We start from the raw sequence: 72,089 nt of genomic DNA, 5'->3' as shown, positions 1-72,089 counted from the left end.
TCAGCAACCTAAAGGACACTACTAACAAAGAGAAGAGGGGAAAATAAGAAATACAATAAAAACAAAAACAAAGAAAGATAGTACCAGCTGTACAGCAAAAGCTCCCCCAAACCAGCTGGAGAGTGAGGGATGTAGTGACCAGCTGTCACTACTGCGCTCCATCATCATCATCATCAAGGTTGGCTTCATCAAAGCCATCAATCTCCTCAAACATGGCCAACAACTCGGGGTCATGAACTGACCCCCACGACCTCTAGCACGGCCAGCTCGTCTACCACGGCTTCGAGCACGGCCCCCTCTAGGAATAGCTGCTGCAGGAGAAGTAGAAGCTGCAAACTGGCCAAAAGGCCCTCTCTCTGAAACAGGAACACCAACATCCTCTGGAAAAACACTGGTAGGCTGGTGAGGACGTACAGGAGTGTAAAAGGGGCGACCTAGAGCGCCATACTCCGTACTAAACTGCCCAAACTCCGCAGGGGTCACACCGTAGAGGTGGAAAACACGGCTGTCGTCACCAGGTGTGGTGTAGTAGCTCGGAGAAGTACCCATGTATTGCCCCCCCCAAAGAAGAGAATGTGACCTCCATCTGCTCCCACAAACGCCGCTCAGTCAAAGCGGTGTTAATACCCTGATGTACTCTCACCTCTCTCTCAATGACTGGGTCAAAGTGGTAACCAAAGGAGGGAAAGGATGTAGGAGTAGGAGGAGGAGGAGGAGGAGGACGGGGCTGGTAAGAACCAGGCAAGTGAGTGGCAGGCTGACGACGTCTCCGACGCCGTAGTAGCAGTAGTACTAAAACCAGGAAAAGTAACCAGAAGCTCATCTGGAATCAGATAGGTGAAAGGGGAAGGTCTCAATCTAGCCTCACTCTCCTCAAGAGGCGGAATAGCTGGCAAACGATCATTAGGCAAAAACATATAAGACTGACCACGCACTCTCTAATAGTGATCCCTCCCACCCTGAATGTCAAGGTAGGAAATGTCATAGTGTAGGTGGTCATCATCTACCAACGGCTCATGGTCATCCATCGGCTCATAGGGTTCATTCCCCTCAAAATCACACAAGACTCTAGCAATTCTAGTAATAATGGTATCGCAATGCAAATCAGAATACCGCCCAGTCATGCGGTCAAGGGCCTGGCAAACGAGTGCAGGGGAGAAAACTGAAAAGTAGCTTCCTGAAACTGGTTCAAGTAGCTAGCCAATATCAAGACCTCCAAAGAAGAGGCCTTGCTCCTATCATGTCTCCCATATAACAGATAACTCAGATACCGCAAGAAAAGCCTAAGACAAACATGCTGAATGTCGAGTAAAGACATGTTACTCACGTCTGCGTCCGCAAAACCTGTAAACAATGGAAAATATCGGACAGCAGACAACCCAACACCATTATACAAATCACCCGTGGTATACTTATCAATGCCCAATATGTCAGAAAGACGGTCAAAATTCAAGGACCGTTCCTCATTAAACAACCTAAAACGGATAAGATGATCCGCCGGGAAATAAGCATATGAACTCAAAAACTCAAGAGTCAAGGCACGATATGGTTCGTGCAAAAGAAAGAGACCCTGCAACCCAACCTCAACGAACATGCCAAGCATTATATCATCAATCTTTAAAGTTTGCAAAATTTTGCGATCAACACACCGAGTAGCATTCATAGTCTTGGACATCAATACCTCAAATTATCCCGCTGCTCTTTGTCACGAAATTCAATAAAAGGGAATTTGTCTATTGGTGATAAATCATCTTCCTCCTCGGAAGACTCTACCACCTCCAGCTGACGAACGGGAGCGCGCCTCTCCAGTGGCCTTTTATTACCTTGCCCACTAGTCGACATACCTGCAAGAAGACAAGTATACAATCACAAACCAATTTAATTGCCAAAAACAGTCCACGTTTTTGGGACTACATGTGTAGAAAATTCGATTTTGAGGCCGAAAATCACATGTAAACCATCTAAAAGGCAAGGGAATTGCAATTATATAACAATTAGTGAAGATTCCAAGCATAAGAACACAATTTCTAACCAATTTAATGCAAAAATTGAACCCGGATTTGAAGAACCCTAATTCCCAAAATTAGCAAATTAGGCATTTAATTCACAAATAAAGGGCTAATAAGCAAGTAAATAGCAATTGTATATGAGCAATGGAAGATTCAAGGCAATAAACACAATATTTAAGCATAAAAACTCAGAAATTTCGGACCAAATAATACAGAAATCGGGACTTACTAGAGCAATAATAGGCAATGAAACTCAAAAATAAGCACAAAGGATTGATGTAGATCACTAACAAGCAACTAAACACACATTTAAATGGAGATTTGATGATGAATGTGGAGTATTTGAGAGAGAAAGGTGAAGAACAATAGGAGAAAGAACAATAGATATGATGGAATGAGTATAGGATTGGAAATAATAAGAGCAAAAAGAAATGAGAATCCGCCGGTTCAAAACGCGAAACCGGGTTCACCATTGGTTCCTCGATCGAGCCTGGGTGCACTCGATCGACGCACCAAAATCTCAACAGGCCAACTTTCGACATTTGATGATTTTAATTCCTCACTTGGTGCCTCGATCGATCCCTGATGTCACTCGATCGAGCATGTTGGTTCCTCGATCGAGCCTGCCTGCACTCGATCAAGGAACTTGTTGACGGCGTCCTTTTTCGTTGGTTTAATTCCCAAGTTTAATTTCCGTCCATTCCAGCACAAAAATACTTTGAAACATATAAAGTTCCCACCCTCACATCTCTCAAAACTCAAGAAAATACATAAATTTCAATACGATAATTAAATTAAAATCCTAATTTACAAAATATTACATTACAATTTCCGAGCTACCTCTCGGTAGCGCTGGTTTAAGCGGTCCCGCACGACCGTATTACCTCATCAGTGAGAGGAATCAATGGCAAAGAGGTCAACGACCTTTATTACCCCAACATGAGCACCTTTATAGTAAATATTCAATCGGTGCCCATTCACTTTGAAAGTCTCACCTTTGTCAGTTTGCAGTGTAACTGACCCAAATTTGTTCACTTCAACAATAGTGAACGGTCCAGACCATCTACTCCTTAGCTTACCTGGGAACAAACGCAAACGAGAGTTAAATAATAATACCTTTTCACCGACATGAAATTCTCTTTGCAAAATATGCTTGTCATGACACTTCTTCGTTCGTTCTTTGTATACTTGAGCACTATCATAGGCATGCAGTCGAAACTCATCGAGCTCATTCAACTGCATCAATCTTCTTTCACCCGCCAGTGAGGGATCCATATTCAGCTCATTTATGGCTCACATAGCCTTGTACTCAAGCTCCACAGGTAAATGGCAAGATTTGCCATAGACTAGACGGTAAGGTGATGCTCCAATCGGCGTCTTGTATGAAGTACGGTAAGCCCACAAGGTATCATCAAGCTTCCGACTCCAATCTTTTCTATTCTTGCTCACTACCTTCTCCAAGATCTGTTTCAATTCTCTGTTGGAAATCTCCACTTGTCCATTGGTTTTAGGATGATAAGCCAATCCTCTACGGTGCGTAACGCCATATTTCTTCAATAAAGAATTAAGATGACGCTCATTGAAATGCTTTCCTCCATCACTAATCACCGCGCGAGGCACTCCAAACCGTGGAAAGAAAATCTTCTGAAATAACTTAACAACAGATTTAACATCACAAGTGGGGGTGGCAATTGCCTCCACCCATTTAGAAACATAATCCACAACTACTAATATATATTGATTCCGATGAGAAATAGGGAATGGCCCTTGGTAATCAATGCCCCAAACATCGAAAATCTCCACCTCTGAGATTCCAGTTGGAGGCATCTCATGCCTTTGCGAAATATTACCTGTTCTCTGACACGCATCACAAGAACGGACAAAAGTAGTAGCATCTTTCAGGATAGTAGGCCAAAAGAAACCCGATTGCATTACCTTAGCAAATGTCCTAGATAGACCATTATGACCAGCATAAGAAGAAGAGTGACAATGAGAAAGGATGGCACGTACCTCACCCTCTGGAATACATCGTCTGTAAATACCGTTTGCGCACTCCTGGAACAAATATGGATCATCCCAGAAGCCAAGGTAGGCTCGGAGTGACTGGCTAGAGTAGGCATGATGGTGATTTCGGGAATATGAACTTCAACTGGGATTTCAAGGTCGGGAATTTCGTCCTCTTCATAGGGCTGATCGGCCGAAATTGTTGAGCTCGCCGTCTCGATGTCAAGTATACTCAAGTCTTCTACTTGACCCACTTCTTTCTGAAATTTCCGTCTGTAGCGAATAGTCTTCTCTGGTTCGGGTTCAAAAGGAATAATCTCGGACCTAGTCGACCCTGGCATACACAGAACTAACAAGAAAAGTGTGAGAATGGTCTCAAGGAACTAAGTTCCCTGAGACAAAAAGACAAAATAAACAGAAACAAACTAGACAATTGTTGCCTCCCCGGCAACGGCGCCAAATTTGATATGGCTAAAGTCGTATCACCAATATCAAAATATATCTATCTCAGTACTAATAAGAATAGCTAGTGGTAAGACAGGTATCGAATCCATAGGGAGGCGGTAATAGTCAGTTTGCTAATATTTAGATCGTCTGAAGGTAACCGTTTTTTGGGGGTTTTGGTTTGTTTGTTATCTATCAACTAATAACGAGTAAATAAAAGGTTTATAACAATAATATTAAAGGTCTAGAATTTCCGATTCACTAGGTCAATTATATGGGGTCTCTTAATCAATTGCTAGGTCAATCAAGTTATCTAAGGTCACAAGATTGATTAATTCTATTTATGTCCTTTAGATCAATTCTAACATGCAATCGCTATAATTAGACATAATCTCTTTGATTATCGCAGCCTATATTAATTCTAACCATGTCGGTGAAAGTATTAGTTCGCTACACTAGTTAACAATTCAGGCCTAAATCGATTAACTAGAAGAAGAACAATAATCAAACGATAACTTATGCAATAATACTAGCAATCAATTAATATTCCCCTTTCTAATTTACCTAGATCCCCTTCATCCTAGATGAGGGATTTAGCTACTCATAACGAATCTAACAACAACAATAATATTAATTGATAACATGATTAATGATATGAAATAACAACAACTAATTAAGAGCATAAAACTAGAATGATTAATTAATGAAGAATGATTAATACCATAGCAATCAACAAGGAAAGATTAAGAGCAAAGTATCAAAGCTAAAACAAGTTTCCAGCCCTCTCAATGTGAAATAAAGCGTAACCTAATAATAATCTCCGAGTTTAGAATTTATATTGCAAAATAAGTGTTTTAGAAAAATACGGAAATTAATCCGTCAGCAAGGATCCTCGATCAAGCCTACCAGCACTCGATCGAGGACGATTACTCGATCGAGCCTTAGTGGACTCGATCGAGGAACCAGCTTCACAGGCTTGTTCTCGTCTTTCCTTTACTTCTAATCTTCAAGTCACCTCATTCCTCGTGCCATGCTTCGTGTATTCCACTATGCCATATCCGCAATGCTCCTCTTAGCTCGATTATCCTCGTAATGCGTCATTTCTGCATTAAAACATAAAATAGCGGCATTATCGACAATTCACTATAAAAGGGCATAAATGACATAAAAGCACGAAAACGGTATATAAAACGCTATGAAGGGAGTTATAAAAGTGGTACATCAGGGCACACTAACTCCTTCACACTTGGCCATAGCACAACATACACATTGTGGAATAGGATTCATATGATCAATGTTTTCCTACAAGTTCTTGGTTTTTCCATTATAATAAAGTAAAGACAAAGTATCATTGGAAAAATTATATAAGTCTTTCTTAAGTTCTTGCAATTCCAAGATATTGATTTGACCATATTGCTCGAGACTGCAAAGACTTCAAAGAAGTAACATATTGAAAATTATTACGCTATGAATGAATCATAGAATTCACGATCCATCGCATAACTAGTAAATGACACCTGATCCAAGAACTTGAACTTTTTATAAGTTTTTTGTAGGATATGGAAATTCACTAGTAATAAATCCCCAGTTTGTTATTGAATAAAAGCGCATTAATGATTTTCCTTTGCCATTGAATGAAATGAAGAGAAAAGAACTCATATGTAACGTAGGCTGATCTGTTTGTGACAGAAGGAGAGGAGTATCAAGTTGAGAATAAGGAGAATTATCACCCATGATGAATGATTGATGAAGATAGAATAAAATTGAAGAAATATAAGAAGTTTATGCGGAATCTATATGATTTAGGATCTTTTTTCCTGATTGATACAATATAAACTTTCAAGACACTATTAATAGAGTCTTTAATATATGATGAAGGTTTTGAGAGAAAGTTCAGAGAGACGAATTAGATAAAAAGAATGATTTATGTAATACGAATTGTATATTATGAAATTATAAGTATTCAATACAATAAGGACTTGTACTTATAGTCTTCATAAATCGACTTGACTGCTTAACAACTTAACTAACGTGTAACAACCTATTTAAATAACTTAAGTAATTAGGTTGCACACATATGTTCACACTTATTTTTAAAAATGAATTTTAAAACACTTATTTAACAATGTATATTTATAACTTTGTTTTTAAATAATTAAGGTGATGACTTTTAAACTAGTCAATCAATATCAATAATAATAAGGTTATGCTCTTTTATGAATATGATTTACTCAATTATGGACATAATTTCCAATTGTACCCCTCCTATTTCAACATTTCATTTTTGACAATTTTGTTCCTATTTCAATTTTCTCCCTCAACCTCTCAATCATCATCCAATCACCACCATGCACCACCTTTTCTACCGTTCCTCCTTCACGCATTCTCCGGCCAGATACACCGATAAGACACGCCTCACATGCCTTATAAAATAAATTTTAACAAATAAAAAAGCAACCACCCTCCTTTGTCCCTGCCACTATCTGCCTTCCGTACGGCGACGACCCCGGCTTGCCCTGAACTGACGACGTCCCCGACACTCAACCCCACGCCCTTTCCCTTATCCCCGACCACCCCTCAACTCCCTTCAAACATTCACTGACCTTTTTGCACGACAAACCATCCCCACTGTTTTGACCAGATTTTACACAGCCTGGAATCCGGCCAGGCATTCTAGGGTATTCCGGCCAGGGTAGATTATGGTGAGGTTAACTAGTATCATCCTATTATGATGGTATTGTGGTTGTACCTTTGCAGGGTTGATTATAAAGTAAAAAGAAATAAATTAGAAGTAAAGAATAATAAAAAGAGACATGACACAATGATTTATACGTGGAAAAACCCTTGAATGGGAAAAACCACGGGCACCAAGCCAGGAGAGGATTTCACTATGTATTTTGTGTAATATAAGAACAATGTTGTAATTGCTAAATAATTGTAGTATTTGCTTAAGGTAGAGTAGATGAGAGTGGGATAAGATGTCCCTTGAATGAGCTTCATCCCTTCTTATTTATAGTGACCGTTGGAGAGCAACAACCCCTTCCTTAAGATGTGGTGGTTGTTGCTAGTTTGTAGGTAAGACTCCTTAAATATAGTTGACTTTTCCTTATTAGTTGCTGCTAGCTTATGCTCATTCTTCTAGGGTTTTGATCTTCACCTCATGCTTATAAAGATGTGGACTTAGTCTCCCTTGATTATAGGAACTACCTTTGACTTAGTTTATTTCAACATGTGCTTAATTGCTTAGCCCCAAATATTTGTAAATATCTTCTCCATATTATATGTTGGTCGTCCACTTCATCCCTGGATACCTCTCTTGGCTTTGTATCAATGCCCTGTCAAAGCTAAACCGCTTTGTACGCAAGTCTCGATCGTGTGTCTGTTGTACCCGACAATGCCTGTTGTCTTCTGTACCACTCGACAATGCCTGCTGATGTCTTTGTTGTCTTGTCTTGACTTATAATAATGCCTCGACCGAGTTGTACCCGATCGTATTTTGAGTATGATGCCTTGTCACTTTGATATAGTCTTCTAGCCTTTGTCTCCTTGCCGGACCGCTACGTTGAACTCTTTGAACGGTAATGTTGAGGCCGAATTCTAGCCTGACGGTAGTGTAAAATATCAGGCTCAACAATTGCCCCTTATCTCCTTATTTATTTGTGGTTCAAACCAATAATGAGGAGATAACTTCATTCCAATCATAGACAAAGCTTGATCATGCAGTTTGTACATATTCCTGACTTAATGTTTCTTCACTGCGCTGGGTCAGGCCATATATGAAAAAATAACCGCTTTCTTACGTGTCTAAGGATTCTTTCTAACCTGCATACAGTTGGTAGGGCTTGTTTTTGCCCCACTTATATGATAGATAAAATTAGAGTAAAGTGCAGATCGACAATGTTAGTAACTTGATCAAGTGTATTTACCAAGTGTGTATGAATTAATATCCCTGCAATATTTTTTGTACTAGCATTTAGATAGTCGTAAACAAAATTAGATTAGTCATGCGCTCTGTGTCCTGCACGTGAATGATAGCTCCTGATAGGTGGAAAATATAAAGAAAAACAGAAGAGTGAAATATGAAATATAGGAAAGAGTAAACCTGGTGGCAATAATCAAGCAATCGCTGACATATTGTTTTTTGTAAGTGTATTGGAATCACTCATGAAGCTTTTGCCAAGTCAGGAAAGATATAGCTTTGATGATATATACCCGACTTTCATTAGAAGCCTGACGATGAAGTTGAGGTGAAGTTTCCTCCTTAAGGACATGATGATGAGTATAAGACAACCTTTGAACAATATGTTATGTAGGATGCCCCAATGCTGATGAAGATAAATAATGTTATAACTTTTCAGGACACCTTTTAAGTGAAGGCATTAGTTCTAGAACAATCCTGGGATCGTAAGCTGATGGAGGTTGATGTCCTTCATGAGAAAAGAAGAATTATGGTGCTCGGTCAGGCGAGAAACAATTTCTGACTGGTGATAGTATTTGATCCTGTTTTGTTTGTTTTTCGGTAGTTGTACTTTTGAAAGGATATTTGCCTTTCTGGAGGGCTTATGATCCTCAGCCTGACTGGAGGGCTTTGTACGAGTTGTCAGGATCTTTCACCTTCGTCCCCGTATAAAATGATTTTTGCCTGGCTGGAGGGCTTATTATCCTTAGCCGATTTGGAGGGCTTTGATTATGCCTGCCTGGAGGGCTCGTGAATATAACTTTTCGCCTGGATCGGCCATTTTGGATGTGTACTTGGATCTCGCCGATTATTCGATTTGGATCGGGCGCTTTTTTTTTTCTTGGATCTCGCGAGTTCTTTGTGTTATGGGTGGGGTTATTGCACATGCTGGGAGGGCTTATGTCCCCCGCCATGTCCGGGAGGGCTTATGACCCATCTATGTTATACAAGCCAGGAAAAGGTTTTCCAGGTTTGTATATTAAATTGAGCTCAATATTTTAAGGCTGTTTTTGCAAATCGAAAGTTGGATATCGATTGGATATCGAGTGGGGTGGCCCCCAATCTTTAAAATTTGTTTTAAGTAAAGTACAGTATGTAAAACAAATATTGAAGATTCTACTCGGTAAAGGGAAATACGAGAATATTGATAAGTACTTGGGCACATAATGGAAGAAATCATATAAGGCATTTATTCATATAATGGCAAATATCATACATTTAGTTTCATATCAGGTCAGGCAGGAAATGGTAAGATGAAGATTATACCTGGGCTAGGAGATATATTTTATATGTGAAATAGTTTTAAGTGTGCAATATTCCAAGCTCTTGGGATCATTTCGCCGTCCAGGGTTTGTAGTCTATAAGCTCCCTGGCCGACTATTGAGTCAATCGTAGTAGGGACCTTCCCAGGTTGGGGCCAATTTGCCAAAGCATTCTTCTCTTTTGTGTTTTTGAAAAACTTTTCTCGAGAACAAGGTCTCCTACCCCGAATACTCTAGCTTTGTGTCTTGTTGTAGCTTTTTGCAACTCTTTCTTTGATATCTTTGCCATTCTAATGTTGGTGCATTTCTTAGCTCTTCCGTCAAGTCCAGGTTCTCCTCCATTAGAGGTATATTGCTCGTTATTGTATTCAGGTTGCATCTGGCTGATGGAATGTCGACCTGTTTGGGATTTCGCTTCACATCCATAGACCGAGTAGTAGGGGTTTGGCCTGTGGATGTTTTAGGCGTGGTTCGGTCGACCCCAAAGGACCAAGGGAAGTTCTTGACCCATCTTCCTTTCTTTCTTTCTAGCTTCTTCTTTAGGCAACTGATTATTACTTTGTTGCTAGATTCTGCCTAGCATTTTGTTTTTGGATAGCCTGATGTCCTGCTGATAGAGAAAAAAGGAGACAAGTAATCGTGTTAGATTATTGGAGCATGTTTGTGTCAAGCTTCACATTTTGTGGTGTAGTCCAGGCAATTGGCCCTCAGTGTTAGCCAATAATAGTCAGCCCAGAGCACTTTGCTAGCCAGGCTTTTTCCTCTTTGTGGTTGACACAACATCCATCATGTCTGTCCTGGAGATCTTGGTTAGTTTTGTGTGGTTCAAGACATCTCAAGTATGGTTCAGCCCTGAGCCTTGCTATGAGAGCTTTGTATCGAGCTTCATTGTTGACAATTTTGAATAAACAGCTTACAACATGCGCTATTATGTCCCTTTGTGGCGATTTTAGTACTAAACCTAATCATGTCCCCTGCATGTTGGTTGCCCCATATGTAAACATGGTTCATCCCTGATCGGAGGTCTAGGTGTCTAATTGGTTTAAAGTTTGATTCTAGGTTAGGACTGAAATCAGCCACAAAGTTTGCTAGGGTATGGGATTTGATTATTATCATGGGTTAAAGGTGATATCATATGTGCTTAGCTGGACAGACTACTTGGTCATCTTCTTCGCCTAATGAAGGGGCTTCCTCACGACAGGTTTAATGGGGGGTTTAGTTTTGACTATAATAGGGCGACATTCATAGTAGGGACGAAGTTTAGTACATGAAATAATTATATCTAAAACATATTTGTCAAGAAAGTCATACCTCATGTCCGCATCTAGTAGACTTTTACTTACTTTGAATAGGTGGGTGTTCTTTGATCATTATCTTTCCGACCAGGACTCTATCTGGCGGTTGTTTGATCACAAGAATGTGTAAACCGATAGTGGTTGCCTTTTGCCTGGCCAGGCCCGATGTGAGAGGAGTGGAAAGATAGTTTGTAATGTCATCTCATGAACAGGAGTCCACACGAATAGTTGTGTTTTCCTTTCAGGGAGGTTATAGAAAGCTTTGTATGTTTTCGAGGGCCTCGATAAGAATTTGTCAGGGTCAGTAACTTTTCCTGCGGCGAGAGCTTTTTGATGCCCCGATCGACTTTGGTGATTGGAGCTCAGTTTGCTTTAATTTGTTCAGGACATGCTTCTATGCCTCTTTTGGTTTCCTTGTAACTTATAAACTTATCACATGGCACACAATGTTTTGTATTTGATAGAAATTATATCATATCTTCCAAAATAGTCACAAGTAGTTTCTTAATGATTCACATAAATTATTCAATTACAACTATGTTGACTAGTGGTCGGATAGATTGTGTCTTTAATTGTCCAGGCATTATCAACCATTAAAGGTAACAATTCTATTGGTTCAAAGTTTTTAGTTTTATGCTACAAAAGTTTGAAACATAATAAGGAAAAGTTAATGAGTAATAATGTGAGAATTCATTAAGGTAGTGTGATGATAGATCTAAGCATATCGGGACTGACTGGTCAGGCCAGGCCAATTTATCTTTCCAAAACAGTCAGGCCAGGCTGATTTTCTATCCAAAATCAGTCATGTCAGGCTTGACTAACACTAGTGTATCAGGATAGATTAAAAATATCATATGTAAGATGGTTATATTTTTTTTTTTTTTAAAAAAAAATATTTGATCCTTAGTTGACATATATATTTAAATGTTAAATAAAGGATAAGGACTTATCTGTGTAGAAATATTTGAACACCTATGTTGGGCCAGGATAAATTATATTCTGACCAGACTTTGTGCAGCTTGGAAACATTTGGCTGGGGCATTCTAGCCAGGCTAGCAGATGACGACCAGGCATCAGCCATGAGGGGGAATGAAGGACAGCCTATCATAGTAGCCCTGCACAATAATTCTTGGTAGAACTTTCTCCCCTGCATGAAATTTTCCTAGAACAGCCCTTATGATTTGTTCCTGGGCTACTGCGTTATATAGTGTTGGTAAGCATTCCCTGTCCTGATAAGACTGGTCTGTGCTGCACTGCTACTGTTCAGGGCTGACTTTTAAGCCTGTTTCGGTCAGGGCTAAGTTGTCCAGCCAGACTTGTATTTTGATGTTCAAGGCTTTGAATTTCCTAAGAACATAAAATTATTAGAATTAACAAAATCTAAAATTTAAATGTAGAAGTAAGATCAAAGTACCAAAATTTTAAGATATATTGTTTAGAGTTTGCGAAACTTGTATTGGATATGAGAAAGACTTATCTTTGAATTTCTTTAGAAATAAATTTTCACTTGAACTCCGCATTCTCCTAAGAATTGTTATACTTGTTGTTATTGGAAGGGCTTCTAGCTTGTCTTGACAATATTTCTCTTAGATTCAACGTTTGTAGTGTAGAGATGGAAATTTTTGTATCGATCTTTCTTAAGGCTCTCAAAACTTGTTGTGGGGAAGAAAAGATATTGCGAATAATGTATAGGAATGATAAACTAGTTGCCCCACGGTGGGTGCCAATTGTTTTGACCGGATTTTACGCAGCCTGGAATCCGGCCAGGCATTCTAGGGTATTCCGGCCAGGGTAGATTATGGTGAGGTTAACTAGTATCATCCTATTATGATGGTATTGTGGTTGTACCTTTGCAGGGTTGATTATAAAGTAAAAAGAAATAAATTAGAAGTAAAGAATAATAAAAAGAGACATGACACAATGATTTATACGTGGAAAAACCCTTGAATGGGAAAAAACCACGGGCACCAAGCCAGGAGAGGATTTCACTATGTATTTTGTGTAATATAAGAACAATGTTGTAATTGCTAAATAATTGTAGTATTTGCTTAAGGTAGAGTAGATGAGAGTGGGATAAGATGTCCCTTGAATGAGCTTCATCCCTTCTTATTTATAGTGACCGTTGGAGAGCAACAACCCCTTCCTTAAGATGTGGTGGTTGTTGCTAGTTTGTAGGTAAGACTCCTTAAATATAGTTGACTTTTCCTTATTAGTTGCTGCTAGCTTATGCTCATTCTTCTAGGGTTTTGATCTTCACCTCATGCTTATAAAGATGTGGACTTAGTCTCCCTTGATTATAGGAACTACCTTTGACTTAGTTTATTTCAACATGTGCTTAATTGCTTAGCCCCAAATATTTGTAAATATCTTCTCCATATTATATGTTGGTCGTCCACTTCATCCCTGGATACCTCTCCGGCTCGTATCAATGCCTGTCAGCTAAATCGCTTTGTACGCAAGCCGACGTGTATCTGTTGTACCGACAATGCTTGTTGTACTATCGTACCACGACAATACTGTTGTCTTTGTTGTCTTTGTCTTTGACTTATAATAATGCCCGACCCGAGTTGTACCCCGATCGTATTTTCGATGTATGATGCCTTGTCCACTTTGATATAGTCTTCTAGCCTGTCTCCTTGCCTGGACCGCTACGTTGAACTCGCCTGAACGGTAATGCTGAGGCCGAATTCTAGCCTGACGGTAGTGTAAAATATCAGGCTCAACACCCACCACTGCCGATGTCAAACCTCCGCCCTTTCCTCCCTCTCCAGTCACCAAAAACTCTAATTATTTCTTTAACCCTTGCTCAATTTACACCTTCCTAATTGAATAATAAATTTGATGTTTAATTAGTAAAGTTTGAAGTATTACTTGACTAATATGAGAATTAAAAATTTAATCGAATAATCTTGTGAAAATTTGGCTAATTTTGATAGAAAGAGAAGGAGAGTTATTTTTTTTGGGTTTTTAGTAGAAGGGCAATAAATGGAAAAATTATGTCAAAATTTACATGAAAAAGCAATGTATTTGAAGTTCCTAAATTACTTTTTACCATCACTCTACTTAAATTCCAAAAAGTTAATCACTTTATTAAGTTAATCACTTTATTTGGGTGATATTGAAATCCCCTATTTACTAAATTAATAGAGAAAACTCTAATTTTTCCCGCCTAAAACATATTTTCTAGAATAATGCTTGGTATTTTTAGCATATACTATAAGTGATATTGAAATCCTCTATTTACTAAATGATATAATATTTGTATTTAAATATTTATAACATTTAATATTTCACATTCTACATAATTTTATCTCCGATCTTTTTAAGATAAGGAAATTATTTTTTTAAAGAACTTATTGATAAAAATTTATTGACTTTTTATGATAAGAAGTTGCGGCTAAAAAATATGGTATTAGTAAATATTTGTTAAAATTCGTTGACTTTTTATGATAAAATTTGCAGCTAAAAAATATATTATTAGTAAATATTTTTTAAAATTCATTGACTTTTTTATGATAAAAGTTGCAGCTAAAAAATATGTTACTAGTAAATATTTGTAAATTAACGTCATTAAGTTCTCGATAAAAAAAAAATTCAAAAAAAATACTCATTTTATTACTACTTAAGATTTAAATTTTTATTTATTTTTCTAATCAAAATACATTAAGGAGAAACATGAAAAATAAGTTAATTGTCAATTTAAATTCTATAAATAATAAACTAAAGGGTTTTTTTATCAGAAACTACCTTTTATTTAGGGTCATTTGTGAACAACTACCTTTCATTTTATTTTTGACTTTCAACTACCTTTCATTTCTTCTTTTTGCAAAAGACTACCAGAATTCCACTTCCGACGAAAAAAGTCAACTTTCCGGTGTTGACTTGCTCTTTTCTCCCCTTTTCACACATATAACCTAGATTTCTCCATTGATTCACCCTACAAAATGTGAAAAAGCTCCTCTCCATGCCCAATACCTTATCAAAAGTCTCTTCCATCTCAATTTCCCTCTCCATCTCCGTCGTAAAATCACCTTTACTGCCACCTTCAACTACATCTTTACATTTCAACAACCTTAGCTTATAGACTACTCACGATTCATCAACCTAATGTCCATGAGTCCATCTCAGACATATTAAAGTACCCTCTTTTTCTCTTCATGGCGAAGATGGTAGGTATAAGAAAACTAATGAGATAGTAGACATGTAATCCTAAGAGTGAATCCATGATTATTTTCGAATAGTTAACACTAGGCTGCTGTGTTTGCCCATAATAGATCATTATTGTTGAAGAAGTATTTACCATGTTCTGATAAATTTCCAAGGTGGTTTGTTTGATGAATTAGGATTTTGATTCGGGTAAGAGATGGACAAATTGAGGCGATTAATGTTGGGTTTAATTAATATTTATCGTCAATTATTAGGTTTAAGAAGTAAAAAATTAAATTTAACATGAAAATGACGACTCAATGTTGGAGAGTTGACTTTTTTTAGTCGGAAGTGGAATTCTGGTAGTCTTTTGCAAAAAGAAGAAATGAAAGGTAGTGGAAAGCCAAAAATAAAATGAAAGGTAGTTGTTCACAAATGAACCTAAATAAAAGGTACTTTTTGACAAAAAACCCTAAACTAAAAAGTAAAACTTTATAAATAACGTGCATATATTACACGGGTCGTTCTATATTAGTAGCTCTATAAATACCGCGCATTCATTGCGCGGGATCTAAACTAGTTAACTTTAATTAAGTATCATCCGGTAGTGTTATGATGAGAGTATTTAGGGAAGTAGTACTCCTTCCATTCAACTCCACTTTGCAACTTTGATTTTTACACGGATATTAAGGAGCGGATTAAAAAAAGTATTAAAAGTACATGGGGAAAGAGAAAGAAGAGGTTAAAAATATTAAAGGGAAATTCCCACCTGTACCCCTCTGGTATGGGCTAATTCCACTTGTACCCCTTCTTTTCAAGAAAGCCTACTTGTACCCTCCAACTTCCTATTTATTCTCACTTATACCCCTTAAATATAATAAATGATGAATGTTGAATATGAAATGGGGAAAAGGGTAAAAGATGAATGTTGAAGATGAAGTGGGGTCATAAAAAATGAATTTGGAGAGAGAAACGATATTTGTTGGCGAGAAAACAAATATTTCAATTAGGGTACTCATCTTCATATTGTTTACGTAGCCCTTAACATTTTACTTGACGGTATTAACACTTCTTCCCTACTTCATAATGATAAGCGAAATTCACTTACCGTCTTAATTGTTGGTGCTTAGTATTATGGTCACACTCTTATGTAACTAGGATGTTGGAGTGTGAGGTTATTGTTGGTGCTTAGTATTATGGTCAAACTCCTATGTAACTAGGATGTTGGAGTGTGAGGTTTCTTTAAAAGTACGGGTAGAAGTGAGATTAGCTTATACTTGAGGGGTATAAGTAAGAATAACTAGTAAATTGGAGGGTACAAGTGAGATTTCCTGAAAAATAAGGGTACAAGTGGGATTAACCCATACCAGAGGGGTACAAGTGAGAATTTCCCAATATTAAAAAAACATAAATGTGAGGTTTTATGGTGGGTTAGTGTGGGGTTTGAGTGACATTTTTTGTAAATAAAAATTTGGGATATTCTACGGTGTACCCTCGAGTTTTTTGATTTTCTATGGTATACCCCTACAGTTTTGAAATTCTATGGTGTACCCCTGAACTCTATACATTAGTCTATACCATGACCTTATTTACTGTCTTGGATATGTTATTTTCTTAATTTATCTATTAAATCATTTATTTACCATTTCAATTACTCCATGACCTGCTCATATACTTATTAACTAGCCAAATTACCCATTAACCCATCAAATAATATACGAATCTAACTAAAAATTTATAAAATCTCCATTATCATTTTATGAATCATAACTAAGGTTTTTAATAATAATTTATGCTTATGAAAAGTGATTTGTGATCCTTTTCACTTATGATGGTGTTAGAACACTAATGAGTCAGAATAAAGGTCAAAAAACGGTTGTTTGATAGTGATAAAGTTAATGGGGAGTTAAATGAGGTCATGATATAGAAATAAGTAAGAAGTTTAGGGGTATGATGTAGAATATAAAAATTGTAAGGGTATAACATAGAAAATCGAAAAACTCAAGGGTACACCGTAGAATATTCAATAAGGATAGAATTATCATTTTTTTAGCCAAATAAGGAAACCTGTAAAGAGGAGTTGAATGGACGGAAATGGAATATATGTAAAGTGGAGTGGAATGGAGGGAGTAATATAGAGTGTTTTTTTTTTTTTTCTTTTTTTGGGGAGAGTAGTAATATAGAGTTGGTGAGTAATGATTCCATGGATGAAGCCTGAAGGTCAAGTGTTCAACTAAAGCGGGCAGCTTGATACAAATCATATCTGGCGGCTTGGTTAATTGAATAGACGAGACTGACATTTTTAGTCATAGATCTTCCATTCTTAATTAGGAATATAATCACCATTTTCGACTACTTAACATACATAACACTGCAAAGTGCAAACTCAAATTCATCATTCTTCATATATCAATTTCCCAATTCTTAATCTAATCAATCAATTCAATACTAATCTTCTCAAATTACTGCACTTCACAACCTTAGTTTAATCTAATTTAACTAGTTTAATGGAACGAGTACTATCACTCGCACAACCACCTTCCATTTCTAGGGTTTCCTCCCAATCCTTCGATTTTAGGCCTCAATTTGGTACTACCACATTATTCTATCCTCCTATCTCCATGAATGATCGCAAACTTAATTCATCCCTCCGTCTTCAACCTCATCAGGTATTATTTTTTCTAACGTTGTATACTTTTTTTTTGTTTATTTCATTTCTTGTAAAATTCTGTATACTACGCTTGTGTGTTGATTTCATAGTTTCTCTCGAGTCCCACACAATCGTCAACTCATTCCGTATGTATTTCGTATCTTTAGTAGGCCGTATTAGGGTTTTTGGTTCCAAATATCGGTATTACACTGTCAATACTGCTTATCGTCTATGCGTAACATGCTTTCGATTACTTGAAATTCAACCAACTGAATGTAGGTAGATTGATTTGGTTGACTGTTTTTTTTTTGGAAAAAATGGACATATTTTATGATTAAATATACGGAATAGTGCTCGTTAGAGTAATTTCTTATGGTGTGCTGATATTGGTGAGAATGTGAGTTATGGTTGATTGCCGGAATTTGTGCTCATGCCCGATTAAGGTTTTACATAACAAGTCAAATTTGGAATTTGCTAGGATTTTTGACTCTTGTTTGGCAAGAATTACGAGTTGGACGATATGTCAATATGTGATGAAAGTGGATTGCTGGAATTTGTGCTCATGCCCGATTAAGGTTTTACGTAACAAGTCAAATTTGGAATTTGCTAGGATTTACTAGGATTTTTTACTCTTGTTTGTCAAGAATTACGAGTAGGACAATATGTCAATATGTGATGAAAGTGGAACACATCTGCTTCGATTTTTTTTTTCTTTTTTTTTTTTGTAATTCAATGGCTAGACTATTTTTTTAAGGTAGAGGGTTTTTTTTATCCATTTGGTGAAAGATGGGTGGTTGAGACTTAAAAAGTTTGTTTTGTCTGTGCTGTATTATCAGTCAAACTCTCTACATGCGGCTGCCATTCCGGTGACTGCTGAGTCAGTAGAGCATACGCTGAAGATCAAAGAGTGGGAGGCCGGGATGCTGCAAGAGGAAATTGCCGCGAGCCAGGGCATAACAATTAGAAGACGGGCACCAACTGAACCTCCTTCAAATTATGAGGGGCCTTTTGAGATTCAGATTCAAAATGGTCCCGCTGCTCCACGTAACGTTTTGGAGGAGATTATATGGTTCAAGGACGTTGAAGTATCACAGGTAGTTTAGTCCTCTAAGCTCTAGTTTATATACTCTGCATAATGGCTATTGAGTTGCTCACTTAGTTACTAACTCTTCTCTTGCTAGTTTAAAGAGAAAGTGTCTCTTGACACATTGAAACAAGCTGTTGATAATGCTCCTCCGACTAGGGACTTTCCGGGAGCATTAAGGGCTGCTTACCAACGAACAGGATTCCCTGGCTTAATTGCAGAAGTAAAGAAGGCTTCACCAAGTAGAGGCATTTTAAGAAAGGACTTCAATCCGGTATGAATATCTCTTTCCACTGTCATTTCTTCAATGAATTTACTTTCAAACGTTGCAAGTATTTAGATAAAAACAAATGCATCTTGCTTTATGGGAAAGGTTCTGCTTTATAAGGTTTGATATTCATTGCCGACATGTGCACATCTAAATGATACTGAAATTGTTTGGGTTTAGTCTCGCTGATTATTTTCTTGCATGGCTTGTTGTCAACCCTTTATTATAGGTTGTCGGTTTAGTATCCTCTTTTGTTCTTATTGGTGCTGAGTAGTTTTTACTCTAATGGCAGGTCGAAATTGCAAAAGCATATGAGAGTGGTGGAGCGGCATGTCTTAGTGTTTTGACTGATGAGAAATTTTTTCAGGTAATTACTTAGTATGTAATATTTTTCTTATTGTCCGTCTCTTTATTGCTGTCTGTGAAAATAAATGCTGCTGCATCACTGAGTAACTTCTATTTTACGGAACAGGGAAGTTTTGAGAATTTGGAGGCAATACGCAATGCTGGTGTACAGGTCAGTATAATAAAACACACGTTTATCCAAACTTTGGAGGCGTTTATTAAATGACCTGAGGACTTATACATTTGTTGCACAATTTGGTATTTTGGTTGTACAGTGTCCTCTACTATGTAAAGAATTTGTAGTAGATGCATGGCAAATATACTATGCTCGTCTTAAAGGGGCAGATGCTGTTTTATTGATTGCTGGGGTTTTGACTGATCAAGACATTAAATACATGTTGAAGATCTGCAAGTCATTGGGGCTGGCTGCATTAGTTGAGGTTTGTTTGCACAAGTCTACTTTTAGTTTTCACCAAATCTGTTTAGTTTTTGATACGGAAAGACAGTCACTATTCATTAACTCACAAGTTATATTATGTTCATAGATACTAACTCTAGCTTAATATGAGTGATAATTGGTTGGTTATCAAACTACATCATGGTGCTCAAATACCAGAGTGATACCACATTTAGAGTCTGGACTACTGGAATTTTCAATTAAGACCAGATATAGCTGAGTTTGAGCCTTGGTATCATATTCTAAAACCCGATATGACATCATGATAATTAGACCAAGCATATCTTGGTTTCGCTTTTCATAACGTGTGTTTGTTGCTCAAGGCCTCAAGTTCAAAACTTATTATTTCTCACTTCTGCTTTTCTTAAGGTGCATGATGAACGGGAAATGGATCGTATGCTTGAAATTGAAGGCATTGAACTTATAGGAATCAATAATCGTGATCTTGGTATGACTGTCACATTAATCTAAGTTGCTTATTCGGTTCATTATAGGAATCAATAATCGTGATCTTGGTATGACTGTCACATTAATCTAAGTTGCTTATTCGGTTCATTGCTTACCTTTTGATGAGGTGTGTAAAATTTGCTAGATCAAGGTCTTTTATTATTTAAATAAATGATCTATATATATGCTTGACCGACAGGGACATTTAAGGTTGATATAAGCAACACAAGGAAACTTCTTAATGAAAGGCGTCTAGAGTTGCTCAATAACAAAGATATTATCGTAAGTTCTCTTTCGTATCAAGTGTTAATGTGTTATGTTGGCTTTCTTGTTGAAGCATATGCCTCGTCTCTTCCCTTCAATAGTTCCACTTCACTCCTGGAGTTTGTTAAGTCCATTGATTTACTAAACGTGCTACATATATTCTTGATTCCAGGTTGTTGGTGAATCTGGCTTGTTTACTCCTACGGATATCAATTTTGTTCAAGAAGCTGGCGTGAAGGCGGTAAGTTTGATTACTATTTTGAATAAAGAAAATATTGTTTCTCCAAATTGTAGAACTAGTACCGAGTTATGGGTTATCCGCATGGACCGGAAAACAGTTTCTCTCAATTTTTAACATATGGTTAAGGTTGCATACATACGACCTCACTTTCCTCCCCATAGGTTTTTGGGGCACTGGGTAAGTTATGGGATAGCGGTGATGTGAGTAAAATTACTACCTTATGATAAGAAGCCAAGTCTTAGTTTTATTCCTCGGGTCTCTTAATAAGTTGGCTCATAGGCTTGCTAAAGCAACATTGATAATGTGGTAGGAATAGTTTTTACAGCTGCCAAAAAAAAAGAAAAATTCTAATCTACTTCGACACTTCGTTGTAATTATATGGAGGCTCTTACCGGTGAACATTTTGATTCCGTCGAACGCCCTGTGTATAGCACATTTTATTTTGGTAGAAACAAATTCCGATTAGAGTTGGGTCATATGTGAATATTTGAACCTGAAATCTCAGTCCCGGTATTGAATCTGAAATTTCGTGAACTACAAGCTTGATTTCAGATGACTCAGACTCAGTTGTGACTAGAATTAACTCTGAATTTCAGACTTGTGGATCAATGTTGAAATGGTTAAAGCAACTATCATTGACATAATCTGAATTTCAGACTTGTGGATCAATGTTGAAATGGTTTTTGAATCTGAGGAGTAAATGATGTTTGCAGGTTTTGGTTGGGGAGTCCCTTGTTAAACAAACCGATCCGGCAGAAGGAATAGCGAATCTTTTTGGTAAAGATATATCAATATCAGCCTAATGCGCCTCGATTTGTTTACGATATACATGTAAGTGTTGATGTATGTCTTGGACCTTTGGTATCAACAACTGTTATGTTTGTTGGAGTGTTGTATCAAATCATGTTGTATCGAATCGTGTTGGATGAAGTCCACAACTGTAATAAAAGAAACGATAATGAGGAACGTTATCAATAATGGATTTATTACCAGAATTTCAACGACCTTTGTTATTTTCTTGACCTTTTTATGTTCATCTGAAAACAACTTTTATATTTTCTTATTACAAAGAGTAAGGTATTGATGTGCACTTATTATCAGTATATTCGACGACATCTAATGTCGAGGACTGATGACCGGTTGTCATCGGGTGCCCTGGACTAGTACAAATATGATACGTGCATCATTCTCCAATGTCACACAACGCTTTTATATGTTGTGTACTCTCAACAATCAACTTTAGATAGGTGAAATTCGTTGGTATGATCATAATTTAACACAGAAAAAGCAGTTGATATCTATTATTTTAGTACTACGTAGAAGAGGAAAGCTAAAGGCAGGCGAAGTGATTATTTTTGGTGACCATAATAACAAAGGTTTTCTGGTACGCCTATCTTAAACGGTAGTCATAATTTTCATAAGCACGATATTTAATGAGTGAACGACTTTTCTAACGGTGAATCTAGACAACATTACCACACTTTCCATTGCTTCCAACATTGATCTAGTGAATCTCTATTAACTAATGATCTTATATTATTGTTCCGGGTGTAATTCCAGAGCAAGTATTGTTACCACCCGTGGCTTGTAGAATAATGTCTTGAGTTGAACCCTTCGTCTTTATCGTTCCTCTCGGCCTCTCCTGCAACAATGAACGAACTGAGGGCTTGGCTTTGTGCCAAGCGTACTCACTCCGACGCTCAAGTCAGTAAACTTATGAGATAAGTTGTTACTAGGCTGAATGTATATTGTAGAGAGATAAGGAAGATAATACCAGATGAATAGTGTTTCTTAGGTTAAGTTGTGGATTAATTCCCTCCTTTCCTCAATGAGAGTTGAGGAGTATTTATAGACTTTCACCTTTTGTCACGTAGTGGCCAAGTGGCTAGCAGGTGGAAAGATCGATCTACCCCTCGCCGAGGGACCTGGCGGCCGGCGGGCCTGTTGACTCACCGAGGGGTCTTGGATATGAGTTCGCGGATGTGTGCCCGGTGGTGTTGGTTGCTCGGTCGGGACCCATCCGACAGCCGACAGGCCTCGTCGGATTAAGGCCCCTAAGCCGTTGACTTCTTGTGGATATCTTTGACCTTGCTCAATATGTTGGAGTCGTCACGGGTGCGAGAATATGCCCCATCAATTTGCCCCAGCGTAGTCTATGCCGTGGTATGGGCTCCGATGTATGTTGAGCGTATATTCTGCGCAAGACAAAATCTCGCCCTTAGAAGCTATGCTTCAGCCGGCGTGGCCTCGCTTAGGCCGTACCATATCCCCCTCCACATGGTTGTGTAATGGACATCCGATGTGGAAAAGAGAGAGACGTTGGCGAGACCGGGGTTGAGAGTGGACCGTTTGGCAAGTAGATACCAAGGAGCGTGTTGAAGAAGATACGTCGATTGGCATTATGTCAAGGAGCGTGTCCCAACCGCCGCCGTAAACATGTTAGCGTATCGGTCGTTGTGGCCCCGCTTCCGGCCTTGGCCGAGGGAATCGGGGTTCTGCGCGTGCGACTTTCGTATCTATAGACCATTATTAATTGCGTCCTCGTTCACGCTCGGTCTTAATTCGCCGAGGTGTCGATTTTGCGTCTCAACGGTACTTATACATTCTTAAGCTCGGTCTTAATTAGCCGAGGGCAAGTCGTGGTTCCCTCGTCACTCTCGGTCTTAGTTAGCCGAGGTGATCGAGTTTACGTTCGATTGCCGTTGTAAATATCTAGGCATATCGGCTCGTTCCCCGTCGCCCTCGGTTTTAATTAGCCGAGGTGATCGAGGTTTTGGCTCGATTGCATTTTTCGGCTCGTTCCCCGTCACTCCGGCTTTGGCCGAGGTGATCGAGGTTTTGGCTCGATTGCATCTTTCGGCTCGTTCCCCCGTCACTCCAGGCTTTAGCCGAGGTGATCGAGGTTTTGGCTCGATTGCATTTACCGGCTCGTTCCTCCGTCACTCCCGGCTTTGGCCGAGGTGATCGAGGTTTTGGCTCGATTGCATCTTTCGGCTCGTTCCCCGTCACTCCGGCTTTAGCCGAGGTGATCGAGGTTTTGGCTCGATTGCATTTACCGGCTCGTTCCCCGTCACTCCGGCTTTGGCGAAGTGATCGAGGTTTTGGCTCGATTGCATCTTTCGGCTCGTTCCCCGTCACTCCGGCTTTAGCCGAGGTGATCGAGGTTTTGGCTCGATTGCATTTACCGGCTCGTTCCCGTCACTCCGGCTTTGGCGAAGTGATCGAGGTTTTAGCTCGATTGCATCTATCGGCTCGTTCCCCGTCACTCCCGACTTTAGCCGAGGTGATCGAGGTTTTGGCTCGATTGCATCTTTCGGCTCGTTCCCCGTCACTCCGGCTTTAGCCGAGGTGATCGAGGTTTTGGCTCGATTGCATCTTTCGGCTCGTTCCCCGTCACTCCGGCTTTAGCCGAGGTGATCGAGGTTTTGGCTCGATTGCATTTACCGGCTCGTTCCCCGTCACTCCTGGCTTTAGCCGAGGTGATCGAGGTTTTGGCTCGATTGCATTTACTGGCTCGTTCCCCGTCACTCCGGCTTTGGCGAAGTGATCGAGGTTTTGGCTCGATTGCATCTTTCGGCTCGTTCCCCGTCACTCCGGCTTTAGCCGAGGTGATCGAGGTTTTGGCTCGATTGCATTTAACGGCTCGTTCCCCGTCACTCCGGCTTTGGCGAAGTGATCGAGGTTTTGGCTCGATTGCATCTTTCGGCTCGTTCCCCGTCACTCCGGCTTTAGCCGAGGTGATCGAGGTTTTGGCTCGATTGCATTTACCGGCTCGTTCCCCCGTCACTCCCGGCTTTGGCCGAAGTGATCGAGGTTTTGGCTCGATTGCATCTTTCGGCTCGTTCCCCCGTCACTCCCGGCTTTAGCCGAGGTGATCGAGGTTTTGGCTCGATTGCATCTTTCGGCTCGTTCCTCCGTCACTCCCGGCTTTAGCCGAGGTGATCGAGGTTTTGGCTCGATTGCATCTTTCGGCTCGTTCCCCGTCACTCCGGCTTTAGCCGAGGTGATCGAGGTTTTGGCTCGATTGCATTTACCGGCTCGTTCCCCGTCACTCCCGGCTTTAGCCGAGGTGATCGAGGTTTTGGCTTGATTGCATTTACCGGCTCGTTCCCCGTCACTCCGGCTTTGGCGAAGTAATCGAGGTTTTGGCTCGATTGCATCTTTCGGCTCGTTCCCCGTCACTCCGGCTTTAGCCGAGGTGATCGAGGTTTTGGCTCGATTGCATTTACCGACTCGTTCCCCCGTCACTCCCGGCTTTGGCCGAGGTGATCGAGGTTTTGGCTCGATTGCATTTACTTTGTTCCTGGGCCTCCAGCTACATACTCGCTGAGGCTCCCCTTCCGGATCAGTTCTTCAATGGCATTCTTCAGATGCCGGCAGTTATCAGTTAAGTGACCGGTGTGGCCGTGGTACCCGCAGTACTGGCTCGTGTCACCGTCACTCCTCGGCCTGGGAGGTCTTTCCCACTTCTGGCCCTCGTTTTTGCTCAGGGCGAAGACCTCGGCGGCTGATACGACGAGAGGGGTTTTATCATTATACCGCCTCTGTTGGTACGTTCCTGAACTCCACCCGGCGCCCGTCGAGTCTTGTTTCCTGGCAGATTTGTCCGACCGTGACCTATTATTCTCACGGCGTCTTTCATCGGACCGTGACCCGTTGTTGTCACGGCGTCTTTCATCCGGGTTGTCCTCCCGGCGGCTCTTCTTTTCTGAGTGCTCGGCCTCGCTAGGGCCTACCCAAGTCTTGTGATAGTCCTCTACCTTGATGGCCTGGTCGGCCATCTTCCTGGCGGCATCCAAGCTCAGGCCTCCGCACTTGATGAGCTCATTTTTTAAGTCTCCCCTTGGGAGGCCCTTCATCAGCGCGAAGGCCGCCAGTTCGGGATTAATCTCTCGAATCTGCTGGACCTTTCCATCGAACCTCTTCACATAGCTTCGTAGAGACTCACCCCCTCCTGTTTGATAGTTAGGAGGTCCGATGTCTCCACGGCCCTTCTCTTGTTGCAAGAGTACTGGGCTAGAAAGGCGTCCCTTAGGTCGGCGTAATAGTATACCGAGCCGTCGGGAAGCCCCTTGTACCAACTTTGAGCCATCCCATGCAAAGTTGTTGGGAAAACTCGGCACCAGACCTCATCGGGCTGCTCCCATACCGACATGTAAGACTCGAAAGCCTCAGCGTGGTCGGCTGGATCACTATCTTCTTTGTATGATAGAGGTGGTAACTTGAGCTTGGTTGGCACCTGGACTTCTAGGACGTAGGCGCTGAGGGGCTGTCTGACCACGTGTCGAACGATACGCGGCGATCGGCTCCTCGCATTCCTAATCCGGCTCCTCCCCTCGTAGCGGGAAGGACTCCTTCTTCGACTCGGACTTCTCCTCCAACTCTGCTGAGTCGGACTCCTCTGGCTCCTTTGGGGTAAGCCTCGTTCGTGCTGCGGGGACGCTGTCCTCCCATGAGTGCGGGAAGGACTTAGGTCTACCACGCCCACTTTGGGCTCCCCCGGCGACTTGACTGGGTCAGCTTCTCTTAATGCTCCGTTCAAATTTCTCGGAGTCACGTTTTGGGCCCTGGTCTCCTGGACGGTTTCCGCCGCTCTTGTCGGCGTGACAGTGTGAGCAGGCGTATTACTAATTAGGTCCAGGAGCATTTTCAGTTTTGCTACGTCAACCACACGTCCCATGATGGTGACCTGGTTGGCTGGCAGCGGCGTGTCGGGTATTGTTGGCATCCCGAACTCCGGTTGGATTACTCCGTCGGTGGAGGGCTGCACGACTCCAGAATTGTTGAAGGTATCATCTTGGTAGAATGCGGTTTCGTCGGTTACGACTGCGTCTTGTTGTTTCGACATCTTCTTAGCTTTTTGGGTGGGTTTTTGTTGTTTTTTTTTTTTTTGGGAATGAATGTGGCTAGCTTCTAGTAGCGATTCCCCACAGACGGCGCCAATTGTTCCGGGTGTAATTCCAGAGCAAGTATTGTTACCACCCGTGGCTTGTAGAATAATGTCTTGAGTTGAACCCTTCGTCTTTATCGTTCCTCTCGGCCTTTCCTGCAACAATGAACGAACTGAGGGCTTGGCTTTGTGCCAAGCGTACTCACTCCGACGCTCAAGTCAGTAAACTTATGAGATAAGTTGTTACTAGGCTGAATGTATATTGTAGAGAGATAAGGAAGATAATACCAGATGAATAGTGTTTCTTAGGTTAAGTTGTGGATTAATTCCCTCCTTTCCTCAATGAGAGTTGAGGAGTATTTATAGACTTTCACCTTTTGTCACGTAGTGGCCAAGTGGCTAGCAGGTGGAAAGACTGATCTACCCCTCGGCCGAGGGACCTATGGCAGGCCGGCGGGCCCTGTTGACTCACCGCCGAGGGGTCTTGGATATGAGTTCGCGGATGTGTGCCCCGGCTGGCTGGTTGCTCCGGTCGGGACCCATCTGACAGGCCGACAGGCCTCGTCGGTTAGGCTGCCTAAGCCGTTGACTTGCTGTGGATATCTTTGACCTTGCTCAATATGTTGACTGGTCAGCGGGTGCAGAATATGCCCCATCAATTATAAATAAAATATGTGATTTTGAAAATGTTGTTACTCTATATTATTATTTTCTTTTTTATTTCCTTTTGAAAATAAACGGGATTAGCACAACTTTCTTTATTCAAAGCGTCTTATTTGTGACGGGCTAATCCCCTCACAAGCTGAAGACCTCTCACAAAAAGGGAGAGTGGACAAGGTGGTGCACCCCCCATGTGCTTCCCACTCACCTCTAAATGGGTATTTTGTGAGAGAAAACGGTATCCGTCACAAGCTTGCGACGGATATCGCCCGTCTTCAATGAGATTTTGTGTTCTTTATTAGCTAGGTAGCACGGACACTCCTCTTAATCGGCGTTCCCGTGTCGGACACGACACTCGTCGGACACACGTCAAAACGTGTCGGACACTTGTAAAGCCGTGTCTAACTTTCATCTTTTATTTGGGCACGTGTCCGACACGTGTCCATGGTATTTTAAGCCGTGTCCATGGTATTTGGACACACCTTCAAACGGAATCAAGTTGAGTTTAAGGTAAATGGCGTGAATTGTTATATGGTTGAATTTGGTGGGGAAATAAGTTGAATTGGGGGTAAATGATGTTCTTTAGACTAGTAATGAGATGTCGAAATAGATTGATTATAAGTTGGTTTTTGGTTTTGGAAATGAGAATGAGTTATAAGTAACGTCAAGTTTTACCTTCACTTATTTAAATTTAATATTCAATACTTTTTCAAAAATAAAATCGCACATAAATAACTATAAAATATATATATTATTAAATTTAAATGATGTGTCCCGTGTCCTAAATTTTATGGGATGCCGTGTCGCGTGTCCGTTTTGTTGCTAAACCGCTTACCTCTTTAAAGAGCACCCGCTACAAAGCGATTAATCAAATATTATGGACAATGAACAATCCCTTAGACCATCCCCAAGCAAAGGTCGCGCTAACTAGGTCGCGACCAGATTTTACTATTAATCACACCTTATTAACCTTAACTCATTTTCACCCTCCCAAGCAGAAGGTCGCGACCTAGGTCATCAACCCAATCATTATCCACTTTACAACATTCTCAATCATTTTTTTTTAATTGTTCCACCAATCAAATTTGACATAGGAGTCAAAAGTGGTCAATTTGTTCAAGTATGGTCACAAATTGACCTTTGGTCACAAATTAACAACTTTGGTCACCAATTAAGATTTAATTAACTCATTAACACTTGTGGCCAAAGAAATCATAATGCAAAGCGATTGGCCTTTTAACAGGGATGGTCTTAAGTTAATGTTGGCCGGTGTAGGAACGTAGGATGACACGTACAAAACAATACTCCCGACTTAAAATTGTTGGAAATTGACACATGTTTTTGTGGTGCACGCCATTTTCCATTAAATATACACTTTTATGTACGTAAGAGTTATGAGTAGTTTGACCACAGTCCATATTCCACTTTCCTAATCTCTTCATTTTTCACAATCCTCTTTTTTTATTTGATTCCTATGTTTCTATTCAATTCGTTATTCATTCACACATCTTTTCATATTCACATTCAATTATCAATCTTCTCACTATATAAATCCCATCATTTCCTCTTCTTTCTTCATCACTTGACCATTTCTCTTCATAATTTCTTCATCAAAGTTGATAACCCACATCAAAAAAATGGCTTGTTCATCAACTTTAATCTCTAAAACCAATATTTCTTCTTCTCTAATTTCATCACCTACTCCTAAATCTCTTGCATTATCTTCAACTACTACTTTTGCCAAACTTGCTTTTACAACTTCCGGTAATTCATTTACTAATAAGAAACTCAAACTCAACTCTCAAAACAAGGTTGCTATCAGATCATTTACTTGCAAAAATCAGGCCAATTCTTCTCAACCTTTACCAAGTAATCATTTCGTTTATTACGCTTTGATTTTATTTTTTAGTATAGTCAGTGAGGGAGCAAGGGGCAAATTTTTGTCGAAATATTGCCTGTCGCCCTAGCTAGATTTTTGAATTATCTTTTCTAACTCAGCTATTTGGACCAAAGTAGTATATATATTACATAGTCTGTATGAGGTGATGATGTTATAAATTGTTGGATAATTTGCAGCTGAAAAGGTTCAAGAATTCAGTGTGTATGAGATTAACGAGCGTGATCGCGAGAGCCCTGCAATACTTAAATTGAGCAAGAAGCCTGTTTTTGCACTTGGTGACTTGATTCCTTTCACTAACAAGGTACGGACTACAGAGTATCGTATTAATCGACTGTAATATTGTAACGGACCTTATACTACAGACTACAGTAGAAATAATATATCACACATAACTGTCAAACTGAGAAGAGTATTTTCTAACTATTTTTGAAACCGTCTTTTCTTAACTTTTATAGTATATATACTCAGTATCATAATTAAACGTAAATAAATGTTTAATTGACAATGGTTACATTTTAATAAACAGGTATACTCAGGGGACCTGCAAAAGAGGCTAGGAATAACAGCAGGATTATGCACATTAATCCAAAACAAGCCAGAAAAGAATGGAGACCGATACGAAGCAGCCTACAGTTTTTACTTTGGTGACTATGGTCACCTTTCAATCCAAGGTCCGTACTTAACCTATGAGGACTCATACTTAGCCGTGACGGGCGGTTCTGGGATCTTTGAAGGTGCTTATGGACAAGTCAAGTTACATCAAATTGTGTACCCATTCAAGATATTCTATACATTTTACTTGAAGGGTCTTAAGGGTGATTTGCCTCAACTGCTTCTAGGAAAGCCTGTTGAGCCTAAGCCTGATATTGAGCCTTCTCCTGCTGCTAAGGCTACTCTTCCTCAGGGTGTTATTCCTAATTTTACTGATTAGGGTAATTAATTAATCTCTATGGTTTAATTAGTTTTTAATAATGATGGATGATGAGGAAACAGTGTAGTTTTGTTGTGGTGATTGTTGTTGCATGCCTTGTTGGGATTTTGTCATTGGATGGAAATAATGGTGTGTCCATCAACAACTTTTGTTAAGGATTATTAATCCATTTTTCTTTATGTTTTTGTTATATCTAATTCCAAACAATCTCTTGATATCTCAATGAGCAATCCTAATCCTAACTTCTTTGAACATAGGAAGGATTTTAGGTTACAACTCCAAAAATTTAACCCTAAAATTTTAGGTTATCGTTTTTATCATATGTTGCATGATGTATATCGTATTTATCAATCGCTATAATATCAATTATTTCTTTCGTAATACAAATTTTACCCATTTCAGTACATTTTCTCCAAAAGCTTCCATGAATTTTCGTAGTAAATTTTACCCATACCTAGAAAAAACCCAAAAATTATTTCCTCTCAAATTATCATCGCTACACCTTTCAAATTGATCTTAGTTTTTCAATTATCAGTACATACTTGGCCCGTTGGCCGGAAACCACCTATTACGAATGTTTATTGGGGAGGGATGTGATACTTGTACAAATTCCCTTAATAGCAAAGTATAATCGCACCATGGATTGTCGTGGTCGTATTACACATCAAATTTGAACTGAGATTTGTAACAATTGTATAGTAGTTGCAGCACGTTGTTATAATAAGGCACCTTATAATAATTTTCACCATATAGCAACAAAATAATGTAACTATGATTGTTGCAGTACATGATGGAATCATTATGAGCTTGTCATGGTTAAAAGTTGAGACTCTTGGGAGAGAATTTTAGGAGACGAGAGAAAAAAGGGAAAATGATCGGGGAAATAAAAGGGGTAAAATTGTCAACTGCATACTACCATGAGTAAAATATGTACTGCGAAAATCAATACTTTTTTTTTGGTACATACTATAATATCAATCATAAACAACCTAAAAAATGCACTAATGGATAGTGGTTTTAAAATTTCTAAAGCAGATGATTACTCTTCCGTTGAATCTAAAACAAGAGCTTCAAATTCAGCGAAGGATTTCAACTCTGGGATAATGGTTTTAAAATTTCTAAAGCAATTTGATATTACAAAATCACTATAAGGCCCTGTTTTTTCCGCTTTTTAGAAATTTGAATGAAATCAATGAATCGAATCGAATGGAGTGAATCGAATCAATCGAATGAATCGAATCAATGGAGTGAATCAATCAATCGAATCGAATGGAGTGAATGATGAATCGAATCAATAGCCGTGAAATGAATCGAATCGAATGAATAAAGCTGAATTGAGCTGAACTAAACTGAAATAATCATATTAATATTATTAATAATAATAATATTTAATATTATTGTTATTGTTATTATCAACTATAATAATAATAATATTCATAGTATAATACTATTTATACTAAAATTAATATTTTTAAGAAAAAAATTATAATATTATACTCCCTCTGTCCGGTAATTTTTGTCTATTCCATTTTGGGGTGTCTCATTCAATTATTGTCCTTTCTATTTTAAGAATGAACTTGATGAACAATTTGATCATTCACACTCAATTTGGTCCGCTTGTCATTTTATAATTGGCCCCTCCTCTTTCCCTAGTTTTCGTGCCAAAACCAAAGGACAACAATTGACCGAGATAGAGGGAGGAGTATATGAATAATCATAAATTATAATAATGAAAAAATAGTAATTTTTTATTACAATTTTTTACTAATAATATTCTTAATAACAATAATAAATAATAATGTCAATATTAATAATGATATTAGTAAAAATAATTGTTTCGAATAAAAACACTCAAGTAAGCGTTGCTCGAATCCGGGTCGGGTCAACGCGCTCCTCTCAGACGATGACACCTCGAACCTATGCTTGCTCTCTCCGGATAGATCTTTCACGCGTAACAAATAAGGCCTCAGAGGGTTCGCAATAGGTCCTTCTCTGATGCCTTACGGTACTGGTGGATAGTTGGGACCTTGCTTGAAGCTAAGGTTTCCGTGCCATCTCATAGTAGCTCGAGTAGTCTTACTTCTAGAGAGAGGAAGTTGTTGGTGAGAAGTATTTTACCATTGATGGGTGAATAATGAGGTATTTATAGATTTCTATGTGTACCTCAAATGATGGCTGGCAAGCATAGTTACCATATTCGCTATGAATACGCCTTATCGATTCGCGATTCGCTTATAGAAAATGTGTTATATGTATTTTCAGTAATCAGTTGATAGAATTCGCTTTTAACAATTCGTGATTCGTAGAGTATCAAGCGAATCCGTAACCATGTTGGTAAGCGTGTTGACTTGTATGACCCCGTATTGGCTACTAGGTCAAGTCGGTTGGGCATGCCCCATCAAAAATATTAATAATAAATGTTATTAATTTTAATAATAATAATACCAATAATTATAACAACAACAGCAACAACAACAACAATACTAATAATACTAATAATAATAATAATAATAATAATAATAATAATAATAATAATAATAATAATAACAATAATAATAATTAATAATAAATAATATTATTATTAACATTAATAACATTATTATTCATTTTAACAACAACAACAATATTATTCATTTTAATAATAATATTCATAATAATAATAATAATAAATAAATTATTAATAACATTATTATTAACACTATTATTAAATATAATAATAATAATAATAATAATAATAATAAAGAATAATATTAAAAAAATAGTATTATTGATAACAAAATTAATAATAACTATTAAATTTAAGATGAGTAATTTGAAATGAAAGTGAACTTAATGGAGTGAATCAATCAATCGAATCGAATCAATCAATCAATGGAGTGAATGAAAGCCAAATCGAATCGAATGGAGTGAATCGAATCGAATCGAATCAATGGAGTCAATCAATCGAATCGAAATAATCAATCAATCGAAATAATCGAATCAAGTAGGTGAAAATAAGCCAGAAAGAACAGGGCCTAAATAGCAATACAAAACAACCTAAAATATGCACATTAGGCCAGTAAGTGGATTATACATCTGATGTACTACCTCCAATTCTATAGTTTTTGAGCATTATAATAAAAATTTTGAGTTTTGTTTTAAAATTTCTGAGTTTCACTATAAAGTTTTTGAGTTTATTCACTTAAACATTAAGCTCTAAAAAATTACAATAAAACTCAAAAACCTTGCATATAAGTTTAGTTAAATTTGAGTTTTGACGGAAAAAAATTAAAATCTAACTTATAACTTTAATATGCTAAAAAAAAATGCACATGCTCAAAAACAAATAAAGTTTAAGGTAATAAGCTCAAAAAAAATACATATATGCTCAAAAACAAAAAAGTTGGAGGTAGTACATCCGATAGTATGTTCCTTTTTCTCACATTAGGCTAATGTTTTTCAAAATTTCTAAAGCAACTTGATATTGCCTGAACGGTGCAATCATAATGTATTTTTTTTTTCTATTTCTAACCATATGATGACAAGAACGAGTGTCATCCAACAAAAAAAATCCAAAAAATTACTTTTTTGGCCAACGTGTACAATAGTATAAAATCCTAATCTCAATTTAATGGAATAAAACCAACTTAATTAGCAACTAAATTCAAACAAAATAAACCAAAATTGACATCAAAACTAGCATTTAATTAAACACATAACATAGAACGATACAAACAAAAATCTAATAAGACTTCTCTCTAAAAAAAAAAAAAAAACTCCCGCTTCTCGGTAAAAAAAAAAAACAGACTACACCTAGTCGGTCGCCGAAGATTGTGCCGTCATGTGTGGCCTATCGCCGGTGACCACTCTCTCAAATCCCTTTCCAACCAATTGTACGTAGTTTTGGGTATTTTAATTGCTCTAAATCTAGGAATTTCCAACAAACAGCTTGATCCCAGTGATCGATTCTTTTGTTTTAAGGTTTGTTCATGGTGTGAGTTACCTTCTTATCACTCCCTTTATCCCCGTCTTCCGGGAGCACCATTCTCCGTGCATGCAACTTGGGAGGGGAATCGTCTTACTGGATCTCTTTTTTCCATGCATGCAACTAGGGAGGTGTTTTCCTCACCCCTCACCCCTCGCCCCTTCCTCCACCCCTTAGGCTTCGCAGTCAGACCTTGATGAAGTCTGTTGTTGCGTGTTTATGATTAAGGGTCAGATCGTCCGATACAACGTTCCCCTCTCCCTCGCCCTTTTCCTCGCCTATTGTTGTCTCTTTTCTGTGTGGGTCCGTCTCCCGTTTTGGTGCATGCATGTGTGATCCGGGTGGTTTTTGGTCTGTCGCGGACCGTCTAGAAGTGTCCTAATGGCGGCTCTTGTAAGTGTCTTTGATGTTGTCTGGTCTTCTGTTAGATCAAGGGGTTTTGGTCGGATTTTCTGTGTTCGGTCTTTTGTTATCGTTTTACTGGGTATATTGTGTTTTTAGGATCTGGGAGTTTATGAGCAGTTGATGATGGTTTTTTTGTTGTTGTGGATGGTTGGATTTGAGGTGGTGGTCGTTTTTCTTAACATTATGTCGTCTCATTTTCTTTTAATATCGTTCTACGTGGTATAGAGCCATCTCCAACGGATGTAAGCCTTCGTGGCTTACTTTCCCATTAAAATTCTACACTCGTGTGGCATAAGGGCACCTCGTTCTTACCTCACGACATCTTAATTGATCCAGTCTCATGAGTGAAATGTTAGTTGGGTTGATGATTTGGGTGAAGATGCTCATGACCAGGCCATTGTTCTCTATCATCAAGTTGCGGATAGCAATGGAAATCGCTCCCTATTAGTTGTTCTTTATTAGGAAACTATTACTCTATTATTTCTTATTCGGTTTTACATTGTAGTACTTGAGTATGACTTTGAGAGCCATATTACTGAAATATAAGACCATTTCGCACGGTAAAAAAAGAATACCGTTTTAAAGGTCGCGACTCACGACCCGTAACCGAAACGATGCAAGCCCAAATAGCGCGTGAAGGAGGAAAACTTGTTGCATGGTATCAACTCAAATGCGATTAATTAGCCAAAATTGTGATATACGGAGTAGTAAAAACACTCTTGAATTCAATCAATATTCAACCAAGACTCAATTATGACTTTCCTTCCTCTATCTCTCTCTCTTTGTTAGATCTTTCTCTTTCTTCCTAATTTTCAATGTCTATCATTCCTTGAACAAACAATTTTAATGGCGAAAAGGGTTTGATAGATCAACAAAAATTGCAATCGATGGTGTGTACAGTTGAAGCTAGAAAGCTCAATCTTTCTATTTCTTCTTCTTCTTTTCCAAAGGTCATTACTTCTCTTCTCTATGAACCCACTTCTTTATCTTTAGCTTTAATTCATTCTGATTCTTCTTTTTCTTTGATTTCCCCCTTTTCTCCCTTTTCAATTAACTCTATTTCTCCACAAACCCTAATTTCCCCACCTATTTCCTCTGCTTGTTTTGTGCCCCTTTCCCCTAACCCTAAATTTCAAGGCTGCCCAGATGATAAAGATGTTGTATTTGTCACTGCTGGGTCCCACAATGGTGGTACCAAGGTTTTGTTGAGATTTTATGTCATGGGTAAAGGTAAAGTTACTGGCGGCAAATTTGGGATTGTTCAGGTGGGTTGTAGTCAGAATGGGGTTTCTTTTGATAGGAAATTGGGTGGTGTTATTGTCGATGTTACTCATGGTATAAAGGTTATGCTATGTGGCTCTGTTAATTACTTTGCTGTTTATTCCGCTTCTGTGGCGAAATTGATGGTTTTTGGGGTAAGGTTGGCTGGGGATGGTAGGAGGGAGTTGAGGTTGGTTAAGTGTGCTGTGATTGAATGCCAGTTTCCTGTGATGTCGGTTTCTGTTTCGTTTGGGTGTTTGATCATGGGGGAGATGAAAGGTGTTAGGGTTTTTCCCTTGAGGGCATTGGTGAAAGCGAAGGTTGGTAGTAGGAGGAGTTCGCGTTTGGTGAAAGGAAGAGTTTTAAACTCAAATGAGGAGAAGCATGAGGAAATCAATGTTAAGTTGGACGGACGAAAACTCAAGGTGCCTAATGGGGTAATAAAGCCTCTTTATGAAAATCACGAGTTTGGTAAGAAAATTAAGAATGGGGCAAAAGTGGACTCTTCCAGGTTCTTGGCTAATGGTGATGTTCATAATGTTATTGGAGTTAAGTCAAATGCAAATGCTGATGACAGTCATCACGTCACCGGTGAGTACATATGACAATGCACCATTTATTGTTCAGTTCTTCTATGTTTGTGTGATGTGCTTGAACTGTTATTCAGTTGTCTCTTTCTTTCTGAGATCATAATCCTTGGCTTATTGTCTTGATACTGTGATTCTTCTCTAGTACTACATAATGCTATTTTGGGTTCTTCTTGGTTATGATTTTCTGATGAGAGTGTTATTATAGAAATTTCGGGATGTGTTATGGGATTTGTATTGCTTTATGCTGTCTAGATGAGCGGAATATGTACTTCCTGAGACTATTTGGTTTTAGCTTGTATAACAAAGATTGCTATTTTGTTTCTGCCTTTTTGATATTTGATCTTAAATTTTGGATGATCCTTGTTATCTAGATTATGTACGATATTTATTCTCTCCGTAGTAACTTCTGAAAGTTTTGCTTAAACATCTTCGGTTCTTCCTTGCCTTTAATCTGCTGATAAATTCCACTTTTGATGTTCACTTTCATTTATTTCCCTACAAAGTTTTCTCATGTGGCAACAAAGTTACTCTTTTGCTCCCTTAATGCACGCTTGTTGTCATTTAGCTGTTCAGTGATAACTAACTTTTTTAGACCTTTGATGGTAAGAATAAAGCGTTGAAATTCTTAATTGTGCCATTGGCTACAGCAGCTGATCTTCTTATGTGACTCCAGTGAAGCCGAGGTCTGTAAAACTACGACAAGACTCTGGTGAATGGGGTATTCAGTTTGTTTCTTTCAACAATACCATTGATGAAGGGGTGAAATCCAGAGAGCCCCAATATGCAAAAACAAAGGCAATCTCCATACAAGCTGTATCACCACAGAGGTTTCTTGTTCTGGATTCAGATGGAGATTTGCACGTTCTTCATTTGTCAAAGTCCGGGATTGCTCAAATGAGGCGTGTACCTGCCACAATCAAAGTACAGCAATTGGCTGCTTTTCCTGATTCGTCTGCCAGTATGTTGTCCTAATTTATACTCCCTCCTATTCTGCCTATTGTTCCCTCTTTCCTTTTTCATGCTAGTTGAGTTTTGTTCTCTTTTTCCTTATTTGGAAACCTTTGTGTGGACCAAATTCAATTCCATGTGGGTAGGGTGTTTTGTGTGGTCCAAATTCATTTCCTTAATTTTGTGCAAAAAGAAAGGGGAACAATAGGCAGAATAGGAGGGAGTAGTAGTTTTTGAGAGGAAATGCTCGTAATAACTTGTTTGATAACCGCTTTACATTACCTTTCTTTCTATCATTCATATCGGTTTCTGTGCAAAATAAAGGTTTGATGATCATAGTGGAACATAGGAATTAGTAACTCTGTTATTCTAGATCAATCTTGCGACATTCTGTTATCTACAGTTAATGTTTTTTCTACTCAAATATAGGAATACTGGAAGATATTTTAAGATAATGTTTTAATGTTTCTTGACAAAGTGGATAAATAGCATAACATCTCAGTGCACAGTGATACAAGTTTCACTCAATTTCAGATGATTTCTTGTCTCTAGCCTAAACTGATAGCTGGATTTTGTTTCATGCCTTACAGATTCTCGTGTTTGGATGTCTGACGGACTAAATTCAGCCCACATTTTGACAATGCCATGTCCAGATACCCCCGATAACGAAGACAGTTGCAACAACGAAGAAAAGATCTCCCACTATTCAGGTTTGTACTAATATCAAGTTTCAAAGATGGTGCGTTAGGTAGGAAAATAGGTTGTTACTGATGACGATGATTTACCTAGTTGAACTTTATTGAGTTCTATAGTTGAGTGTTAAGACTTTTTATATTAAAAGTAGCGGAATCCCCCTGTTCACCAGAAGCCAAAGAAAGTAATTGATGGACTGGGAACAATTATCTGGTCTCTTAGGTTCAGTTTTTGACTGCTTTCTTTCCATTGCTAGTTACTGAAGTAATATTTACGAGCGAGAACATTCAAGCTATGATTGCAGTGGCTGCAAATGCTGTCTTGCTTCTGGGGCAAGGTAAGTATAGTTCATTACTCAGTTTCATTTGGCCTGCGCAAAAGGAATTAATCATAGTTTGAGCCTATGCTACTCTTGTACGGTTATACAAGTGCCAAACTCGGCTAGTTTATGAGAAGCACTCGTGTTTTTGGCAAACGTGAAAAGTTTCATATCCATTTGCGAGTGCCGTGTGTTTGACACAGGCACGCAAGGTAATATGAAACGGTGGAGTAACATATGTTTGAGCAATAAGGAAAGATATACTATTTCTTGCTTATAATTGTAGATCTGGGTCATATTGTTGATAATGTAATGCTTCACTGTTATCATGTTTGTCTGGCCATACATGTATTAGAGACTGATTTTTCCTTTTCAGATAGCTTATACGCCTATGCAATTTCATGAAGTTGCTTGAGGTCTTATACTGGTAAGTCAACTGTCTCCAAGCTTCAGCTCCTATAACTCTAGCCCGAAATTCTGGGTTAGTTTGAAATTAACTTTATTCCTTTGAAATTCAGTCTGTTAGATTCTTTATTTTATTTTCTTCTATTTTTCGCATTCAGTCTCTCATCAGTCTGGAAATGCATAAAAGCAGCTACATCAGTGAATTATGACTTGATTACATGGATTCAAACTTCTCGTGTTTTTGATCATCATCAAGTATTTTGAGTAATTGGGCTCCATGATCGCTTTCTGTTTATAATGTAAGTTGTTAATTCATCCCATTTCTATTGTTCTCATTTAATTTTGGTGGTTATCTGGTTTTTAACTTAAACCATTAGTTTCTCCATATATGCATATATATAATGTAAAATTATCCACGTTTGCTTTATCAAAATTACTATTTTCATATTATATTGTAAAATGTTGTAGCTATTATATATTGTGATAAAATGTCGGTCACAGCCAACATTTCTTAATCCCCAAGGTCAAAAGGGGGACAATGTAAATTGAATTGAAGGAGTACATGCTCGCCCTGTATCTCTGTTGTGTTTGCATCAAACCCCTCTCTTTATTTTTATTTAGTTATTCATCTTGACTTTTATTCTGGTGCATCAGGAATCTATCCGTAGCGTTCATTCACGTGTCTATCACAATCCATTGATCTTATCCCTGTCAGAGTTACCGAAGTCGTGAAATACAGTTCATATGTTTCTACTAATGGGCCTTTTGGAAGGGAGCTCTTTCAGGTGTCTACATATCTCTTTATGTGTTTGCTTTCTTTGTAATACATGATTTATGTTCTTAGTTTGGGGTACAAGCCAATTGACTGGGCAGGTTGTTGCCGCGAGCTAAGAAATGGGTCCTAGGTGTCAACTCTCCTTCTCTGTAGAACATAGCTTTGAGAACATGGGATTTTAATTTATAAATTCATGGGTTAGAAAAATATGGTAGTAGACTAACCGATCAGACACGTTCGACACTCAAACATGACACGATCTAAACTCTTCATTTGAAGCGAAAAACTTGAATTATGAAAAGCCGGACTCAAATCTTATACTTAGAACACAACCTAATCCGATACTGACACCGAGTCTAGGAACTTAGTTTAGAAGATTGAACTGCAGGTAATGTTACATGAGATGCATCAAAGGTAGGGATTAGAGGCTTAGACACTCATAGTTCATAAATGTAATGTTGATGAGCAACGTGGAAGAGTATTTGGTGAACGCTAGTTGATATTTTGGTTGCATGCTGGATTTCTATATATTTTTGGTAATTTTTTCTACCTATGATTGGTTTCATGGGTCGTTTTGTGTTAAAAATAAGTATGACCATTATATATTTTTACTATAAATATGTGATAGTCTTATATTTTTGAGCCCGCTAGAGTTTTGAGCCTAGCTCCGTCCCTGCTTAAATCTACTTGTTGTGATTAAACAATTTTATGTCTCCCTCCTTCCCCTCTAAACTCAAATTTTCTAAGTTTCTAACCAAACCAAGGAATTGAGTCCGAGTCCTCTCCAGTTCCCACCCCTTTCTTTCCCAGGGCTCTCTTACTCGCCAAATCATTCCATAGCTCCATCCAAAAAAAGGTTAAGAGTTATAAGGAGAAAAAAACACTATATCATCTCGTGAGGTCAAGTTTGTGTAGATTATAGGTAAAATTCGAAGATATCTCTTTTTGTTGTTGATGCCAAATCTTTGTGGGGGGGATCCTTAACAGGGAAATATTGTGATGATATGTGGAATGCCTGGAAATGGTGCTCATTTGAAATCTTACGGCTGACTGACCTATTCCGGTGACTCAAGCAAGCTCCGTCATTGAGCGTTTTGTTGCTGGTGCTCGGACGATCTCTGTGGAACCTGTGGCTGGTCAAAGGTCTTAGAAGTCAGGCAGGCAGGTTGGTATCTTGTAACTTGCAGCATTATTTCAAGATAGGCTCTGTTTGATTTGAATGAGACTCCAGTTTATAGTGCAAAACCCTTAGTTTAATGGGGAGGAGTTATAGAATATGAAAAGCACAATGTTTGTGGATTTTTGTTTCTGTTGGTTCTGCTGCAAATCATGCAAACATTAATTCTCATTTCATATGTTAATGGATATCGAGTCTCTTTTCCATGTCATGATTGTTTGTGTCATGTGCTCTCGCTACATGGACAAACGGTAATGTTGGGGCATCCTATCGGAAGTTTTGGTTGGTTGGATGCCTTTTTATTTGATCAGTAGTTTATTATAGCGCCAAGAATGAAGTGGATTTCCATCAATTGCAAAACCCTGGCTGTGGAATTGTTGACATTTTATAACGAGATTTGTCGAGAACTTAGGGCAGCAAGTATGAAATTTTCCAAGATAAAAAGGCAAAGCAAAGTCGAAACAATTCAAGATGCCATTGTGAAGGCGTCAGTTATTTTTTCCTTTTGAAGGTCAAAAGCTGCTAACATGAACAATACCTATGGGCTATGGTGCTACGACTGTGTTGCAATGGATTAGCGTGAGCTAATTCGTAAGCGTCTTTGTTAATCCTTGTGTGAACAATTCGTATTCAACAAACCAAATTCATGAGTGAAGGCGTGTCAGTTCTTGTCTCACGAATTGTGGCTTGGTCCTCTCCTCTTGTTGGGAATTTATCTTTCAATTCTTGGACTATTAGAAATGAATATCCTAGTTAGTACTCAGTAGTTTGTTTAGATAACAGTCGGGTCCCATTGCACTTTGTATAAAATGTTACTATTCCCTAGTCTAAATGTCTCCATCCATATTCCAAGGCGTCATTGTTTTATCTATAGCCTTCTACAAATGACGCGATGCTTTATGTAAAGCTAAAGAGAAATAAAGAAGCTACCAAAGTTTTCAATTCCAAGGAACCGCAAAAGAAACGGGATGGCGGGTCCCAATGACATATATGTAACCCTCACACGCTACATATTTAGTGAGTACTCATCAAGTACAACTGTAGAAGTAATAAACGAGACTAGATCCACCGTTACTTGTCTTTGTTTTTTTCAATCTTCCAAAATGACCCGAGGAAGGCTGGGGAAAGGGTTTATGGGCCCGTTGTTGGTGGCAGACATGGTGGTTTACCTTATTATTCTAGCCCTTGCTTCTTGGTCTCTTAACAACTATATTGATGGCCAACAATCTCACCCTCGTAAGTTCTCTTTTTTCATACTATCTTTGCCTCTTCCCTTTTGGTAACTAACTAACTTCTCGTATACTTGTATTTTATATGGCGCTTCATCTTAACTCATCAAACACTTGTTTAAAAGTCTTATTATTCGTAGTGTAACGTTAACCCTTGTATAGTTGTATATATGAATGTTCGAGGATTCCTTGCTGTGTTGTCAATTCCGTGTCGTGCTGGGTCGTGCCTACTACATGCATCCATTTCTAATAGTGAATTAGTGACCTGAAAATTTTCACGTTCACATCTTTAGGCATTTTGTGTGATGCACATACATAGTTATTGCTACGTTATTGCTTGCAGCTTTTACTTTGTGTATATAAATGGGTAACTGGTTTCCTTATTTTTCTTTCAAACGTTCACAGATAATCATTTCAACTGCACCATATAATTCACTAGCTAGTTACTGTAATTAGTAAGTCACCACTATCTACAAGACTACACTTTTGGATTCCACTATTCCATCTTTTTTTTTTACGTGATTTCTAAGTTATGCATTTTTTTGCATAAAACAAAAATGATGTGCTTCACAATGACTCAATGCCCTACCATGCTCTCTATATCACGATGGGTAAATCTAATAAAGTCAAATCTACGCACCCAACTGTTTATGAATTATGAACTAGGCACGATATATTTTTCACAAAAATTCATTGGTGAATTTTTCTAATATTCTAATATTTCTATTTTTCATTTTGGATTAGTCGAAAACAATCTATAACGAATAAAATTATATATCGACATTGGTGGATTCATGACATTAATTAACATTCCCCTTGTATTTTGCGATGTATGTGATCACAGATTTAGGGGGTAATTCAGCAACAAACTACATGTTATTGATGGCCCTCTTAGCCGGGACCACCGGGGCTGTCTCTATCATAGTCGGGCTCGCACACTTCCTATCTTGGTCGGTCTCCAGCATGGCGGCCGCAATATCGACAGCTGCAATAGCGCGGGCCTTCACGGGTCTGGCATTTGGGCTGGCCTGGAAGGAAATCAAGTTAGGAGGTCGTAGAGGGAAACGTTTACAAACTTTAGAAGTTTTAATCATTGTATCAACATTGATCCATTTGTTGTACATACTACTACTTCATGCTGGACACTTCAATCAAAAGTACGGGCCATACTATGGTGAACGTCGGCCTCAAGATATTGGGGAAGGCCCAAGTCATGAGGCCCGGAAGAGTACCGGTAATGAGCCAAATCAGCCTGATGCTTGATTGTATTTTGTGTGACTTGGTTTCTTTTGTGATGCAAGGTAAAATGTACCTTCGCCTTTGGGGTTTCTACAATTAGGGTATGTATGTACAAACTTGAATTATGGATTAAATGTATTAGATTTTAAAGATTTTTATTAGTTGCCCGGTGATGGAATTCTTTTACTTGTTTTAGTTGATGCGACCATAATACATAATTTTTTTTATCAGGAAACAAGTGTAAGAAGCCAACGTACAACTCTTGTTTTATTCAACAAAGCGATTATTTATATCTTGAACAAAGAAGCATAATCTGTCGAGAAAACGTATATGAATATGAAGTACAAGAGGAAAAATATGATGGTTTCCTTGGCTATAATAGAGAAGTTACATACAAATCCACAAGAGAAAGATTGACATTTTTTTTTGGTGGAACTGTAAGTAATATTAAGCACTTCCCAAAGAGAAAAAAACACCAATTACAACCTAACAATTCATCAAACTTCCCACATACAGGATCATCTGAACTAGACTAAGGACATTACATTAATCCTCTCATTCTACACCAATCTCTATCATGCTGTGACATTTGACTATAATGATATTTGAGAATAGTCATCCTACCATCTTCTACAACTGCTTGCATAATAACCTTAGGATGTAACACACGCTGCTCCACACGACAAATATTGCGAGCATGCCAAATATGATACTGTGTTGCTACCACCAGTGAGCACAACAGCTTCCTCATAAATCAAGAATATTTCCTTAGCTTCAGCATCTTCTCAGCAGATCCATCTCCACTACCTTATATGCCAAGCCAGTTATGAATTCTAGCATAGCACAGACAGGCATAATTGCATCTCCTGAACAGATGGTCATGATCCTCGTCCCGAATCCCACACAAATAGCAAGTACTTTGTACAGTAATCCCCATTTTGCCCATCCTATCCAAAGTAAGTAACCGTCCATGTCTGATGAGCCAAGCATTAAAAACATGTTTAGGTGTATTAAGTCTGCTCCAAACAATATTATACCAGGCTACTTTAGGATCATTACCCTGCCTGAGCCACTCATAACCATCCTCAATAGTATAGTACTCATCCTTACCCTTCCACTGGCCATTACTGTAACCTCCTGCAAGCTTCTTCTTAACCATACAGACCTGTCTCCAAGCCCAAGAGCTGTTAGGACTAGGTTGGTAATCAAACCAGTCTCTACCCTTCAAATAAACTTTGTCAATCCACTTGATCCAAAGGACGTCCTTCTTAGAAGCCAAATCAGCCTGATGCTTGATTGTATTTTGTGTGACTTTGTTTCTTTTGTGATGCAAGGTAAAATGTACCTTCGCCTTTGGGGTTTTTACAATTAGGGTATGTACAAACTTGGATTATGGATTAAATGTATTAGATTTTAAAGATTTTTATTAGTTGCCCGGTGATGGAATTCTTTTACTTGTTTTAGTTGATGCTGTAAGGAAGATAATTGAATATGTGAAAGCTTGATTTCATTAGGATGAATAATACAACGTATATATAGTACAATGCTAAACTAGGTTAAGGACAATAAGGAAACTAAAGATATGAAAATAACAGGAAGATTACAAGCTTGGCATACAAGGCAATACGAGATATTTACGAGACAAAAATATCTAATTACTAGTTTCCTTAATACGCCCCCGCAAGATGGACGATCCGGAGGAGAGACCAATCTTGGATAACAGTGAGACAAACCGGGGCCTTGGCAGAGGTTTCGTTAAGGCATCTGCTAGGTGGTCATTTATATGAACATGTTGAACCCGAAGAGCCTTATTGCGAACCTGTTCCCGAACAAAATGAAAAGATAATGCGACATGCTTCATTCGGGAGTGAAAAACAGGATTCTCCGAGTAATGAGTGGCACTAAGATTATCACAATAAATCACAGGTGTAGAAGGACAAGCGACACTCAATTCAGCAAGTAAGGAACGAACCCATAACAATTCAGCAGTAACATCAGCTATTGCACGAAATTCAGCTTCGGTAGTCGACCGGGCAATAGTCCGTTGTTTACGAGACACCCAAGCAATAGGATTACGACCAAGATAAAAAATTTAACCAGTTGTCGAAATATAATTATCTATATCACGCCCCCAATCGGCATCACAAAAGGCGTGAAGTACAGTGGGTGTGTTCGAATGTAACTGGAGACCAAGAGTATAAGTACCTTTAAGGTAACGCAATAGACGCTTAAGTGCGGACCAGTGACATTCTTTAGGATCATGTAGAAACTGAGCAAGTTTGTTAACAGCGAAGGCAATGTCAGGACGGGTTAAAGAAAGGTACTGCAGCGAGCCAAGTATAGCTCGATATTCAGAATGATTGGTAATGGTTGGGCCATCTGATTTCGTGAGTGGTGGGTAAGAGGGAAGGGGTGTAGGGGTAGGTTTGCAGTCGAGGAGGTTATACCGGGTAAGGATATCGGTTATATATTTGGTTTGGGTAAGGAGAAGGCCGTGGGTATTGGGAGTGACCTCAACACCAAGGAAATATGACGGAGGACCGAGATCCTTTAACGAGAAACGGGAATGTATACTAGCAAGGAAATGAGCGAGATGGGCAGATGAGGAACCTGTGACGATAATGTCATCTACATAGACAAGAAGATAGAGGGAGTGAGTTGGACGGGTAAGATAGAAAAGAGAGGGATCTGAGATGGAATTAGTAAAGCCAAAGGAGAGAAGGTAAGACCATAATTCATTAAACCAAGCACGGGGAGCTTGTTTAAGGCCGTAAATAGCTTTTTATAATTTACAAACGTGATTTGGAAGGGAAGTGTTTTGGAATCCAGGTGGTTGAGACATGTATACCGTATCGGTTAGAGAACCTTGAAGGAATGCATTATTGACATCAAGATGTCGAAGAGGCCAGCGATGACCAAGAGCGAGAGATAGAATTAGACGAATAGTCGCAGGCTTAACAACAGGACTGTAAGTTTCGGTAAAATCAAGACCGGGACGTTGATGGAAACCTTTAGCAACAAGGCGAGCTTTAAATTTATCAATGGAATTATCCGAGTTATACTTGACTCGAAAAACCCATTTGCAACCAACAGTGTTATAGTGAGGCTGTGACGGCACAAGAGTCCATGTGTTATTATTTTCGAGAGCTTGGAATTCAGCTTCCATAGCCGCACGCCATCTAGGATCAAGAAGAGCTTGTTTAACGGTTGTTGGAAGAAGGGTAGAAGAAGAGGTGAGGGAAGCAGTTTTTGCATACTTTGGATTTGGTTTGACAATATTATTTGTGAGACGAGTAACAACATGTCGAGTAGGTACATTAGATGTAGGAGGGGCGGTTGCTGTAGTTACTGTTTCAGCAGTAACGGCTGGTGAGGCAGGGAACGAAGACGGGGGGTTGGAGGGAGGATTAGAGACAGAAGGATTAATGGCAGTGGCAGGCGTGTTAGGAGTGTCCGGTGTGTCTGGTGGGTTTTCGGTATTTCCAGAATTAGCAGTAGAGGTAGAGGATGTAGGTGAGGTGGGGGAATCAGCGGGTTGAAGAATGGGAACAGAGAAGGTGCACCACGATGAGGGTGTTGGTAAGGTAGTGGCAGGGTTTGAGGTAAGAGCAGAGTAAGGGAAGGATGTTTCCACGAATTTTACGTGACGGGAAGTATAAAGTCGGTTTGTGACAGGGTCAAGACAGTGATAGGCGCTTTGAGATGAAGAGTAGCCCACAAATATCCAAGGAACAGATCTTGGGGCGAGTTTGTGAGGAGTGTAAGGTCAAAGCCATGGGTAGCATAAACACCCAAAGCTTCGAAGTTTGGAATAATTTGGTTGTTGTTTGAACAGTTTGAAGTTAGGTGAGACGTTGGATAGAGTTGGAGTAGGCATTCGATTAATAATATACACAGCGGTTGTAAAGGCCTGTGGCCAAAACAGAGTTGGAAGGTGACCATTAGTTAAAAGAGCAAGACCGGTTTCTACAATGTGACGATGCCGTCGCTCAGCGTAGCCGTTATGCTCAGGTGTGTGAGGTGGTGATGTGAGATGAGAAATACCATCAGAAGCAAGGGTAGGAGTGAGTTTGAGGTATTCCCCTCCATTGTCGGAAAAGATTTGAAGAATAGGTCTGTTAAAGTATTTTTCAACTAAAGCTCGAAAACGAATGAATGTAGCGTGAGTATCCGACTTATTTTTCAGAGGATACAGCCAAACATACTTGGTGAAATGATCCACAAAGATAACATAATATTTAAACTTGTCATATGATAATACGGGAGAGGTCCAAACATCGGAAAAAATTAATTGTAAAGGTGCATTTGATGTAAAAGAGGAAACAGAGAACGGGAGCTTATGGCTCTTATTGATGTCACATGCTCGACAATCCGAGTGAATGGACGACTTAAAAGAAAAACTAGCAATATTACTAATAAGACTAAGAATCTTGGATGAAGGGTGGCCTAGTCGATGGTGCCAAACGGAGGTAGGAAGGACGTGACTGGGGCAGGCTTGAGGAGGAGGATTGGGGCACCATTCGAACAGACCGTCCCGCTTAGTGCCGTGGAGGAGGATGGTTCCCGTCTTGAGATCCTTTATATAACAGGAAGAGGGTAAGAAAATGGCAGCAACATTATTATCTTGACAAAGTTTTGGAATTGAAATTATATTCCGTGAAATATGAGGAACATGAAGAACATCATTGAAATGTAAAGTAATATTAGAGTGAGAGTAAGAGAAAGCACCAGTATTTTGGATTGAAAGGGAGGAGCCATCTCCAATTATCAGATCATCGACACCGTCATATGGACTGTGGAGAGCAAGGTTGTCGAGGTCACTCGTAATGTGGTGCGTAGCACCACTGTCAAGGAGGTATGAGCGAGGGTCGGAAGGGGTATTGGCGGTGACAGTATTGGCTTGAGGTTGAGTAGAGGCGCGGCGAGGGAAGGCAGGAAATTGGGCATTGGGAAAGAGTCGTTTGAAGTCCCTACACATTTCAACATAGTGGCCAACGTGTTTGCACCATTGACACCTACCTTTGAAAGGTGTAGATGGGGTATGTTCACCTGGGTTGGCAGTTGAGTGTGCAGCAGGGGTATAGGTAGGGGTATTTGGACGGGGTAGAATGCCAGGGCCGGGGGAGGGGTTCGGTTTGTTGTACTTTTGAGGGTAAGACGATTGAGCATAGTGAACTGAAGTGGGCAAATTTGGTGTAGGAGGGCTGGGTTTTTAAGTTAAATCATGATTAAGCAGTTTCTCATGAAAGGCGTCAAAGGAAATAAGAGTGTCACGAGCACGTACCGCGTCAATTACTGGCTTATAGGACTCATAGTGAAGGCCTTCAATTACCTGGGCTATTATATCCTCGGCATCCATAGGTTTGCCCAAGTGAGCAAGTTCATCAGTACATGTCTTTATAGCCTGCATATAATCAGTGACAGACTTATCGCCTTTTGAGATAGAGCAGAGACGATCCTTTACCTGAAGAATATGACCACGCGACGGATTGCCATAAGTGCTATAGAGCGTTGTCCATACTTCATTAGACGTCTTGGCTTGAAGCAAAAGAGGAGTGATGGAGGGATCAATGGTGCCAAGTAGAGCACCCTTGATAAGACGATCTTGTCGGACCCAAGTGTGATAGGCTGGGTTCGACACTTCTTTCTTCTCAGCGTTGGTGGAAGTGGCGGCTGGACAGGGATGCGTGCCATTGACATATCGTAAGAGATCAAAGCCAATGAGCATGTCTTCTATTTGAGTAGACCACGAGCGGTAGGTGGTGGGAGTTAGTTTGATGCATTGAGAGAAGTTCAGAACAAGGAAAAGAATTAATGGTTCATGTGAATTTGGGATGGTGGAGCTTTGTCCTGCCATGGAAAAAAAATTAAGCGAGATTGATAGATCTGTGGCTCGATACCATGTAAGGAAGATAATTGAATATGTGAAAGCTTGATTTCATTAGGATGAATAATACAACGTATATATAGTACAATGCTAAACTAGGTTAAGGACAATAAGGAAACTAAAGATATGAAAATAACAGGAAGATTACAAGTTTGGCATACAAGGCAATACGAGATATTTACGAGACAAAAATATCTAATTACTAGTTTCCTTAATAGATGCGACCATAATACATAATTTTTTTTTATCAGGAAACAAGTGTAAGAAGCCAACGTACAACTCTTGTTTTATTCAACAAAGCGATTATTAATATCTTGAAAAAAGAAGCATAATCTGTCGAGAAAACGTATATGAATATGAAGTACAAGAGGAAAAGTATGATGGTTTCCTTGGCTATAATAGAGAAGTTACATACAAATCCACAAGAGAAAGATTGACATTACATGTCTGTCAATACGAGTTTTAATTTTTAGCCTTGCAAAATGGTAGCCTTTGTGTATCTAAGGGAGAACTCCTCTGCTGATGTTGAAACAAATGCAGCTCAATCAGCTTCGCTCAATATTGGATTGATTAGAGGGTTTAGTTGTCCCAGATATACAATGGCCCACCTTGTGTTACCAACACAAAAACACTGTTTCCAAATGACCCAAGATGAAATTGCGTTGAGAACTACATCGGAGGACCGCTACCTCACAAGAAAAAGAAACGCATGCACTTTAATGAACCATTTTGATTTACTCCATCATAATCCGGAACCAAAGAGTAATGAGTCTTTGGCTCCATTGGAAAAAAGGAAAAACGTCACTATCATTCAATCTATGGGTTAAATCTCAAAGGGCGCAGGCGCTGGGAAAAGATGGGGATCAAACAATAAACTTGACCTTAGGTATAACCGACATACCATCTTAAGAACCGACTTTCAGTAAAACTAAGACTGAACAACACTGATTAATGTATAGCAAACGCAAAACACTGGAACTCTTAACTATGGTAGTATGGCACTACATAAGTAAATATAGCAATCTAAAGGTGCATTCACGAGTCAGGATGATTTTGCAGATCCTGATCAACAGCTACACAAGAAGTCAAGAACAATGATCAGATTATCCAAGCATTAAATATTTATCAATGCGCAGTTCTGCGAGGTAGTACAGAACACTTGCACTCTCATCTGCGTTTGTTTCCTTTCGTAACAAATTGATAGCAGTGGTTTGTGTCGGTCTAAGAGGGTGATTTTATCACCCTCATGTCTTTTAATATGGGTCTTTAGGTATGTTTACCCTAATAATTGATAATTGGTTATGATTTGGTAACTTGTACATTTTACCTCGGTTTTATACTTGAGTTTGATGCACGGAACCCGAGGGTCGAGGAGAACTTTTCCACGGTCAAGACATGGCGCAAGCACCTCACATATGGCCAAATATCTAGCTAGGAGAAGTAAAGAGTGAAGATGAGAAGAATTGAGATCAATTGAAGAGGTCAAGAAACAAAGAAATTAAGAATTCCAAATGCGAGCTTAAGCGTAGCCTGCGCAAATGAAAGAGCGCATGCTGCGCCCGTCTTGTGAGCAAGAGCAACTTTTAGCGCACTGCGCAGCTCTGTTTTACGGGCTCTCTAATTCGCATTTGGGCTTCTGAAGTGAGGATATTTTTAGGTTTCCGTGAAGCCATATATATACCCAAGATTTGAAGACCTCATGGATAACATACAATCTCATATAATCTTATTCACTCTAATAATTAGGCTTTTGAATCTTGTAACATTTTAGAAGACTTTTCTACAAACGTTCTAATCTTTCTTTGTTATTTGGGTTTTATGAAGACTATGGAAGACTAATCTTCCACTACTTGGTGTAATCCATTTCAAGCTTTCATCTTTATCATTGTATTGACTCTCTAATCTCTACTCTTTCATTTATTTCAATTTCTATGTTTGAATGTCATGATGAATGTTTTGTTGTGAGAAGTAATTACCCTTGCCTCTATAACACTCATCTATTGCTTGAATGTTGCAAAGTTTCTTACTTTTGTGATGTCTTGTTGAAGCAACTCATATTGTTGTTACCTTGGTTTAAAGTATCAACCTTTGTGAGTCGAAATTGAATATGTCATTGGGTTTCTTGGCTTAGACATACTCTTGTGATATTCCATTTGCTTTCCTCTTGGTTTTACTCTTCATGCTCTTGGCTACAATTCATACATGGTTTAATGTTAGAATTTGTAGTTTAAGTAGGATTATCATTATTGGCTTAGATAGTGGTAATCATTTGCTTGAGGTTTGTTGTTGGGTAAATGAATTTAGAGAGAAAAGAGTCATACTTTGAGAAAAGGTGGAACTTGTAGGATTATACCAAGTTTCCTCTCATATTATTGTTGTTTGCATACCAAGTGTTTGTTACTTTGTTTCATAAGCAAGATCATATCTTTTTCATCTTGTTACTTGTTTCCTCCATGCCAATTCTCCTCTTATGTGTTTTCAATTGTTGTCCATTGTTAATATTCATAGTTTGTGCCTAGTCTTGTGTTTTGTTCATTGTCATTAGTTTAATTCAAGCTTTAGTCTTAATCTCTTCTCTTGGGTTCGACCCTTACTTCCCTTTACTACTATTTTTAATTTCATAGGGTAGAGTCAAGTTTGGTTTATAAATATTTAATTTGGTAGAATAATTAGTTAATACGACACCTAGTTATCGCTTTACCAAAATTTGGCGCCGTTGCCGGGGAAGGGCAACATAGCTAAAAGCTTGAGTTGTGAAATACATGTTTAGTTGTTTTTATATCCACCTTGTTGTTAGAAGTAAGTGGTAGTTCTAATCCATTTTGTTTAGTGTAAAGGTTTATGCCTAGTTCCCAACAAGGTGGTGAGTTCACTTCAATTGAAGAAGACGCATTTGGAGCATATTCTTGGTTATTCACCAACCCTTGGTATCAACGACCTCCAAGGGGAGGACAAGTTGAAGAGGAAGACTTCGAACCCCTCTCGGTTGATCCAATAGAAGTAGAATATCCACAAATGGCTAATGATACAAGGACTATTAGGGAGCTCCGGGCAAGGAATTATGACACTCAACCTCTATGCATACTGCATAGCCTACCCACCCATGGGGGCTAATGCCAATTTTGAATTAAAAGGCTACTTCATCCACAACCTTCCAAAGTTCCATGGACATGCGGGAGATGACCCGAATCGCCATCTTTCCGAATTTCATATGATGTGTGAAGGTACCATCCCCAATGGTGTCACGGAGGATCAATTTAAGTTGAGAGCCTTCCCATTTTCACTACAATATCCGGCAAAAGATTGGTTGTTTTACCTTAAACCGGGTACAATCCGTACTTGGAAGGACATGAAAGCGGCTTTTCTTGAGAAATACTACCCCGACTCAAGACATAACCATGCAAAGAAAGCCATCACTTCTCCGGAACAAAATGGAAGTGAGAGCTTATATGAATATTGGGAGAGATTCAAGAAATTGGTTGCTCAATGTCCCTACCATGGTCTTAGTGGTGATGACCTTTTGGTCAACTTTTGTGATGGTCTTATCCAACAATATCAAATCATGGTGTATGCCGCTACGGGTGGTGGGGTTGACAACTATTCCATGGCGGAGGCAAATGAGATCATAGAAAGGTTGGCCGCTAGCACAAGGAACTATGGAAGAAGCCGGGGGTCAAAGACTCTTAACTCCATTGAGACACCTTCTTCTTCCAAAAAAAAAGCTTGAGAAAACCGTGGATGAACTTACAAAAATGGTAGCTCAACTAGTGGGAAACAATCAAGGAGGAGCACAAGGGTCTAATTTGGTGTGCAATTTTTGTCAAGGCCCACACCCGATGGAGACTTGCCCCATCATGGAAGAACAAGGGATAAGCAAGGAGAATGTGAGTGCCATGATGCATGGTCAATATAACTCTAGGAACCCCAACGGGGGAGGGTATTACGAGTATGATCCGAGCGGCAACACTTAAATTACAACATTGGGTCAAGGGACAACCCCAACCTTTCTTGGGGAGGGGATACATCAAGAAGCTTTCAAAATGGCCAATTCAATCACTTGAGGAACTCCAACTCACAAGGTCAAAGCACAAATTATCAAAGAAACAACAATCTTCATTAAGCAAAAGGAGGATCCTTCCAATTTGGTAACCAAGGTCACCAAGGCAACCACAAAAATTTTCAAGGGGGGGCTCCTCTTCTCAAGGAGATGAAGATTTATCCACCAAGGAGATGTTCAAGATGCTTATGAAAGGGCAAACCGAGACAACCAAGAGTTTTGATAAGATGGATGCGGATAAAATCTCAAGTGATGCAAGGGTGAAGAATCTTGAGATCCAACTTGGCCAACTTGCAAAAGAAATGGCCAAGAACAATCAAAAGAACTCCAACTCAATTCCATCTACAACATTCCCTCCAAAGGAAAATGCTAGTGCAATGACATTGAGAAAGGGGAGAACTCTAGAATCTCCTCCAAAGAATAAGAGAAAGGCAAAGTCACATGAGAGGGTCATTGACATTGAAGAGCAAATTGAAGAAGAGCTTGTGATTTAAAAAGAGAAAGGGACACCATCAAAGGCTAATGGGGAAGAAGAGAAGAATCCTTTGAGCAAGGACAAAAGGAAAGAAAGAAAGCACCAACACCCCACCAACAAAGAAGGTGGATGAGGAGCTCGGAAGGACGGCAAATAATGCTTTGGAGGACTTCTTGAAGGATGTTGAACCGGAGGTACCATTTCCTAATGCCCTCACAAATCCCAAGAAGTTTGATAAAGACTTCGATCTTTATGAAACTTTTAGGAAATGTGAGGTCAACATCCCTCTTTTTACTATCATTAAATCCGTCCCTAGGTAAGAAAGTTTCTCAAAGAACTTTGCACCCCTAAACGGAAGCCAAGGAAAGGAATTAAAAGAGTCGCGGTTAGTAGGCATGTCTCGGCAATTTTCAAACGAAATCTTCCCAAAAAGTGTGATGATTCGGGCATGCTAACTATACTGTGCTCAATTGGAGGCAAAGCTTTTTCTAGAGCTATGCTAAACTCGGGGTCTTCTATCAATGTTATGCCTTACTCCCTTTATGAGACCTTAGAATTGCCTCCCTTGTCTAAGACCAATGTTGTGATCCAATTAGCGGACCGTTCTATGATTCACCCCAAAGGCCTTGTAGAAGATGTGCTAGTAGAGGTTGACAAGTTCATGTTTCCGGCCGACTTTTATATTTTAGACATGGAACCGGACTCCAAGGCTACACCCCCTTTTGCTAGGGAAACCTTTCATGAGAACCTCTAAAACAAAGCTTGACATGTATGATGGAAATTTAACCATGGAATTTGAAGGAAAAATCTTGAGGTACAATGTGTATGAGACAATGAAAAAGACCGATGATTTGAGCTTTTGTTACTTTCTTGATGTAATTGAACCATTGGCAAAGCGAGTTTACCAATTGTGTCATAGGGACCCACTTGAAGTGGCCCTTACTAACAATGTCGAGATGGAAGGTTTGCGGTTTTTGTTGTCTCGTGATGTGCAGGAAAGTATAGAAGCATTGGAGGAAGAAGAACCATTAGAGGAAGCTAAGGAGAAAGAAGAAATAAAAGAAATTGAGGAGCAAATGCCGAGCAAGTGCGCAGCCTGCGTAACCACAGAGCGCAGCTTGCGCAGCTTCCAGCTCCGTAGAGGCTTGTTTTTCTTCTTCTCCTCATGCCTACCAAGCCAAATTCCTTCCCCTAGAGGCTTCCCTTGAAAGGACACTCCCCTCCATTATAAAACCACCCACACCCAATCTAAAACCACTTCCCGACCACTTGAAGTATATTTTTCTTGGTAAAAACAACACCCTACCCCTCATAATCTCAAACCAACTTGAGGGTGACCAAGAGAAGAGATTAGTGGATGTATTGCAAAAATACAAGGGAGCTTTTGGGTGGAGCATTGCGGATCTTAAGGGGATAAGCCCAAGTGTATGCATGCACAAGATCCGGTTGGAGGGAGAAGCAAAATCGGTTAGGCAACCCCAAAGGAGATTGAACCCGCCAATGATGGAAGTAGTGAAAGAAGAGATAATCAAACTACTCCAAATGGGAATCATCTATCCCATTAGCGATTCTCAATGGGTAAGCCCTACTCAATGTGTACCAAAAAAGGGTGGGGTGACGGTAATCGAAGGCAAAGAGGGAGCTTTAATTCCCACTCGGATTCAAACCGGGTGGAGAGTTTGCATCGATTATTGCCGCCTCAATGTCGTGACATTTAAAGATCACTTCCCCTTACCCTTTCTAGATCAAATGCTAGAGAGGTTAGGGGGAAAATAATTCTATTGTTTTTTGGATGGTTACTCCGGGTATTTTCAAATCCCCATACACCTGAAGGATCAATCCAAAACAACATTTACTTGCCCATTTGGTACTTATGCTTACCGCTGCATGCCCTTTGGATTGTGCAATGCCCCCGGCACATTCCAACGGCATGATGAGCATCTTTTCGGACTATGTGGAGTGTATTTTGGAAGTCTTCATGGATGACTTCACCATCCATGGGGACTCATTTGACTCGTGTCTAGACCACCTCGCTATGGTCCTATCACGGTGCATAGACTCTCACCTCATTTTAAATTCTGAAAAGTGTCACTTAATGGTGAGTAGCGGGATCGTGTTAGGACATATAGTGTCGGAAGAGGGATTGAGGTGGATACGGCTAAGGTGGATGTGATTAAAACCTTGCCGTATCCATCTAATACTCGAGACGTGAGGTCGTTCTTGGGACACGCGGGTTTTTACCGAAGATTTACTAAAGACTTTTCCAAGATTGCTTACCCCTTGTGCAAGCTCTTGCACAATGATGTGGAGTTTGTTTTTGATGATGCTTGTAGTGTGGCATTTGATTCTTTGAAAGAAAGGCTTGTGACGGCCCCAATAATTCAAGCTCCAAAATGGGACCTTCCCTTTGAAATCATGACGGATGCTAGTGATTATGCCCTTGGCGCGGTTTTAGGCCAAACGGAGGGGAAGGTAGCTCATGTGATTCAATATGCCTCTTCGCTATTAAATGATGCTCAACGAAACTACACCACCACGGAGAAGGAATTCTTGGCGATGGTGTATGCCATTGAAAAATTTTAGGCTTATCTTTTAGGTGCTAAAGTCATTATTTATACCGATCACAAATCCATAAGGTACCTCGTGGACAAAAAGGACACCAAGGCAAGGTTAATGAGGTGGGTTCTCTTGTTGAGCGAGTTTGACATCGAAATCAAAGATAAGCAAGGAAGTGCCAATGTGGTAGCCGACCATTTGAGTAGGCTTCACATTAATGATGATCTAGTGAATACCATGGGAGTAGTGGATGGTAGCCTACCACATGAATCTTTATATGCTATGAAAGTCGTTGAGCCGTGGTATGCTAACCTTGTCAACTACATGGTGACTAGGAAGTTTACCACATCCTTATGTTCTAGCCAACGCCACAAGTTGAGGAGTATTTCCCGCTACTTCATATGGGATGACCCCTACTTGTGGAAAATGTGCCAAGACAATATTATCCGCCGTTGCATTCCGGATGTGAAAATTCCCTCAATCCTCCAACATTGCCATGAGTACGCTTATGGGGGGCACTTTGGTCCTCAAAGGACCGCCCAGAAGATCTTGGAATGTAGTTTCTATTGGCCTAGTATTTTCCGGGATGCCCAAGCTTATGTGAAGACTTGTGATCGGTGTCAAAGATGTGGAAACATTTCTCGACGGCACGAGATGCCCCAACAACCAATGCTTTTTTATGAAGTATTTGATGTTTAGGGGATAGACTTTATGGGTCCATTCCCGAATTCAAGCGGATTCCTTTACATCTTGCTTGCCGTTGACTATGTTTCAAAGTGGGTGGAGGCGATCCCCACAAGCGTTGATGATGCCAATACCGTGTCTAGCTTCATTCAAAGCTATATATTCTCAAGATTTGGTTACCCTAAGGCTATAACAAGTGATCGGGGCACGCATTTTTGTAACCGGATTATTCAAGGATTATTGAAGAAATATGGAGTCCTCCACAAGGTCTCCACCGCTTACCACCCTCAAACCAATGGGCAAGCGGAAGTATCTAATCGTGAAATCAAAGGAATCCTTGAGAAGACGGTGAACCCGGACCGGAAGGAATGGAGCAAACGGTTGGACGATGCATTATGGGCGTACCGCACGGCCTATAAAACTCCTATTGGCATGTCACCATATCGTCTCATATATGGGAAAACATGCCACCTACCGGTGGAAGTTGAACATAAAGCTTATTGGGCCATCAAATCTTTTAATCAAAATGTAGATGAAGCGGGGTTGCATCGAAAGTTGCAAATTCAAGAGATGGAGGAACTCTGGTTGGATTCCTATGACAACGCCGCAATCTACAAGGAAAAAAGCTAGAGTGTGGCATGACAAGATGATAGCTCGGAGGAGTTTCAAGGAAGGAGACAAGGTTCTTGTATTTCAAAATAGGTTTAAGCTTTTTCCGGGAAAGTTGAGGTCCCGGTGGTTTGGCCCCTATATTGTGAAGAAAGTGCATCCACATGGAGCGGTGGATGTGGAGAATCCCAAATCGGGAAAGTTAATCAAGGTGAATGGGCAACGAATCAAAGTTTATCATGAAGGGATGCAAGACCTAGGGGGAGAAGAAATTCAATTGGAGTACCCCGTCTATGAAGATTAACCTTCAAGAAGCATCATGTCGAGCCATCGACATTAAACAACGGCAAAATTTGTAAATATTCTATCCCAATTTAATTGTTTTCTTAGTGTAGTTCATTTCGGTATTTTATTTCATTGCATGTTAATTTCGTTTTCAATAACTTAATTTGCATTGAAATTCAAGAGGCACTTGAGGTTTGTTAATGGTGTAGTGAATTGCACAACCCTCTTGGAAGGCGTGCCCAAGAGGAGACGAGAGTCGAGTTTAACTTACAAAATCATATGAAGAAGGCAAGGAAGGGGAACAAAGCAAAAAGAGCAAAAAATTGGCTAAGTATTGAAATTAGGAATTAAAGGAATTAAGGAGGGAAATTGCGAGACTGAGCGCAGCCTGCGCAAATGAGCAGCGCAATTGCGCCCGATTGCGCAGGCAAGAACAAAAATTGCGCAGCCTGCACAGGTCTGCTATTTCGTCTCCTTATTCCTAAATTACCCGATATTCCTCCTCTTTCAATAATCCCTCTTTAAGTCGACAAAACATTAAAACTCCTCTCAATCTCTCAAAACCTCACCAAATCACTACTTTCCATCACCAAACTTCGAATCCTTCACCCAAATCCTTCACACAACTCAATTTTTCCATCAAAAACACCATTACAACACCAAATTTTTGAAAAATCCCCCAAATTTCCCAAGAACCCTAACTTTTTTCGGGTGAAATTGAAGCTTCTACAAGAGGATTTGAGGGTCAAGAAGGGGTTTTTACGCCTCATCTACACTTAATCAAGCAAGTTAGGAATTTCGGGGAGGTATAACAACTTTCCTTGACTTTCTTCGTTTCAAACTAGTATAATCCGAATTACACTATTTAGTTAGATTAATTTGGGTTAAATTCTTGCTATTATTCATTGTTGAGGATTGTTGGTAAAAGTTTTCTGTTAGGCAAGGAACAAATCAACAAACACACCTTAAACACTTGAGTTCTAGCTAGAGCATATAAGGTGTTTGTTGAATTGCCCCTTAGAAAAAAAATTCAGTTTTTGGTTGTTTCAGTGTATTTTTGAACTTAAATTTGTTGAGAAAGCAAGATGGTGTTCGGACTTGGAAAGGGAAAATCGAAAAAGAGAGGAGAATCCTCTAATGCACCACCACCCCCACCCAAAGCCTTTAACGTAGATGAGGGTTTGGCCGCACCTTACAAGATTTATTTCAAAGCCCTTGAGAGTAAACCCCTTCACATATCCAAATTCCTCCATCCCGGGACCTTGAGAGACATGGGCATTTATGATCAAACACTTACATTTTTAATCAAGGTGGGGCTTGAACAATACATCAACCTCCAATTAAACACATATCCCGCCTACGCCTTGGAATTCCTTGCCACTCTACATATCACGGGAGAAGGGGAGAGTGAAAGGGTGAACTTCCGGTTGCACAAAGTGTGGCATTCTCTCACTTTTGAAAGGGTGAGGGAAATTTTGAGAGTCTCTAGACCCCCTTCCTCTGTCAACCCACAAGGAACCACTTTGAATGATGTGTGGTGCGGCATTTCGGGGAAACCTCGTCAAACAAACAATGATAAAAGCTCCGCCATTACAAACCCCCCCATCCGAATCATTGCCCGGATGATTTCTTGTTTCTTCTTTTCAATGGGGAAACCAATAAAAATAAATGATAGTGTGCGAGAGTGTATTTGGACGATGCTACCCGAGGGGGAGGGAGTGCCGGATTGGGCTAGGCTTTTTGTAGTGAATGGGACCAAGCATAAGGAGAAGAAGGGAAGCATTAATTGTGGGGGACTAATCACCCTTTTTGTGGCCAATTTAGTTGGTCAAATTCCCGACAAACAACCTCAATTGCGGGGTAACAATTTCTACAATGTCGCGGGGTTGGTTGAAACCCACATGATCCAAGTTTTGGATGAGGTCCCATGGAGTTGTTATTGGTTGGGAGGAGCCGTGCAACACATGCGACTACAAAGAGTAAGGAAGAGAAGAGTCGTGGAGCCATCCCAAAGTGCCCAACAAGTGGAGGAACAGGAGGTTGAGTTCATTGAGGGAGGATTCCATGCTACCCACCACATTCCTTCACCCCACCAACAACCTCAAGCCACCCCCATGTATGAAGCGGGGGAAGGGGGGGGGGGGGGGTTCTAATGACCCGGTTGCTCCTTGGAAACAAAGTATGTTCGATTACTTCAAGGAGACAAGGAAAGTTTTTACTACCATTAGTGGGCGTGTGAAGAATATCCATTCTTGGCAACAACAACAAGCGCCAAGGTTGGAAAATTTGGATCATTGGAGGAGAGTTGTAGATGATCGGGGGAAGTTGATTGCTGAGGCCGCAACGGCCCAAACGGAGATGATGAAGAACATTCTTGCCAATCAAGAGGCCGACCGTCTTTGGCAACAACAACAAGACCAAAGAATGGCGGCCAATGCGGCCTTGTGGGACGCACAAAACAAGTGGAGAAGCCAAGTGGACCACCAATTTGGGGTCCAAAATGAAAGGCATCAAGAATATGTCCAAGATTCGTACAATAATGCAAGGACCCAAGAGGATACACTTGGGATAGTTAATGGACTATTTGGCATGTCTCTCAATCCGGGTAACCCCCCCTTCATCACCCAAGAAGAAGTGCAACAAAGCTATGACCGGGCAAAGAGAGAACGAGAGAGAAGAGAAACAAGATGGGAGAACCAAGGCACCTATGATCAAGGGGGTGCCTCGGGTTCTCATGATTGACGAAAAAGTTGTGACCTCCTCCGCATTGAGGACAATGTGTGATTTAAGTGTGGGGGAGTGAGTTGATTGTAAATGGTGTACAAGTGTTTCTTTTCAATGCAAGTTTTCAAAAAAAAAAAAAAAAAAAGTTGAAAATTCCGGCTAGGTGAAAACCCACAAGGGTGGGCACCTAGGAAAGATTGGAAAAGATGGCCGAGGACGGAATGAAAACCCGAAAGGGCATTCCGGGCAAAATGAAGAATCGAGTTGCGAGCCACCAATGAGAGGAAAGGAAAAGCTAACGTGAAAACCCGAAAGGGCACCTTAGACAAAATGAGGGATTTTCAACAAAAAATTGAAAAATTGAAAAATGCAACACCAAAAAGATGGGGGGATAAGAAGGGAGCAATAAGGAGGATTTAGGAAGGAGGCTAGATTTAGGATTTAATTTCTTTTTGAGTCAAAGAAAATTGCTTCAAATTGGTGGTTTTTCATATTGGCTACTAGGTTGTTGATCTTTATTGGTGTTTGGCCAACTTAGTAGCATAACTTGCATTGCTTGGAGTGATAAGGGGGTGATATAAGGGGAGTATGAATGATTTGGAGGATTGTGTAGGTCACTTTGCTATTGCCTTGGGATAAGGCAAGAGTGACCATTTTTGCTATGGAGTGATAAGTAGGGTGGTTGTGAAGTTGATGAGTTGGAGTTGTAGGTGTGTTGTGTCTTGTTTAGAGGGATGATATAAGGAGGGCGAGTGAGAGAAGAGTGTGTGTCAACTTTTGAATCTCGATTTTCTTTTTGTAATCGGTGGATTTGTGAGAGGGAGATATAAGAAGGTTGTAGTGAGGGAAGAGAGATCAATACTCCTACACTCACTTGTAGACTTAAACAATTGCTTATTTCGGGTTTTGCTCGGGACTAGCAAAAGTCTAAGTGTGGGGGTGTTTGATAGTAGTGGTTTGTGTCGGTCTACCCTCATGTCTTTTAATATGGGTCTTTAGGTATGTTCATCCTAATAATTGATAATTGGTTATGATTTGGTAACTTGTACATTTTACCTCGGTTTAATACTTGAGTTTGATGCACGGAACCCGAGGGTCGAGGAGAACTTTTCCACGGTCAATACATGGCGCAAGCACCTCACATATGGCCAAATATCTAGCTAGGAGAAGTAAAGAGTGAAGATGAGAAGAATTGAGATCAATTGAAGAGGTCAAGAATCAAAGGAATTAAGAATTCCAAATGCGAGCTTAAGCGTAGCCTGCGCAAAATGCAAGCAGTGCGCCCGATTCTTGTGAGCAAGAGCAACTTTAGCGCGACTGCTGTGACTCTGTTTTACGGGGCTCTCTAATTCGCATTTGGGCTTCTTAAGTGAGGATATTTTTAGGTTTCCGTGAAGCCATATATATACCCAAGATTTGAAGACCTCATGGATAGCATACAATCTCATATAATCTTATTCACTCTAATAATTAGGCTTTTGAATCTTGTAACATTTTAGAAGACTTTTCTACAAAAGTTGTAATCTTTCTTTGTTATTTGGGTTTTATGAAGACTATGGAAGGCTAATCTTCCACTACTTGGTGTAATCCATTTCAAGCTTTCATCTTTATCATTGTATTGACTCTCTAATCTCTACTCTTTCATTTATTTCAATTTCTACGTTTGAATGTCATGATGAATGTTTTGTTGTGAGAAGTAATTACCCTTGCCTCTATAACACTCATATATTGCTTGAATGTTGCAAAGTTTCTTACTTTTGTGATGTCTTGTTGAAGCAACTCATATTGTTGTTATCTTGGTTTAAAGTATCAACCTTTTTGAGTAGAAATTGAATATGTCATTGGGTTTGTTGGCTTAGACATACTCTTGTGATATTCCATTTGCTTTCCTCTTGGTTTTACTCTTCATGCTCTTAGCTACAATTCATACATGGTTTAATGTTAGAATTTGTAGTTTAAGTAGGATTATCATTGTTGGCTTAGATAGTGGTAATCATTTGCTTGAGGTTTGTTGTTGGGTAAATGAATTTAGAGAGAAAAGAGTCATACTTTGAGAAAAGGTGGAACTTGTAGGATTATACCAAGTTTCCTCTCATATTATTGTTGTTTGCATACCAAGTGTTTGTTACTTTGTTTCATAAGCAAGATCATATCTTTTTCATCTTGTTACTTGTTTCCTCCATGCCAATTCTCCTCTTATGTGTTTTCAATTGTTGTCCATTGTTTATATTCATAGTTTGTGCCTAGTCTTGTGTTTTGTTCATTGTCATTAGTTTAATTCAAGCTTTAGTCTTAATCCTTTCTCTTGGGTTCGACCTTTACTTCCCTTTACTACTATTCTTAATTGCATAGTGTAGAGTCAATTTTGGTTTATAAATATTTAATTTGGTAGAATAATTAGTTAATACGACACCTAGTTATCGCTTTACCACAAAGCATAGGAGTAAAAGGGGCGCCTGATGGCTTCTTAGATGAGAGAATCTTACACATCTTAGGACGACCAGAAAAAAATGAAAGGCAGAGAGGCAGGAACGCTTGGATCATTAATACCACCCCTAGTCTTATTTTGGGGGATATGAGTACTAGGAGAAGAAAAATTGTCACAGATTGAAGACGCACTTGAAGTCACGGCCTCAGTAGATGACGCGCTCAAGCTTGCGCTATGAATATCAAGTTTCACGTTGATAACCTCAGAAGAAGTCATGTCTTCGTTCATAGCCCCCATCATCTTAGATTTCCACTTTTTAGGACATCTCCTCCTCTTCTTCTTTTTACATCGTTCTCTTATACTGTCTCGTTCCTTAGTAGTCTCACCATTAAGAATACGAATTGTTAAAGTTGACAAATCACGTTTACGGTAAAAGCTCACCGTTTTACCATCCATCAACTTTTTATAAGATTCCGCGGGAATCCTTAGACGGGAATTACCCCTTCCCTTTTTGGAGAACTCCAGAACTGACTTATTGGCACAAAAATTTTGACCCTCCGCACTTCCATATTCACACTCTCATTATCCTTTATACTCACATCCTTTGGATCATCCATCACCTCTGTGACCACACTTTCACTATCTTTTTGTTGGGGCTGGTGTCCTCTACAAGTAGTGCAATAACATTTAAATCTATAAAAGGATCAAAGGGTATACTTTTGTATTATTATCAGTTGGTCCACGTTTATCAATAACGGTTGGCTTGCTAGATAAGTTTGACGTTATTGTCATACAGATGGCGGTGATCAACTGGTCCCTAAAAGTCACACCTATAGGATACGTTTGAGAGATGTGACGGTATGAAAATACAGTCATGTTGATGCCAAAGTTGACTAAGCAGTTAGTCGGAGTCATTGACTAATAATTAGTCAAACGCGATGTTGAGATGATTATTTGATACGGATTAAATAATAATGGCTAAGACGAATTAAGCGGTTAATTCGTATATTAAATATTAACGATTATATTTAATTGATGTATATTGAATTAATTATACAATATTGTCTTTGTCGGACATGTATTAATATTTCAACTAATCCGTGTTATTAGTTGATGTTTTAATAACCGATAACCGATGACGATTTATAATAAAAACGTGTCATATACATTTAGCATTTTACGAACCGGACCACGAGGTAAAATTAAGAGGAAGTGGAAGCCCACTTCCCCATGTAGGCTCACGGCCGGCCAAGCAAGAGGAAACAAAAGAGAGGCTCTCTCTCTTTTGTAACCTAATTATTTTCATTTGCAAAATTATTAGGGTTTTGAGAACATTTTTCTCTCAAAACCTAGATCTCACATCTAAAGAAACTCACAACAAATTCTCTCAATATTGCAAGGCAATTAGAGAATACATTCTAGCACAAGGGCATAATCTCAGACGGTCTTGGGTGCAACAATTAGGAGGAGATCTACGTTGATTTCTATTCATTTTGCCGAATTGCACTCGGACCCGAGGTTGATTCTTTTACCTTTATCGTTTCTATTGTATTTTCGTTTTATGACAATATCACATATAAAATTTGCGTTATAGTCCTATATTTTAAGGGTATTATACGGATATTACCCCACAAGTGGTATCAGAGCGAGCTCACGTAAATTTTTCTTTGTGATTTTCATCAAACAAATTTGATTCGATGAGTTTTGCATAAAAATTGTCACGGCTGGATTTTTTTTTTCGGCTGTTTTTTTTTTTTGGGAACCGTGCCTTGTTTACACGGTTTTTGCTAGATCAGACGATATTTTGTTTTCGTTTTGTTCTTTGCGTATTGTTATTTTAAACGATAATTATAACAATATGTTAAGATCATGTCAATTGTAGTTTTGTTTTCATACGAATTATGTTCAAATTGCAATTGAATTTTAACAAATCGTTTTTGTTTGGAACTGTTGTGGCTCACAGTTTAGCTACTGTTTTTCCCCCTTTTGGTCTCGGCATTTCTGCTGAGATTTTAAAAAAAAAAAAAAAATTTTTTTGGGCTGTTTTGTCACGGTTTAACCGTGAAAAAAAAAGAAAAAAAAATTTCATGCTTCAATTTTTTTTTTTGGCCATGTTTTATGCATAATACGGATTTTATGCATTCGCTTGATAGTGAAACGGTTCACTCACGTACCATTTAGTTATTTTAAAGCGATTTAAAGTAACGGATTATCACGGATTAAAATTAAATTGATTAAAGCGGTTTTGTCGCATAATTTTAATCATTAAAGGTGGTTTGGATAAATTTTACATAATTACGGAATTATGTCTCGAATAAATTTGTTTTAGTTGATGCATTTTATTTATCGTTATTTTGAATGTTTTGAATGCTTTTATTACGTATTTATTTATTTTTGCAAACGGTTGTAACTTAGTGTGGCCTTAGTAGAACGTGTTACCGTAATGATGGAACACGGTCTTGGTTGTATTTTGAGATCTCGTATCTCCATTTTATTTTTTTTCTTGTAATTACAGTTTTTATTTAGAATGTAAATAGGTTTATATTTTGTAAATTTTAATTGTAATTTTGAGAAGACCAAAGATGGAGATCGGATGCTCACTCCCGCTGCATGGACAAAGATGGAACATCAAGACAAGCTTCTCGGGTCCAACGGTGGATTCCAAAGTTGTATTATGTTCTTTTTACTAGGATAGGCCACACTAGGAATTTTTATTTACGTATTGCATTCTTTTATTTATTTTATCGTAACGATAGATTGCATCATTTTCCGCCTAAAACCAAACCACCTAATAATTGCATGAAAACTAACTCATATAGAGGTCACGCGTTAGTTTTCTTTGATATACAGATATCACACGATTTTATTTAAGCCATCACCTAAATTAATTCATTCACGTAATGCTAGTTCTTCGTTCACTTAAAATGAATTAAAACTAAGTTGATGGGATCTTCCTCGGATAAACAAAAATTGAGAACAGTCTTTATAGGTCAAACTCAAATGAATCCCTTCTTCGTCGGTAGGCATAATATGACCCCTTCTACGTTGGGTAAGTTGGAACCGATTGACCTATTTTATCTCAACACTATGGTCACTCGTACGATCCTGTGATTATGGTGGACTTTAGATAGGATTTACGGAAATCTATCGACCAAGAGTTCTAACGATAGAACTAGCTAAACAGTTGGCTTATCAATTTACGGAAATTGAGTCTTGGGATCACTTGTATTATTCTTGAGGGAGATCAATTATACAAGTGCAATGAGTCTACACGATTAAAATAATTTTTAATAGACTTAAATCACCTCGATGAGTTGCTTATTTCGTTTTGTTTTTCCTATTTTTCAGTGTAGATCACGATCACTTAAACTGCTAATAACAAAATGGCTGGCCGTGCTGACGACCCAATGCCAAGTGCCACGTTGGACCGTGAGTCCTGGCTTCGGATCTTCATGAATCAGATGAATCAGTCTACTCGACTGAAGAATGATGGATCAAACTTCGCGGACTGGGAGGCGGCATTACGGAATGCTGCCGCTGCTGACGGGAAGCTCAATTTTCTGACAGAGCCCATCCTGGCAAACCCAGGCCCCACGGCTGGAGCTAACGAGATCGCCAAGTATAACGATTTCGTCATGGAAGCGGGTGCGATTAAAAACGTACTCATTTTTACAATGGAATCCAATTTGCAGAAACGCTTCATAGCCCAAGGTGCAAACAAGATTTTCACCACGCTCACTAAGGAATTCTCGAAAGCACCGAGAATCGTGACCTATGAGCATACCACTCGCTTCTTTGATGCGAGACTCCAGAAGGGCTAACCGGTTAGCCCACACATTCTCAGCATGATTGAGAATGTCGAGAGACTAGAGGCGCTTGATTGTAAAATCAGCGAGAACATCGTGATTGACCGCATGCTTCATTCACTCCACGATGGTTTTGCGCTCTTTAGAGCGAATTACTATATGAATGATTTGAAGAAAAGTCCTCATGAACTTCACTCACTAGTTGTACAGACCGAGAAGGACATGAAGTTCAGTGGGAGCTTGAAACAGGATGTTCTCGTTGTGTCAAACAAGGGCAAGGGTAAGGGCAAAGCTCCAGCAGACCTAGCGGTAGGTAAACCGAAGTTCAAGAAGTCGGGCTCAGGTAAGAGTGGGCCTGGTGAGGCAAGTAACTCATCAGGCGCGACAAAGAGCAAGACCAAAAACATGGAATGCCATCATTGCCACAAGACTGGGTATTGGAGGCGTACATGTCCTGTTTACCATGAGGACATAAAAGCAGGTCGTGTTAAACCTGTTGGTATGTTTTCTTCCTCTTCTACTTTTATTCATATGATTGAGATTAACCACGCAAGTTACGGAACTTGGGTACTAGATACTGGTTGTGGTTCTCATCTGTGTAATCATGTGCAGGGGCTCCGAAACATCGAACCCCTCGTAAAGGGTGAGGTGGACCTGCGTGTCGGGAATGGAGCACGAGTGGCTGCCGTCTCGAGGGGAACATACGTGATCCAGCTTCCTAGCGGATTTGAGTTATTTTTATATAACTGCTATTATGTACCCAGTCTTTCCAAAAACATTATTTCAGTTTCTGCACTTGACAAACTTGGTTTTTCATTTGTAATAGAGAATAATACTTGCATTTTCTCATTACACGATATGATTTATGGCAAGGCAGTCTCCATGAACGGAATTTATGTTTTAGATCGGACCACCGAAATATTACACGTAATGAATCGAAGTTAAAGGTTGGTGACAAAGATCAAACGTATCTATGGCAACTGCCAGTATGGGACACATTAATGAGAAACGCGTAAAAAGCTCATCAAAAATGGAGCTATCTCGGCCTTTGATTTTCAATCATTTGGCACGTGTGAATCATGTCTCATTGGTAAGATGACTCGAATTTCCTTCAAAGGTGTTGGAATGCGCGGCTGCGACCTATTAGGACCCATACATACGGATGTGTGTGGACCTATGTCAATCACCGCACGAGAAGGCTATAGGTATTTCATCACTTTCACGGACGATTTAAGTAGATATGGCTATGTCTACTTAATGAAGCACAAAAGTGAATCCTTTGAGAAATTCAAGGAATACCGAGAATAGGGTACGTGAACCTCATCGGGAAGAAAGATTAAAACACGCGCTCGGACCGTGGTGGCGAGTATCTTTATCACGAGTTTGATCAACACCTTAAAAAGCGTGGGATTGCCTTACGATTAACACCACTGGAACACCTCGGTGAATGGTGTGTCCGAACGGAGAAATCGAACACTTTGTTTGATATGGTTCGATCCATGATGAGTCACACGGTGTTGCACGACTCATTATGGGGTTATGCTCTTCGTCATTTGCTCTAATACTTAACCGAAGTCCGTCTAAAGCTGTTGACAAGACTCCATATGAACTATGGAAGGGAACGGTCCCTAACTTGTCCTTTATACGGGTTTGGGGCTGCGAGGCTTATGTCAAGTGGAGACACGAGGATAAGCTCGGCCCGCGATCGGTCAAGACATACTTTATAGGTTATCCTAAAGGAACACTTGGTCATTACTTTTATTCGCCAACCGAACAACGTGTTTTTGTTGCGGCTAGTGCGACATTCTTAGAGAAGGAATTTCTCGAGAATGCAAAGAGTGATAGAACCTTCGACCTGTCGGAGATTCCAGAACCAAATACCGAGCAACCATTGGAGGATCATATTCCTTCAATCCCGGCTGCGGTTAATATTCCTGAGGAACCTAGGAGGTCGGGAAGAGTCTCTATTCCTCCGGACAGATACATTGGTATGGTCGAGGAACATGACATAGATGACATTCTACTCTTAACGAGTAGTGAACCCGCAACCTATAAAGGTGCCATGACTAGTTCTGACTCAAAGTTATGGCTTGAGGCCATGCAATCCGAGATGGACTCTATGTATGAGAACAACGTATGGGATCTTGTTGACTTACCTGCTAAGGTTCGTCCCCTTCAATGCAAATGGCTTTACAAGATAAAGCATTCTGTGGAAGGTCAACAAGATATCTATAAAGCACGACTAGTTTCTAAAGGTTTCACCCAAGTGCCAGGTTTGCACTACGATGAAATTTTTGCACCCGTAGTCATCTTTGCGTTCCATTCGGATTATCTTAGCGATTGCCGCTTTTCATGACTATGAAATTTGGCAGATGGATGTGAAAACCGCCTTCTTAAACGGGTTTTTGGAGGAAGAGTTGTACATGGTACAACCCGAAGGTTTCATAGATCCAGAACATCCTAAGAAAGTATGCAAGCTTAAGCGTTCCATTTATGGACTTAAGCAAGCTTCTAGGAGTTGGAATCATCGTTTCGACCAAGTGATAAAGGAAAATGGATTTACTCGATCGGTCGAGGAACCATGTCTATATATCAAGTCGAGTGGGAGCAAGATTGTCTTCCTAATATTGTATGTCGATGACATACTCCTGATTGGGAATGACATACCTCTCTTAACTTCGGTAAAAGTATGGTTGAAAAACCACTTCCAGATGAAAGATCTGGGTGAGGCACAAAGGATTTTGGGCATCCGTATCTATCGAGATAGATCACGTCGGATGTTATCTCTCAGTCAGGAGTCTTACATAGACAAGATCCTAGAGAGATTCAGTATGACTAACTCCAAAAAGGGGTTTCTTCTTATGGCTCCAGGGGTGCATTTGAGCAAGTCTCAGGCACCAGAGACACCGGAAGAGAAAGAGCGCATGACACGGATTTCTTATGCCTCGGCTATAGGATCAATCATGTATGCCATGATATGCACACGTCCGGACGTGGCATATGCATTGAGTATGACAAGTCGATTCCAATAGCATCCAGGTGATTCACATTGGATGGCTGTCAAGAACATTCTTAAGTACCTACGGAGGACTAAAGATTGGGCATTGACTTATGGAGGCGAACAAAAGCTATGCACAACCGGTTACGCAGATGCTAGCTTCCAAACGGATCGAGATGACTCAAAATCTCAGTCTGGATTCGTTTTTACTCTTAATGGCGCTGCAGTCAGCTGGAAGAGTTCCAAACAAAGTGTTATAGCAGATTCTACGACTGAGTCTGAGTACTATGCCGCGTCTGAAGCTGCAAAGGAAGCGATATGGATGCGTCAATTCTTACAAGGACTATCTGTAGTGCCTAGTTCGAATGACCCGATCACCATCTATTGCGACAATAGAGGTGCCATCTTCCAAGCTAAGGAGCCAAAGTCTAGCAACAAGTCTAGACATGTACAACGGAAAGCTCATCTAATCCGAGATTACGTGGAGCAAAAGGAAGTAGTGATAGAAAAGATTGCTACAGATGATAACATAGCAGATCCTCTCACTAAACCATTACGACAAGATAAGCATGAAGGGCATGTTAATTCCATGGGAATTAAACGTGTTCCTAAGTTGTAGTACTCTTTTATGGATTAGATTCATTCTCTTATGTACTCTATACGACATCATCGTTTTGATATTTATATATTTTGTTTTTCATGTGGTTTTGTACGACAATTTTGAACACCACAAAGTGAACTGAACAAACATTATATTTTTGGTCCTTAATTGCCCACGTGAGCTGATAACTCAAGGTAATTATTTTGTGACGTTGGTTGATGGTGGGTTCAACGAGCCATAAGTCAAAAGGTTGACTGACCAATCACAGAGGCGATTTATACGGATATCTCGTAGGACACAATTGTGACATCGACGTGGAGTCCTAAATGTTTTCTAACATTCGGTGCCCGGTCGTGGATAGGACCTCCATGGTGATCCTAAGAGTCGATTCTTTTGACTATCGACTGTCTCTTGAGACTAAGGAAGATTTTGGGTGACTTTGGTTTCTTTCTCATGGTCATCCATAACAGGGGGCCAAGTAGATTTTTTCTGGGTCATTTCATGCTGTGCTTAGGTCGGAAGGAGTCGAGTTGAAGGAAATATTCAGCCTTTATCAGGTACTCGATATTTCTCAGGGCCACTCGAGGAGTCAGAATCGAAATGCATGGCCATGCTCGAATACGAATTCGTTTTATCAGTTGAGTTACTCTCTAGTCGGGGAAACCACTCTAGATACAGATCGATTGTAAAATACGACCTTTGCGGATCCGGATCTGCAAATTGTTTTACATTGAGTGGGAGAAATGTTTAAATGAATATGAGAATCGGTTATCGCACATACACTTGTACGGACAAGTGGGAGTTTGTTGAGTGTGTCCTCCGGTTAGTGCGGATAACGTTATTACACATACACTTGTACGGACAAGTGGGAGCTTGTTGGGGCTGGTGTCCTCTACAAGTAGTGCAATAACATTTAAATCTCTAAAAGGATCAAAGGGTATACTTTTGTATTATTATCAGTTGGTCCACGTTTATCAATAACGGTTGGCTTGCTAGATAAGTTTGACGTTATTGTCATACAGATGGCGGTGATCAACTGGTCCCTAAAAGTCACACCTATAGGATACGTTTGAGAGATGTGACGGTATGAAAATACAGTCATGTTGATGCCAAAGTTGACTAAGCAGTTAGTCGGAGTCATTGACTAATAATTAGTCAAACGCGATGTTGAGATGATTATTTGATACGGATTAAATAATAATGGCTAAGACGAATTAAGCGGTTAATTCGTATATTAAATATTAACGATTATATTTAATTGATGTATATTGAATTAATTATACAATATTGTCTTTGTCGGACATGTATTAATATTTCAACTAATCCGTGTTATTAGTTGATGTTTTAATAACCGATAACCGATGACGATTTATAATAAAAGCGTGTCATATACATTTAGCATTTTACGAACCGGACCACGAGGTAAAATTAAGAGGAAGTGGAAGCCCACTTCCCCATGTAGGCTCACGGCCGGCCAAGCAAGAGGAAACAAAAGAGAGGCTCTCTCTCTTTTGTAACCTAATTATTTTCATTTGCAAAATTATTAGGGTTTTGAGAACATTTTTCTCTCAAAACCTAGATCTCACATCTAAAGAAACTCACAACAAATTCTCTCAATATTGCAAGGCAATTAGAGAATACATTCTAGCACAAGGGCATAATCTCAGACGGTCTTGGGTGCAACAATTAGGAGGAGATCTACGTTGATTTCTATTCATTT

General features: G+C 39.5%; 4 protein-coding genes across 5 annotated transcripts; all 4 read left to right on the top strand.

Annotated features, from left to right (window-relative positions):
* Nucleotides 1–17,243: 17,243 nt before the first annotated feature.
* LOC141604678 (indole-3-glycerol phosphate synthase, chloroplastic-like) lies at nt 17,244–21,875 on the top strand. Its single transcript, XM_074423128.1, has 10 exons — nt 17,244–17,787; nt 18,605–18,862; nt 18,950–19,126; nt 19,413–19,487; nt 19,593–19,637; nt 19,741–19,905; nt 20,292–20,370; nt 20,569–20,651; nt 20,806–20,874; nt 21,588–21,875. Exons 1-10 carry the CDS (start codon nt 17,626–17,628, stop codon nt 21,675–21,677), a joined length of 1,203 nt encoding a protein of 400 aa, XP_074279229.1. The 5' UTR covers nt 17,244–17,625; the 3' UTR covers nt 21,678–21,875.
* Nucleotides 21,876–28,817: 6,942 nt separating this feature from the next.
* LOC141604667 (allene oxide cyclase, chloroplastic-like) lies at nt 28,818–30,393 on the top strand. The gene is made up of 3 exons (XM_074423115.1): nt 28,818–29,293; nt 29,501–29,625; nt 29,851–30,393. Exons 1-3 carry the CDS (start codon nt 29,062–29,064, stop codon nt 30,253–30,255), a joined length of 762 nt encoding a protein of 253 aa, XP_074279216.1. The 5' UTR covers nt 28,818–29,061; the 3' UTR covers nt 30,256–30,393.
* A 4,923-nt stretch (nt 30,394–35,316) lies between these two features.
* Nucleotides 35,317–41,002, top strand: LOC141604644 (uncharacterized). 2 transcript variants are annotated; one of them, XM_074423091.1, is made up of 8 exons: nt 35,317–36,475; nt 37,148–37,432; nt 38,013–38,132; nt 38,372–38,452; nt 38,811–38,861; nt 38,998–39,138; nt 39,494–39,624; nt 40,602–41,002. In XM_074423091.1, the coding sequence occupies exons 1-5, from the start codon at nt 35,512–35,514 to the stop codon at nt 38,837–38,839; spliced, it is 1,479 nt and encodes a 492-aa protein (XP_074279192.1). In that variant the 5' UTR covers nt 35,317–35,511; the 3' UTR covers nt 38,840–38,861; nt 38,998–39,138; nt 39,494–39,624; nt 40,602–41,002. The 2 variants fall into 2 exon arrangements, with proteins under 2 accessions (XP_074279192.1, XP_074279183.1); XM_074423082.1 differs by lacking the exons at nt 38,811–38,861; nt 38,998–39,138; nt 39,494–39,624; nt 40,602–41,002 and having other exon boundaries at nt 38,372–38,618.
* A 678-nt stretch (nt 41,003–41,680) lies between these two features.
* Nucleotides 41,681–43,445, top strand: LOC141604661 (membrane protein PM19L-like). The gene is made up of 2 exons (XM_074423103.1): nt 41,681–42,027; nt 42,865–43,445. The coding sequence occupies exons 1-2, from the start codon at nt 41,760–41,762 to the stop codon at nt 43,281–43,283; spliced, it is 687 nt and encodes a 228-aa protein (XP_074279204.1). The 5' UTR covers nt 41,681–41,759; the 3' UTR covers nt 43,284–43,445.
* The last annotated feature ends 28,644 nt before the right edge of the window (nt 43,446–72,089 follow it).

Source organism: Silene latifolia, chromosome 1 (genome assembly GCF_048544455.1).
Source record: "Silene latifolia isolate original U9 population chromosome 1, ASM4854445v1, whole genome shotgun sequence".
NCBI classification, from domain to species: Eukaryota; Viridiplantae; Streptophyta; class Magnoliopsida; order Caryophyllales; family Caryophyllaceae; genus Silene; species Silene latifolia.
The sequence above is the reverse complement of the archived record's forward strand: the minus strand, read 5'-3'. Positions and strand labels throughout refer to the sequence as shown.

Coding starts and splice junctions, on each gene's coding strand:
- LOC141604678 (XM_074423128.1), top strand. CDS start 17,626: ATGGAACGAGTACTATCACTCGCACAACCACCTTCCATTTCTAGGGTT. Junction 18,863..18,949: donor AGGACGTTGAAGTATCACAG/GTAGTTTAGTCC, acceptor TTCTCTTGCTAG/TTTAAAGAGAAAGTGTCTCT. Junction 20,875..21,587: donor AAGAAGCTGGCGTGAAGGCG/GTAAGTTTGATT, acceptor TGATGTTTGCAG/GTTTTGGTTGGGGAGTCCCT.
- LOC141604667 (XM_074423115.1), top strand. CDS start 29,062: ATGGCTTGTTCATCAACTTTAATCTCTAAAACCAATATTTCTTCTTCT. Junction 29,294..29,500: donor TTCTTCTCAACCTTTACCAA/GTAATCATTTCG, acceptor GATAATTTGCAG/CTGAAAAGGTTCAAGAATTC. Junction 29,626..29,850: donor TGATTCCTTTCACTAACAAG/GTACGGACTACA, acceptor TTTAATAAACAG/GTATACTCAGGGGACCTGCA.
- LOC141604644 (XM_074423082.1), top strand. CDS start 35,512: ATGGTGTGTACAGTTGAAGCTAGAAAGCTCAATCTTTCTATTTCTTCT. Junction 36,476..37,147: donor TGACAGTCATCACGTCACCG/GTGAGTACATAT, acceptor ATGTGACTCCAG/TGAAGCCGAGGTCTGTAAAA. Junction 37,433..38,012: donor TTTTCCTGATTCGTCTGCCA/GTATGTTGTCCT, acceptor CATGCCTTACAG/ATTCTCGTGTTTGGATGTCT.
- LOC141604661 (XM_074423103.1), top strand. CDS start 41,760: ATGGCGGGTCCCAATGACATATATGTAACCCTCACACGCTACATATTT. Junction 42,028..42,864: donor TGGCCAACAATCTCACCCTC/GTAAGTTCTCTT, acceptor ATGTGATCACAG/ATTTAGGGGGTAATTCAGCA.